Source organism: Drosophila miranda, chromosome 3, assembly GCF_003369915.1.
Source record: "Drosophila miranda strain MSH22 chromosome 3, D.miranda_PacBio2.1, whole genome shotgun sequence".
In the NCBI taxonomy this organism is placed as follows: Eukaryota; Metazoa; Arthropoda; class Insecta; order Diptera; family Drosophilidae; genus Drosophila; species Drosophila miranda.
Genome location: NC_046676.1, coordinates 9,855,724 through 9,922,709, shown reverse-complemented (window position 1 = coordinate 9,922,709; position 66,986 = coordinate 9,855,724). Strand labels below are relative to the sequence as shown.

General features: G+C 47.4%; 10 protein-coding genes across 23 annotated transcripts; 3 read left to right on the top strand and 7 right to left on the bottom strand.

Moving 5' to 3' along the window:
• Positions 1 to 337: 337 nt before the first annotated feature.
• On the top strand, positions 338 to 10,636 carry LOC108160577 (protein Optix). The gene is made up of 4 exons (XM_017294663.2): positions 338 to 1,395; positions 2,543 to 2,661; positions 2,724 to 2,973; positions 9,231 to 10,636. Exons 1-4 carry the CDS (start codon positions 1,109 to 1,111, stop codon positions 10,051 to 10,053), a joined length of 1,479 nt encoding a protein of 492 aa, XP_017150152.1. The 5' UTR covers positions 338 to 1,108; the 3' UTR covers positions 10,054 to 10,636.
• Positions 10,637 to 19,400: 8,764 nt separating this feature from the next.
• On the bottom strand, positions 19,401 to 30,941 carry LOC108160727 (putative uncharacterized protein DDB_G0277255). 4 transcript variants are annotated; one of them, XM_017294908.2, is made up of 5 exons: positions 30,698 to 30,941; positions 22,883 to 24,097; positions 22,442 to 22,822; positions 22,246 to 22,374; positions 19,401 to 22,171 (listed from the first exon to the last, which is right to left on the bottom strand). In XM_017294908.2, exons 2-5 carry the CDS (start codon positions 24,095 to 24,097, stop codon positions 21,707 to 21,709), a joined length of 2,190 nt encoding a protein of 729 aa, XP_017150397.1. In that variant the 5' UTR covers positions 30,698 to 30,941; the 3' UTR covers positions 19,401 to 21,706. The 4 variants fall into 4 exon arrangements, with proteins under 4 accessions (XP_017150397.1, XP_033246234.1, XP_017150396.1 ...); XM_033390343.1 differs by lacking the exon at positions 30,698 to 30,941 and adding an exon at positions 28,375 to 28,567; XM_017294907.2 differs by lacking the exon at positions 30,698 to 30,941 and adding an exon at positions 25,025 to 25,168.
• Positions 30,942 to 31,494: 553 nt separating this feature from the next.
• On the bottom strand, positions 31,495 to 32,794 carry LOC108159442. The gene is made up of 4 exons (XM_017292730.2): positions 32,512 to 32,794; positions 32,188 to 32,456; positions 31,963 to 32,128; positions 31,495 to 31,907 (listed from the first exon to the last, which is right to left on the bottom strand). The coding sequence occupies exons 1-4, from the start codon at positions 32,513 to 32,515 to the stop codon at positions 31,768 to 31,770; spliced, it is 579 nt and encodes a 192-aa protein (XP_017148219.1). The 5' UTR covers positions 32,516 to 32,794; the 3' UTR covers positions 31,495 to 31,767.
• An 827-nt stretch (positions 32,795 to 33,621) lies between these two features.
• LOC108159440 (protein lingerer) lies at positions 33,622 to 43,100 on the top strand. 9 transcript variants are annotated; one of them, XM_033390336.1, is made up of 15 exons: positions 33,622 to 33,695; positions 34,582 to 34,978; positions 35,035 to 35,209; positions 35,275 to 36,707; positions 36,777 to 37,210; positions 37,396 to 37,476; positions 37,593 to 37,697; positions 37,838 to 37,944; positions 38,019 to 38,539; positions 39,634 to 39,768; positions 39,849 to 39,974; positions 40,037 to 40,288; positions 40,359 to 40,514; positions 41,461 to 41,493; positions 41,966 to 43,100. In XM_033390336.1, exons 2-15 carry the CDS (start codon positions 34,610 to 34,612, stop codon positions 42,062 to 42,064), a joined length of 4,026 nt encoding a protein of 1,341 aa, XP_033246227.1. In that variant the 5' UTR covers positions 33,622 to 33,695; positions 34,582 to 34,609; the 3' UTR covers positions 42,065 to 43,100. The 9 variants fall into 9 exon arrangements, with proteins under 9 accessions (XP_033246227.1, XP_033246230.1, XP_033246232.1 ...); XM_033390339.1 differs by having other exon boundaries at positions 33,623 to 33,695; positions 37,384 to 37,476; positions 38,019 to 38,443; XM_033390335.1 differs by having other exon boundaries at positions 33,624 to 33,695; positions 37,384 to 37,476; positions 40,037 to 40,282.
• A 69-nt stretch (positions 43,101 to 43,169) lies between these two features.
• On the bottom strand, positions 43,170 to 43,980 carry LOC108159441 (vacuolar protein sorting-associated protein 28 homolog). Its single transcript, XM_017292729.2, has one exon. The coding sequence runs from the start codon at positions 43,890 to 43,892 to the stop codon at positions 43,257 to 43,259; it is 636 nt and encodes a 211-aa protein (XP_017148218.1). The 5' UTR covers positions 43,893 to 43,980; the 3' UTR covers positions 43,170 to 43,256.
• A 1,001-nt stretch (positions 43,981 to 44,981) lies between these two features.
• LOC117188100 (sugar transporter SWEET1) lies at positions 44,982 to 46,474 on the bottom strand. Its single transcript, XM_033391433.1, has 5 exons — positions 46,282 to 46,474; positions 46,138 to 46,215; positions 45,700 to 45,929; positions 45,466 to 45,641; positions 44,982 to 45,401 (listed from the first exon to the last, which is right to left on the bottom strand). The coding sequence occupies exons 1-5, from the start codon at positions 46,353 to 46,355 to the stop codon at positions 45,282 to 45,284; spliced, it is 678 nt and encodes a 225-aa protein (XP_033247324.1). The 5' UTR covers positions 46,356 to 46,474; the 3' UTR covers positions 44,982 to 45,281.
• A 1,329-nt stretch (positions 46,475 to 47,803) lies between these two features.
• On the bottom strand, positions 47,804 to 53,316 carry LOC108160700 (multidrug resistance protein homolog 49). The gene is made up of 8 exons (XM_017294855.2): positions 53,109 to 53,316; positions 52,090 to 52,236; positions 51,820 to 52,013; positions 51,505 to 51,750; positions 49,894 to 51,437; positions 49,385 to 49,827; positions 48,707 to 49,315; positions 47,804 to 48,641 (listed from the first exon to the last, which is right to left on the bottom strand). The coding sequence occupies exons 2-8, from the start codon at positions 52,204 to 52,206 to the stop codon at positions 47,892 to 47,894; spliced, it is 3,903 nt and encodes a 1,300-aa protein (XP_017150344.1). The 5' UTR covers positions 52,207 to 52,236; positions 53,109 to 53,316; the 3' UTR covers positions 47,804 to 47,891.
• A 4,100-nt stretch (positions 53,317 to 57,416) lies between these two features.
• LOC108160706 lies at positions 57,417 to 60,690 on the bottom strand. The gene is made up of 2 exons (XM_017294876.2): positions 60,601 to 60,690; positions 57,417 to 59,141 (listed from the first exon to the last, which is right to left on the bottom strand). The coding sequence occupies exons 1-2, from the start codon at positions 60,602 to 60,604 to the stop codon at positions 57,751 to 57,753; spliced, it is 1,395 nt and encodes a 464-aa protein (XP_017150365.1). The 5' UTR covers positions 60,605 to 60,690; the 3' UTR covers positions 57,417 to 57,750.
• LOC108160707 lies at positions 59,240 to 60,693 on the bottom strand. Of its 2 annotated transcripts, XM_017294877.2 has the most exons (3): positions 60,601 to 60,693; positions 60,421 to 60,453; positions 59,240 to 60,210 (listed from the first exon to the last, which is right to left on the bottom strand). In XM_017294877.2, exons 1-3 carry the CDS (start codon positions 60,602 to 60,604, stop codon positions 59,351 to 59,353), a joined length of 897 nt encoding a protein of 298 aa, XP_017150366.1. In that variant the 5' UTR covers positions 60,605 to 60,693; the 3' UTR covers positions 59,240 to 59,350. The 2 variants fall into 2 exon arrangements, with proteins under 2 accessions (XP_017150366.1, XP_017150367.1); XM_017294878.2 differs by lacking the exon at positions 60,421 to 60,453.
• Positions 60,694 to 61,460: 767 nt separating this feature from the next.
• On the top strand, positions 61,461 to 63,546 carry LOC108160709. Of its 2 annotated transcripts, none has more exons than XM_017294879.2 (4): positions 61,461 to 61,600; positions 62,480 to 62,871; positions 62,933 to 63,094; positions 63,158 to 63,546. In XM_017294879.2, exons 1-4 carry the CDS (start codon positions 61,567 to 61,569, stop codon positions 63,455 to 63,457), a joined length of 888 nt encoding a protein of 295 aa, XP_017150368.1. In that variant the 5' UTR covers positions 61,461 to 61,566; the 3' UTR covers positions 63,458 to 63,546. The 2 variants fall into 2 exon arrangements, with proteins under 2 accessions (XP_017150368.1, XP_017150369.1); XM_017294880.2 differs by lacking the exon at positions 61,461 to 61,600 and adding an exon at positions 62,042 to 62,152.
• Positions 63,547 to 66,986: the final 3,440 nt, after the last annotated feature.

The window sequence follows — 66,986 nt, the reverse complement described above, 5'->3', positions numbered from 1 at the left end:
CTGCCGCACCAGAGGGCAACTGGGTCTGGTGGTGTTTCAGTATCCGTATCTGTATCTGTATCTGTGTCCGGATCGGAGTATCTGTGTGCGTGTCTGGTACATGGACTCGGTAGCAAACTGGTCTTTGGGCTGGTATTGGTGGCAACTCGTTTCTGTTACCATATCTGTAGCTGTATCTGTATCTGTATCTGTGTATCTGTTTCTGCAGCTGGCAGCAGGCGGCAAGCGGCAGTAGTAGCAGTAGCCTGAGCTAGCTGCCAGAGTATCTGTATCTGTGGCGCGTCATTGTTGTGCTGCTGCTACTGCCACTGCCACTGCCACTGCCACTGCTGTAGCTGTTGCTGTTGCTATTGCTATTGCTGTATCTGCTGCTGCCACTGCTGCTGCCGTTCCGTTCCGTACCGTTCCCGTCGCATAGTAGGCAGCTCAGTTACAAGACCATTATTTGACGTTTTTTTTGCGCGCTCGGTTGGCCGTTTGGTTGGTCGCTCGGTACCTCGGTTGGCTGATCGGTTTGCTCGGCTATATCCATAGCACGCCCAGTCCCAATCCCAGCCCCAGCCCCAGCCTCAGCCCCCTTCCGTCGGAGGCTTGGATACAAAGTGGATTTGGAAGAGCAGTTCTGCAGTCTCATCGAATCGGACTCGCACTCGTACTCGCACTCGCACTCGTTAACCGGGACCGGGTATCGCATTCATGAGCTGGCTCATTGGCATTCATTTGGATTCGCACGCCGACACCGCCAGTAGTGCGTCCAACGCGGTGGTCACCTCCTCATCCACATCCTCCAGCCGATCGCTGTCCTCCCACACGCGAGTGATCCAACCACTTAAATGTTTCCAAATCCAAATCCAAAACCTCTCCTGAAGTGCTAACACACTTAAATGTACATACACCCGTGGATATAGACGACGATTTCCCCCCGTGTTCAGTGCTCGAAAGTTCAGTGAAGTTTACAAGTGAAGATAATCCAGGAACACCCTAGGACTCGCACTAAGGACTCGACTCTCTGGCAATCTGGTCAAGTTGGTGTTGGTGGCAAGCAAGATTGCTTCGTTTCGGTGCAGAATAGTATGCGAATTCGTTCACAGTGGATTCAACGAATAAAATGGCCGTTGGACCGACGGAGGGCAAACAGCCGCCCTCAGAGAGCTTCTCGCCCACACACCACCAGATTATAGCGCCCAGTCCGATACTGGCGGTGCCCACACTCGCCTTCTCCGCCGCCCAGGTGGAGATCGTCTGCAAGACCCTGGAGGACTCGGGCGACATCGAGCGGCTGGCCCGGTTCCTCTGGAGTCTGCCCGTCGCCCTGCCAAACATGCACGAGATACTCAACTGCGAGGCGGTGCTCCGGGCCCGGGCAGTGGTCGCCTATCATGTTGGTAACTTCAGGTAGGATTCCATTCCTCAGACAAAAGCCCCCAGATCAAATAACCACATCGACGGCAGGGGCAGAGGCAGCCTCCCTGATTAACCCCGACCCGACCCGATCCGATCTGTTCTGATCCGTCGCTTGGTTATTCGATAGTTTTCCCCGTCGAGCTTTGTGCCTCGGCCGTAATGAGAGCACAATGAGCTCCTAAATTAATAAACAAAGGAATTAATTTACTAATTAAAGAACTCGCTGCCATCCGAAAGCCAAGTGGAGCAGGCTTGATTAATAAAACACCGACCGACCGAACAATACTCGTGAATCCAAGGCTGCAGGGATCGGGGTACAGGAATGGGAATGGGGATTGGAATGGACGTGGGTACGCTTTCTGGTGCGGCCTGATGTTGCGGCTTCCGTCGCCACACTCAAAATATATTCTCACATTACATTTGAATATCTAAGAAAGCCGGAAACAGTTCATTCCAATCGAAATTGGGTTTCAATGGGTAGCGATCACAAAAGGATCGCCAGAAATTGGCCCAAATGGGGGATAGTGGGAATCTGTGTATGGCTCTGTAGATAGACAAGCAATAGACCCACTTAGCAGCTCGGCTATCCGCGAATTCCAGTTACCAGCGAGCCAGGTGGTCAAACAGGTCTCGATGCAACGGCTATCGATATAGACAATTATCCGATCGGTCGCTAGTACTCGCCTCTATTTACGGTTGCATCAGGTTTTTGCATCTCGTCTATGACAAATCAAACGGGGCTGCAGCTATCAAATCTGACTACAATCAATCAATGTGATAGTCGTATAAAACATATGTACATATACGTATATATAGGAGTACATATGCATATACGGATCTGCTGTGGCAAGTGATTTGATTGCTTTGACTTGGCAAATAAACGACTTCCAATTAAAATCATTTGACGTACTCAGCTGAGCTGTCAACGGCAGTGACGACAATAAATACTTATGAAATTGTTTCAAAATACATATGGCCGACTTAGCCCCTGAGCAGGGGGATGGAATGGCTTCGCAGCAGGACATCGCAGCAGCAGTCCCAGAGGGCGGTCGATGGGGTTGAAATCTGTGCTGGCAACTCCTCCTTTTTTTGACTTTGATTCCATCTGTATATCGTTCTATATCTCTATATATTTCAGGGAACTTTATGCAATAATAGAGAATCATAAATTTACTAAGGCGTCCTATGGCAAGCTGCAGGCCATGTGGCTGGAGGCCCACTACATCGAGGCCGAGAAGTTGCGCGGTCGCTCCCTAGGTGAGTGCAGATTTTGGACTCTGTGAAGGGAGCCACCATTCATTAGAACCTGCCATTTACAGGCCCCGTTGACAAGTATCGAGTGCGCAAGAAGTTTCCCCTTCCACCGACCATCTGGGATGGCGAACAGAAGACGCACTGCTTCAAGGAGCGCACGAGGAGCCTACTGCGCGAATGGTACCTACAGGATCCCTATCCGAACCCCACCAAGAAGCGGGAGCTGGCCAAGGCCACCGGCCTCAATCCCACGCAAGTGGGCAACTGGTTCAAGAATCGCCGTCAACGGGATCGGGCTGCTGCTGCCAAGAATCGGTAAGTTCCACCGCAACATCTTCCCGGGGGTCAATTATCCATTAGTAGCCCCAGCACCAGAACCAGACCCAGCTCCAGCTAGAAGGTAACTCGAGATGGACTAGGTAAAACGATATCGTCTCCTTCTAAGCGGCCCAGTGGGTTGCTGGAGATCGCTGGGGGAGTAGGGGCCATACAGGAGCGTTTCCATTTCATTGATCCGTGCCGATACTCATATGTGGCAGTGGCAGCGGCGGTGGCAGCGGCGGAGGCAGCGGCGGTGGCAGCGGCGGAGGCAGCGGCGGTGGCGGCACTCAGTGAAGCGTTCTCGATTTCTGCTGTTTGTTGCGGTCGTCGCTTTTTGGCCACATTAAACTGACCGCCGCCGACGATGACGATAAAGATGATGATGATAATAATAATGATGATGACTATGAATATGAATGCAATGATGATAACGATGACAATGTAAACGCAGCTCATGCTTCACCTGGAAAGGTGCAACCGCTTGCAAAATATGACCAGAGACAGAGATCGAGAGATCGAGAGATCGAGGGATCGAGAGATCGGGAATGAAGGAGCAAAGAAGTTAAAACTCGACCAATTCGCGCGAAGTTGAAATGAAGAAGATCCCGCACAGAAGATGCCCACAAAGGAGGAGGAGGAGGAGGAGGAGGAGGCAAGTTAAGTGGAATGACACTGCAAGAAAAGCCTGGACGGAGCCGGAGTCGAAATCGTAGTCCACTCAAGTGCCAGGCTGCTCCTGCAGATGCGCAAATATTTCAAGTTCTACCTGCTAACCGAAAACGGAAAAAATGAAACGATCGGTAGGTGGAAAAGGAAAAGTAAAAGTAAAAGAAATCGAGACAACATTTGGCATTCTTTGGAGATCTTGAAGAGCCGAGATGCCCAGATCCCATCGGATCCGGGGGCCGTGTTTATTAAGTTAGGAGCAGCTTCGGCCTCGTCTCAAATTGAATGAATCTGCACAAAGCGCCAGCCAACATTCACATAAGTCACCATCCATGCTCGTAATCGCATAACCCCAAAAAACAAAAAAAAAAACAACAAATATCCAGATACGAACGCCTTTTGGAACGGGTCATTAGTTGAAATGATGGCGATTATTTCGCTTGTAAAGCAGCAGCAGAGGCCGCAGAACAGGCGCTACGGATACGCGGCCATTACAGCTCCATTCGTACTCGCATTCGTACCCGATCCGGAGCCAGGCCGAGATCCAAAGCCGCAGCTCGAATTCGAGTTTTTCGAGGTTTCGTTTCGTGTAGTCATCGTGTTATTAAGCAGAGCCGGCAAGAGACTTGAAGATGAGACAAAAAAAAAAAAAATGAAAAAGAAGCGCATTGAACACAAATGTCTACAAGCCATAAGATATCCAAAAGATATACAGAGATACATATATATGTACGTACCTATCAACGGGTATACAAATATGTATCTGTATATAAAAAATATGAAATTAAAAGCCGTTCATATGCCCCAGCGACGGCGAACAACCACTTCGACAGCGCCAGGCGATAGCAGACAGCAGAATATGAAGGGGATTCCGGCAGGACAGGGACAGGGCAGGGCAGGGCAGGGCAGGACAGGGGCCGGGGACGGGGCAGGGGCAGTGTCAGACCAATCTCACCAGAACCCAGACTCAGACCCAGACCTAAAGCCTCAGACCTGGCAAAGAACAGGCGCTGACTGTTCAAGCATTGTGCGCTGAAAAACATTTTTAACATTTTTGCTACTGCACTTGTGCAAACGGGGGGCGACACACGGACACGGACACGGACAGACAGAGCAGCTGGAATTGGAGTTGGAGATGGAGTTGGAGTTGGAGTTGGCGATGGAGCTGTCGGGCCAAGCAAAACAAGATCGTGGTGGAAGAAGGAGCCAGGCTGTGGCTCCAGTTAAGATGGTAAATCAATCAAATACGCAACTTCCACTGACGGCTATTCCGCGCTTCAAGCATTAGAAAGGCTCCACAGAGAAAGGCAGCGCGGCGCAGCGTCTGCTCCCGAATTGAGTAATTAAGACATCAGAGATTGATCGACTCAACTTGACTCAAACTCTGTTCGCGTCAGCGGAAACTTGTCATGCTCTGATGCCTCCGACTGCCAAGTACTACAGTTGCGCAGTGGCAGTGGCAGTTGCAGTTGCAGTTGCAAGCTATTCAAAATCAAGATTGCAGCACATTATACAAGAATTCTGACAAGGGAGCCAGCGGCAATGATGTGAATGGGAGAGTTGTACCTGTATCCAACAGATAGGCCCAGATATGGAGGCAGGCCCCTTGAAGCGTGCAAATCATGGCAGAGTGGCAGTGTGGCAGGGATCGTATGAGAGAAAGGGGCGATTATAGTTGAATTAATCAAACATTCATTCCGATATTGATTCCGCAATCAGTCAGCAATTAAAACTGAGGCTGACTCATATTTCACATTAGAAATAAGAAATCAGAAACCAGAATTCGAAGAAGCTTCAAGTTCTTGGCAAAAAACGCGACGACTCAGGCCATTAGCCCAGCCATAGACTTGATTTTGATCAATTACAATTGCCACTTGATGATGCACGACAGCGATATGAGGCTGAGGCTGAGGCTCGGTTCGGCTCTCGGATAAACCAGCTTCTGCCCCGCCACTGCCACTGCCACTGCCTCGCCGCAATTGTTTTATTGCGTGAATTACACGAAACCGAAATGCGTGGCTCGTGGACAGCCACTGGAGATTCGCCCACACAGATGGACGGATGCTCCACAAGCGGAGCAGCGGAGCAGAGTCGATGTCCAAATTAGGGGCACAGTGGGCGGGTGTCTGAGAGGGGAGCAGGGAGTGGGAACAGCAATTTGTCAAACCCAGAACATGAAATGTGCCAACAGAAATCAAATCAACCAGCATTTGGGTTCGGGCTCGGGTTCTTGGGATTGGGATTGGGATTGGAATTGTGAGCGAATGAATGGGAAAACCCGGAGTGTAATAAAATTGAACACACAACAAATATGTTGTAAATGTCAATTATCAATCAAAATAACAAACACGCACTTGCGGACACTTGGGGAGAGGACTGGGCATATACTCGTAAAGATACAGATACATTCACAAGCGGAAAAGAGAGAGAGAGAGCGAGATACAGGCTTGAGGGAGAGAGGCATAAGGACAAGAAGCTGCCACTAAATTTGAAGAGGTTTTGCCCATCGATTTCCCAGCATCCGAACATCTCAGCGACTCGAACTCGAACTCGAACCCGAATTCTAATGAAGAAAGGAAGATGCAGAAGCATCAGCATCGCCAACAGCAGAAGCAGATCCACATCCACATCCACACCGGCCCCCATTGTCAATATCCGAGTCCGAGTGGGCACTTGTCTGAGCGCTCGGACAGGGCACTCGAGCCACATAAGTACCCATACCCATGATGCCGTGATGGAAGCCCCCGTGAGGGAGCTCCGACTGTAGCTCCAGCTCCGACCACCACTCGACGCTGTTTGCACAACACCAACTACCGTTTTTCGGTGGCTTGTGAGAAAAATATACAACATGCTGCATGCAATGGGAGCAGGAGCCAGAGTTGGAGCTGACGATGGGAAGCTGGGACTCAAAGAAGAATGAGTTGAATGAGAAGTCGGACACTTCAATGCCGTATAGAAAGTGTATTAAAGAAATTAATAAGAAGTCAGGCTCAGAGTCATCATCATCATCATCGGAGCACAGCACTCGCTCTTCATCGATGGCTGAGCAGGCAACACCGGATGTGGCCTTTGTTCAATTGACAAGTGATAGAGGGAGTGGGGGGAGGGTAGGGGAGGGGAGGAGCGGGTCACATTTCGACCCAGAGGGGGTTGCAAATATTCAAATTCAAAGGCGAACAAATTTAAATCCCGTTTGTCAACAGATCTCACCAGAACTCAGGCAGAAAGAGCAAAAATAAATGTTGATTGCATTTAGGTCCGCCACTCCAGGGATACGGAAACAGAAACAGAAACCCCTCGGGAGCTGGGACAGGCTGGAAATGGCTCTCAGGGCCGGGCCAGCCAGCGATGCTCAGGCTTGTCTAAATATTTACACAATTTAGAGCATTCAATTTGAATTGACACAATTATCGAAATGCCTCGCAAGGCGATGCAATATTCTGCCTGATTTGGTACCGACTGCTATTGACATTGCTGTTCCCGTGGAGAGTTACCTCTACTTCAAAGAGTGGGCCTGCCAAAGGACTCCCTCTAGCTGGTTCTGTCTCTGATTGTCTGTCTCTGGCTCTGTCTCAGGCTCTGGTCTTTAAGCCATATTTAAATCGCAGCGAGAGTCTTTTGTTGGTCTAGCGGATCATGTTACCAGCATTCTTCTGCAGCCTGAATGGGTTTCGTTTCGTTTCGTTTGGATTCGATTCGTATTGAATCCGAGTCGGAATCTCCATCTTCTGACATGAGCCGATTAAAGAACATTTCAATGCTTCTCTTCTCGGGTTTCCAGCCAGCCAGCCTTCCTCTGACTGGCCATGTCCAAGCGGGTAATTACATACGTGTCATTTCGGTTAGGTTAGGTGCCACACGGTATCCGATTTCAGTCAACCCTTTGCCCCTGCCTACTGATGCCTGCTCTTCCTCCTCCTCCTCCGCCTCCTCCTGTGCCCTGACAAGTCAATTGTGTGGAAAATATATATCAGATTCGTGGATCCAAGTTTTCGGTTTCTTGGCTCAAGCCAAGCGTGCCGAGGCAAGCCAAGCGATGCGATGCTACCAATGGAGCCCAAAAGTGGCCTTGAGTCGCCCGTGCCAAAAATGTTGGCTACTTATCAGAAGGTAGAAGGAAGAAGGTGCATCCTTCGCTCCACATTTGTGTTTGTGCTACCGCCGAGGGCTAAGGTTTCATACCGCCGACCCACCGCACACAGATTTCCAATACTTTCCCATCGTTGGAGGGTTCCAATTACCGAAAATCAGAGGCAGAAAAACCTTTCTAATCGGCGTCGTAGGCCCCTTTTCTGGAGTATCCCAACAGCGGGTAGTCTCCACTAGCCACAGCACATCTATCCCCATGCTGCTCCCCTGATCGTTTTGCTAACAATTCATCTTAGCCGGGAACGGAGAACAGGGGCAGAGCAGGGGCAGGTGCTGTGGCAGTGGGAAGACGGAGAGTGATCCATCAAGTTGGCACATTAGGCAACTAAACGATTTAATGCTCCCCTCGAAGGCGAAAGACAAAGGCCACAAAAAGGTAGCCGCATATACATTTCGAGGCTCCAACTGTGCCAGTGTCCCTGCTCCCGCGTCCAGTGGTGCCCAATGGTGCTGTTGGTAGTGCAAGTGATGCACCATTAATCACACAACACGAGCCGCTCAAGGATCAGCGGTGGGGCGGAGTGTGGTGAACAAATTGCGGCAACTTGAGCGAATCCTAACCGATAATTATGACATTGCAGGAGTCATGGCGCGATGGCAAATGATGATGTATATGAGAATGCTTCTCCCCCCTTCTCCTTCACCTCCTGCCAGTCTGTCTCTGTCTCCGTCTCTGTCTCGCTGCTGGTGTCGAATCTACGGCGGCTAATCAAGTCATCTTCTGGTCGGATGGCGCGTCTTTTGTTTTGGCCACAGACAATTTATCTCAAAGCATGTGTGAAAGTTGTGTCAGATTTATGAGGCAAACGGAGTTGGAGTCGCCTCCTTCTGCTGCTCTTCCCCCCTGCTCCTTTTGACCCCCTGCCGCTGGAGGGCAGCGACAAATGAGCCGCCTTAATGGACGTCAAGCCACAGCCACTGCAACTGTCGGCCATCGACTAATTAACGATGCCGATGCCTATGCCGATGCCAATGCAATGAAAGTCCCAGACCGGAGTCCATCAAAAGGTGGAAGAGCGGAAAATCGCGATGGAGCGACGGAGCGACGGAGCGACGGGTCTGTGAGAGCAGAAGAAGTGAATGCCTGTCGAGTGGGGCTTGGGAACCGATCTAATTCTATTAGCCATTCGATCAATTATTATTGCTCTGAAACAAGCACCGGAAACCGCATTGAATACCTTTGCAGAAAAAATGTTCACATGACAGCTATATGATATAGTGGTCCGATAGAAATAAAGAGACATTTTTAAATGGTTATTTTCTATGGCAATTATTGAGGATATAGTCGTCTGATCAAGTAAGCTATCTGAAGAATAAAGAAGGTAGCCGCTTCTTCTTAATAATGTATTATACGGGAAATGATTCTACATCCATGATCTATACATCCATTAGTATATATTAGAGAAACCCCCAATAAACCTTTCCTTTCATTGCAGCCTCCAGCACAACCAGAACTCGGGCATGGGCTGCCGCAGCCGGCGTGCAGATGGCGCTGCCTCGCCCACGCCCTCGGACAGCTCCGACTCGGACATCTCGCTGGGCACCCACTCGCCTGTGCCCAGCAGCCTGCAGCTGCAACACAGCCCCGGGAGCACCTCGAATGGAGCCAACGACCGCGATGAGAGCCTCAGCGTGGATGACGACAAGCCGCGGGATCTGAGCAGCTCCCTTCCACTGGCCTCGCCCGGCCTGACCCCTCCCCAGCTGCCCCACGGCGGAGTGGTGTTCGGTGGAGCGGGTGGTGGTGGGGGTGGTCCTCAGCTGCCCGGACCGGGCTGTCTGCCGCCCTTCAAGCTGGATGCGGCCACCAGTCTATTCAGTGCCGGCTGCTACCTGCAAAGCTTTAGCAACCTGAAGGAAATTTCGCAGCAGTTCCCCATCCAGCCCATTGTCCTGCGGCCGCATCCGCAGCTGCCACAGCTGCCCCAGCCGCTGGCCTTGAACGGAGGCTCCGGCGGGCCACCGCATCTGCATCATCCCGCCTATGCGGCCTATGTGGAGTGCGTGCCCAGCCACGCCCAGCAGCACCCACCGCCACCCAAGCTGCGAATCAACTCCCCAGAGAAGCTCAACTCGACGGCGGTGGCAGCGGCCGCTGCAGGAGCGGGATCAGGAGGCGGTGGAGCTAATCCCGGCGCTGTGAACCATCATCACCACGAGGCGACCACCACTGGCTACCACCACAGCGGGCAATTGCTGCTGCACAGGCCGTTCTCAACGTCGCCCGAGCTGAAGCACAGTGCTCCAGAGATCACATGATATCAGCGGGTCTGAGGTGTCGCCGCATCTGCATCCCCATCCCCATACCTGTCCCCCCGAAGCACTAAGGCCCAGCTATTCAAATTGTTTCAATTCTAATTCTAAGTTAAATCTAGTTAAGCGCATCCTTGGAGCGAGTTCCAGTTCGAGCAATAACTGAATCAAGCAAAATCGACTTTAGCCAGATCTTTGATCCGGAAATCCTACCCTATATCGTACCCTATCCTACCTACCTACCATATATCCAGCAAGTTCCAGTACTCGTACCACAGCACTCGTACCGCAAGCGTCGCACACTCTTCAAAGATAGCCATTTAAGCCAGTTGAGCCAGAAAGCGAGTTACAGATAGGCATAGAGCAGGAACCAGAGGGATATTATAGAGGAAGAGAGACAGAGAGAAAGAGGACCTGCCACTTGCGCACTCGGGCAGCTGAATGTGAACTTGAATTCGAAACGTTTTCATTCAAATTTTTGTGTGTGTACGTAATTGTAAATAGAGTTTAAGTATGCAAATCATAGAGCTTACGTATACATTTAGATTGCAATAAAAACCGAATGAACAGTTAAGAATTTAAATCATTATACGAACTTGTTTGATTTTGGACATGGACATTGGAACTCCAACGTTTCAAATTGGATCAGAGATCGGAGATCAATTTTAAACAAAGACATCTCCTAAGTAAATGTTACACCACACCAAATTAAATGGCATGATGGAATTGATAATATTTCCTATTCTTTTGGGAAGAAACTAATTCATGATCTTAAAGGATGTCTTGAATCATTTCCGCATATCAATGCCTTGGCCAGCTATCATTTTCAGCCTTCCTCAAGACCAATGTTAGCCTCTGGAGTAAATAATCTCCCAAGAACTTCAACAGGATCGGGAAATTTCCCTCTTCCCCTGTTGATCTTCCTTTTATTCATCTGCTGCTGCTGCTTTCCCGATAGTTGTTGATATTTTGAAATAAAATATCAATTTCTGTGTAAACATCAACAAGAGACAACGAATGCATGCGGCACCGAAGTCATCTGAAAGCCAAGTCAAGTCCAGAGGGAAAGAACAACAACGGAGAACCGTCTACCATATATCATCTACCCCTCATCCTATCCAAATGATGGCAACGGCGTCGGCGGATGGCGCCAACGATGACATGTCCGGCCTTGCCATGTCCTACTTGAGTGGTTTACTTAGCTGCCTTATGAAAATATCCAATGCTGTGGGCAAACGCAAACACACGAATGCATCCAGCAGCCACAGCCACAGCCACAAGCAGAGCCACGGCGGACCTCTCACCAAAAACAGAGGAGAGGAGAGGAGAGGCGATCCACAGAAAGTGACGCGTCACTGTCACTCACACACAAATGCACCACATCATCGTCATTATGGGCTCAAAAGTCGCCTCTGTGGTGCTCCCTGGGAACATTCTGTGTCCGTATCCATGCCCATATACTATATACTATATACTATACTATATCGAATTTGGAATCATTCCGGCTTGGCATATGCGATCTAATCTGAGGCCGGGGCAAGCGCCAGAGGAGCCCCAGAAGAGGAGACCAGACTCTTGCCCAGATTGATGGGCCTGACTGACTAGTTGGATAAGTGCTTCCTTTTTACAACATATTTTCGGCTCAAATTACAAGGTGAGTCCGCGAGGGAGAGGGGTCTGGGAAGGGGCCTGGGACGGAGACGGAGACTGGGCTAGAGCATGTGCAAGTCGTCAGACCATCCGACAGTCGTCAGCGCTAGAAACACTTGAAAGCGCAATTATCAGTAGCCCGGGCCAGCCCCGTCCCGGCATTAAGTATACGCCACATTGTCAGTTAATTTTCCCCAATGCAAGAAGCATTTTCGGCCATTTCATGTTTTTATTTTTAGTCCCGTCTCGCACCGTTCGCGCCGCCTCGGCACCGTCATCATTATGCATGATGTGACACTTTTGACCCTATTTCCCTGCACCATCCTCTCCACCAATTTTCGGCCGCCTCTTGGCGTCTGCGGTCTGGGCTAGGGGTCTTCTGGTATTGGTAGTGGAATCGATAGGCGATAGACGAATACCATATGTCCCCAATTAGCCGGCGACGTACCTCGCCCCCTGGCCACGTAATTGATTTACTAGTTTCCAGGCAGCATACCATTCTATACTTCCAGGGAATGTGTCATTCGAGACCCATTGACCAATTACATGAGCAGACAAAGACGGTGGAAGAAATAGTCTATTGAATGGTTCCACCGAAGAGGTGGAAGGTGTACTGCCCTCCAGTTGCTTCTGTTGTTTTATCCAATTAATGCGTCGTCGCCGCAATTTCGAGGGTTGATAATTATTAACGCCCGGGAACAGTCAAACAACCTCTGACTCCTATGGACCCAAAGAGAGGGTGTGTGCTGTGCTGTGTGGCGGTCCTGCATTTACATATTTTACAAGACGACTCAATTAGGTTAACCACAAAAAAAGCCTCGCTGTAAAGGTTTACACACACAAATTTCAAATTGAATTTATGCACCCTCCAGGAAAAAGTGTTTCTCTTTCTGTTTTGTCGTCAATTTGTAGAGAGTTTCCTTCCACATCCCATCCTCGATTTCAGCCTCATTCTGGGTGCCGTCTCGTTCGAAAATTGCTGTTCAACAACTCCCCCGAACAAAAGCCCATGGTTACAGTGGAATGCACTCTCATTGTGGGTGCACAAAATATTTGGACAGGCGACATTAAAGGTTTGTTTTTTCAAAGAAAGAAGAAAAATTGATGAGGATGTTGTATATGGGCTGGAATGACTTAATAGAAGAGATACTCGAACATTCATAGAACTAATTTTAAAAAAGAAGTTGGGACTCCATATAGTTTTATATAGCCAAATATTTATAGAAGTGGACTATTGAATCCGTTTCCGGAGAAGTTTTCTTTCTACCATCTGAAAAGAATAGTCTCTGAAGTCTATTAAATATCGATTTCAAGAGATGGTGATAGATGGACCTGTTCTAGTATCTCTGGTTTGGGCTATGTTTGCCCCACTGTCCTCGGAGATTATTGACAAAGGGACCAAACAGAGAGACAGGCAGACAGTGACAGGGGGGGACGTTTACCACAATATAAAACATTTAACGTGCACATCTTTAAATCTTTTGACTGACATTTGCTCACTTTTTCGCCGCCTGTCTGTGGGTGGGGTGGGATGATGAGGAGAGTGGGTGATTGAGAGGGGGGAGAGGGGTACAGAACGAACCCCATCATTAAGTGCGTAAATGTACTGTAAATAGACAAACGCGCTTTGAATATATTTCATCCAAAAGAGTTGCATTGTTGTCTCGCTTTTCGGGGTGGGGAAGAGATTCAGATTGAGGAGGAGAATGGGCAGGGCGGGTGGGCCTGGGGGCCCTGGGTGGCGGAAGCAATGCAAATTCCCCGAGCAAACAACAGTCGAAACACCGAGAAAGGCCCATCTGTTCCGGACTGTTCCGACAATTGTGAACAGTCAACAAGGCGAATCAATAAATTCCGACTTTATTATGATAATTTTTCGTGACAAATTGCTGAAGAGTGGTTCGGGGAGTGAATTAAATGTCCCGAGGGGCTTGGGAAAGGCTTGAACTTTGTCCAAATATTTGCAGCATTAAATGAGCAACGCAAACACTTCACACATGCTCCAGACTTTAACCCTTTTCTTGCGGCGAGGACACTTGCAAGGGACGACTCCTTCGTATCGCTCCAAGCGAATCCTCCCACTCTAGTAGAGGGCTTGTGGGCGTGCCCGTGGGGCACCTGAAGCCTCACCTGAAGCACCTCTCCAGTGTGCTTCATTAATGGCATTTACTGCACCTTCGGTTGCGGAATAACTCGACACTCGTACTAATTGTCGCCGCCGAGCATCCCGAATGAAAGATGAGTCGCTTTCCCTTTTGTGTGTCTAATGAGATTTTCCCCGGATAGAACCATCGATATATATGTACGTACGTAAATAGTATATATAAAGATGGGGGAGTCATGTTCAGACGGGGATTCCGATGCCGATGCCGATTCGGTTTTGGTTTTGGTTTTGGTTTCGGGCGAAAGGTGCAGCAGACAGACAAAGGAACAGGAGGCGTCGATCCGTAATTCATAAGAGCATTGAAAAGGCAGTAACAGTAACAGTCACAGTCTCAGTCTCAGTCCCAGTCTCCCTTTATCTGTATCCATCAAGATGATGTCTTCATCCTGGTTCTGGTTCTGGTTCTGGCTCGGTTTCTGGTTGTGGCTCAGAAAAGGAGGGCGTGGCTATTGTGGTTGCGTCTCGGTGCTAAAGAGACTCGCCTCTGCTGGGGTCTCCCTTAGTCCGTCAGTCCCTCGGATTCGGATTAACAAAAGCACTCAGCCAACTCCGATTCTGATTCTAGAAACATTTCCGCTGCTGTTTCTGTTTCTGTTTCTCTTTCAGTTTGTGGCATTGTTATTCTTGCCCACAGACCGCATGGATTTACAGATTTTGAAAACGGATTAGACGGAAAGACGGGGAATGGAATGCATTAAATGCTCTCGCTGCCCATAATATTCATGAGGCCGGCTGGCTGGCTGGCTGGCTGGCTGGCTGGCTGGCAGATTTTCCATGCGATTACTGAAACTCCATGTAAACGGTTTTTCGCCCCGATACCATCGTACATCGTACATCGTACCCATCGATGGCTAGATACGAGTAATCTGTACAAATTCTGGTTGTTTATAATGACATATTCCCCCGATAGCTGTGACTGGGTGTAAATGGAACTGTTCAAAGTTTGTTGAGAGAATTAAAAAGCACTTTCCTTCGACAGATAGAGGGATAGAATCCCTTGGTAGCTACAGCAATTGGAAAACTTAATTGGAGATGCACTAAGTTAATCGGCCAGCGGTTGCCTTCATTCGAACTAATTAAACTAAATTGCTATTCCAATTTTCCACTTGCTGGCGAAAAGATGCCTTGGGACAGACCATCCTCCTCCCATCATCAACATCATCATCTCGTTTAGAAAATTGAGGCTGCCCGAGTGAGCTTTCCCATTGAAATCATCTCTTGTTGGGAGATTGAAAAATCGTATTGAATTACTGAAACAAAAGTGAAATAGGCAGACCATAGACCTAGGAAAATTGAAGTTAAATCAAAATCCATAATGTTGCCAAATGGTCCCAGCTCTATTGTGTCTTCCCCAGCGATTCCCGATTGAATTATGAATTAATAAAGATGTTTGCCCGCAGGCCAGATTTGGGTTACGCCAGCCAAAAGACAAAAGGGGAATCCCGGAACCCAAGTTCTCTGGCTAGAGAGAGACAGAGTCCAACCCCTATGGAAATGTTCTGTGCGTTCGTTTCGTTCTCTTTGGCTCTGGCTGTGGCCGGGCTGATGCTGTTTTGGCTTTTTGGTTTTTTGGATTTTGGGCAAAAACACACATACAAATCCGTTACAACAACATGCGTGTAACTTGAGGATGCACTTTTCCTGCTGCTGCCCCTTTTATTGAAAGATAATTGGGTTCGCCAGACGATGGGAAAGGAGGGCAGGACCCGGGCGACCAGACAGGCGTAAAGAACGGACGTTACCCCAAACCTACGATTCGCAATTCAATTGAGATTCAAATTCACTTACCCCCACCTTTCGTCGGAATCAACTTATTATATTTCAAATGGAAGTATCTGACACATCACCGCCATCATTCGTAACGCCCTCATCCAAGCCCAGTCCCAGTCCCAGTCCCTGCCCCAGTCCTGAACGCTTTTGACGTGTAAATGTTATCTCTTTTACAAATTAAGCCCGACTACGTTTCCTATGCCGGATTTTGGGATTCGGAGATGGCCTTGTGGTGGCTTTTCGTGTACATACGAGCGTATCGTGTATCTGTGGATGTGCGGCTGTGCGTGCACCACCCTCGCCCTCCCGCCCGACCGCTCGAATCCAAAAAATGTCCAACAATTAAATGTAATTTGAACTTACTGACATGAGCGTTAACGCTCCCATGCGAGATTGTGCGAGGAAGAAGGGGCAACAGCAGGGGCCGGGGCCCAAATAAATCTGCTTGGGGGATCACCAAGAAGTGGATAGATAATATTTGAGAGCCATTGCTTTGTTAATTATTTGCCTCGCACAGATTAAAGCAAGAAATTTATTTCAATTTGAAGATCAAATTCGAGGGTCTTAGAATATTTACGGGGATGCACATATGTATAATATCCATTAGAGATGCGTTGCCATTACTTTTTAGATGGGAATTTCCTTTATTTCCATAAAGGACAACCCATTGGTTCATTTTGGAGCTGCATTCCGAATACTCGTTTCAAAAGCATCTCCGTACCTTTGGAGCAGAGCAATTTGTGGAGATTAAGCCACCCGTACGGCGGCTTCCAAACGGTGTAGAGTGTCGCCCAAAGTGTCAATGGGACTTTTTAATCATCCATTGGTTGAATTCCCCCCATATCGACCTTACTCCGCTCTGTGGCAGCCTCTAATCGGTTTAGGTTCGCCTGCCGCACACACTCACCCACACGCGGCGATACACGGCAGGGAGGGAGGGGGAACGATGCACATGTCGCACAGGAGAAAATGATCCAATCCACCGATGGATGACCAGACTCCAAAGGAAGACCGCAACTTGTGGGAGTTTAGTGGTGAGCCTCTTACACTCGGCCAAAAAAGAAAAATCTGCCAAAACTCTTAAAAAAGAGTTGATTTTTGGCAGTTTTTAGCAGGCCCGTCCTGCCTTGGAGGTGTCACTCTCATGGCTGACGTCATGGATCGTCAAACGCCGTTTCAAAACGCATCTGCATGTGTGCGTTTGGATATCTGTGTGTTCATGCATACATATATGTACATATGTATGGGCGATACGTATGCCAAATCGGCTTAAGGGCAAGTTATCGGCATTTGAAAATAAAAACAAGCGCATTATTGACACCAACCCGAACAGCATAGATTTAGCCTGCCCAGCGATTTTGATATGTGGAAATACACTGAGAGAAACACAGGAAGAATCTTAATTTGAAATGCAATTTTTTGACTAGGGAATACCTTTGTGAATACCCTGTAGATTTAGCTATTATTTGAGACTGTAGACAATTTCAACAAGTGAAGGGTGTACGCAACTTCCCACAGAATTTTCTCAGTGTAGCCCATCGGCAATGCTTCTGGCAGGCTGGAAATAAGGATGACGATGTCAAAGCCTCCGTCTGTCCGTCTGTCTGCCTGTCAATACGTTTTCCATTTGTCGCCTCTAATGACACACATATTTAGGTGTTAATCGCCTCATTGGAACGCTGGCAGCGGATTTGCTCGCATTGTTGTCCGCTGCGGCGGAGTCGGGGCTTTAGGCTCAGGCTACGGCAACGGCAACGGCAACGGTTCCGGATCGGCCCCAGAGTCGGTCTTAGGGTAAATATTGATGCTGCGATTATAACTATTGATGCGTTCACAATGGAGTTGCCGGGCATTATCCGCAGCCGATCAGCCAGCTAGATCTGCCTCTCTGTCACTCTGCCTATCTTTCTCTCTCTCTCTCTGCCGATTAGTCGTGACCGGCGACTCAGTCAATCGTGTTTTGGCTTTATGGCACATTATCCCCTAAATCGCAAACAAAACTGCAAACAAATTGCCGCAAAGCAAGACCACCGAAAAAAAAAGGAACGGAAAAGGAAAGAAAGACGAAAACATATGGGATCGGGGCAACCAGAGCATATGCTCGGAATCCGGATTGGGATCGGATCGTGAAGGTATTAGAAAAATTGTCAAATGGCTTCAGTGGCGACGGAAGTGAGCTGCCAATGATACCATAGTCGTCTCTTTCTCTCCCTCTCTCTCTTACAGGGTTGTTTGATTGAGTCGTTCGTAGGTTTGTACAAACGAGTATGTATATCCGACAGATTTGCTAAATATTCGGTCTGTTGACGAATATATTTTTCTATTATACTAAAATGGTTCCAAAAAAAGTAATTCCATATCATTTTAAATACATACAAATATGTATATAATTGGGGTATTAACTATATTCCCATGTAATGACAGATATCAAATCTCCTTCATTCTCGTTTCGAGCAATATTGTAACTGATATATAAAAATGACCTCAACAAATCAATTAATAAGTAAATATGTACATCTGTACATACATATATCAATTGCTCTCAGCCACTTAATAATATTTATATGTATAATCCATGATTCTTGGTCAACACATTTAAAGAGATTCTCGTATTTTAGTTTTGAGATGTGCTAGGAACATAGGAATCCATATGTTTTAAATGCATTTATTTACATTTTTGATGACATCCCGACGGGGGTTTGTCATTTATGGATTTATATAATTGGGACTCCACTTTTAATCAGGGTATGCCCTGAATTTCAGAATGTGGTTGTATTGCAGACACACAGAAAGATGATTATGTGACCTAACACATTTTCTTAAAAATAAGCTCGAAATCATTCATCTTTATCATATTTACATATGTATTGATGTATTGATTGCTTTGATCCATTGGGTATCATATGTACATATACGTACATATATATGTATGTACGTATGTATTTACATATATCTGTGATTTTATTTGTCTACTTCCAAGAACTTTTGGATTGCTATGACGATGTCAGATGTTTAATCTAACACATACATACATACATATGTACGTTATTAATTGTTCATCTTTTATCCGAGCTTATTCAAAGCTAAATACAAAAATCGAAAAAAATATGTAGACACCCAACGTTGTAGGGAATTATGTATGTAATGAAAAAAATGATATTAAAAGTCAATATTCGATACGTTTAATAATGCTATAAACAGGACTCTTACACCTTTCTATATTTTACAGTTTTTATCCAAAACTACGTCTTATCTCTATTTACTTGCTCCATTCATTCATAAATACATACATACCTACTTTTACTTTCTCATTTTTTCAGTTCTTTTTTAACCAATAAAAACCGTTTTCTCTTTCCTTTTCTCGCTTGATTTTAATTGGCTAAAAACGTTTTGCACATTAACAGAGCTCTGTGAAGCTTAACAGCGACGAACTGCTTCTCCCCCAAAGCAAGTGGTTCTGTGAACTGCTTGCAAGTACTGCATCCACTGCTTGCTACCGTTAGAGATTTGAAATGTCCTCAAATAAAACGCCTTGCTTTGTTGTTTTCAACCATTTTTATTTCAAAAAAAAATTAACATGCCTTTTAGTTGTAGCTATAATTATAATCACTAATTAAGTAAATGTTTTGCTTCTGCATTTGGTGTTTTTTCCACTTTCATTTTTCTCTGTTATCGATTTAATTCTATTAAAATTCAACACGAAGTTCAGCTAAAAATTGCTCAATCGTTATATTCAACGTTATACGCCTTTGATTTTGAAATGGATTGGTTTTTTATAACAACTGGATGCTAGTTTATTAACAAAGTTCAATGCGCACGCAGGCGTACGTGTATGTATAAAAACAAAAACATAATTAATCCCTAGGATAGATTACTGAATATATGTATACTATATTAAATGAACACAACAAACCATTTTTACACAAGGGAATTGGCTAGAGAAGAGCAACAGATTGTAAAAAACGATTACCATATCTAGAAGAAGAAGATAAAATGTACAATGCGGCTAACAGAGATGAGAAACAAATAAAAAGTCTAACAAAAATCTCCGACTAATGATTAATTCTAAATAAGTGTAAAGATCATTAACAACCGAAAGAGAAGAACCTACACATTGGGGATGGGTTTAGCTTACGTTCCTTATCTTCTTCATTTTTTTACACAGATTTTTTATGAATAAGTGGTTTACTTTCGCTATCAGGCCTAGAAATTTGTGAACATCATGGACGGATGTTAATCTGAAGTAAAATTTTGCGCACAGTGACGCCTTGCTGACTGCATACAGCCCGCGACGGGTTTATAGTGGGGCAGGAGGTAGGAGAGAATGGAACTGGGAACGGGAAGAGGGGAAAGGGGAAAGGGGCAAGGGGAATATTGTAAATTTTGATTTACACTAAAGTTAACTATACTAATCAACAGCTTCGTGACCCGTTGGCTTCTCCATTTTGTTTCCTTTGTACAGTGTTCGCGCACACGTGCTCGTATCATGGATGTACATATATCTACTTATATACTTGTCAGTATATTTATAAATGTGTATGTGTGTGTACTTATGTAATGCTATATCATAGGCATCTAAGGCATAGTTTTTATCTAAACAATAAGGTTTTCATTTCATGTTAATCCATGTTTCAGTTTACCAATTATTTACAACAATTTCGTATCACAATTGTAATTTTTGCATGTTCTTTGCGTTTTGCTTGTTTCAAAAAAGGTTGCTATGCTTTGGACACACAGTGGGCGTTGTATGCAAACTGTTGAGCAGCACTGTGCGGATATACATATTCGAAATGTTACTTTTGCTACGTTGCCGTTACTTCATTGCTTCTTTTTATTGCTTTCTTTGCTGCTTTTGTTTTGTTTTGTTTTGTTTTTGCTTTGTTTTTGCTTTGTTTTTTGTTAAGTAAAAGTAACGATTATAATAATTGAATTCAAAATTCGTTAACCTCTTGCTAAGCTAAAACAAACTGTGTCTATGTCTGTATCGGTATCTGGTATCTGTATTTGCATCTATGTATGTATCTGTACCTGTGTTAGTGTGAGTGAGGGTCTTGTATATAACCTGGCTATGTGTGTGTGTTTATATATATATCCTGTTTTACATATATGTAACGTTGCTTATATTGCTTTTCATATAGATCTGTATAATTAAACTTGTTGCTGTTCTATTAAACTCTGAAAACATAACAAATTTAAAGCCTTTGATGAACATGTTTAGGCATTTTGATGTACATACGAGTATGCATGCATGCATATGTTGTGCATATACGATGCTATGTTCGATGTGTGTATATGATGAGTGGATGCGGGATGGTCTGCCCAGTTTAAAACCATAAATTGCCACCTTTGAGGCGTCCCGTAACTACAATGCACTAAACCGACTTAAGATCACTTACGTCACAGGAAAGTACTGTACTTGTTACGTATTCCGTTTACATATCGCATCATGACGTAAGTGTTGCTGCCAGTTGAACCGGCTGGAAATTATTGCCAAGACTTAAAGACTAAAACTACTAAACCTAATGCATAATAACACTACATAACAGGGTTCGGTTCGGTTCGGATCGTATCTGTTCTGTTCGGGGAAGATATTCAACATCATATTCTGTTGTTTCTGTTTGTGTTTCTGTTTCTTTTCCTTGTCACGTTAAACGTTCATGTAAAGTTTCGATTCGTTAAGGGATAAGGTAACTACGTAGCTCTCATTCCATGCTGCCTCGCCTGCAGAGGCTCCGCATGCAGGTCATAAAAATATGATGAGTGTTATCTCTATATATAACTATATATATGTATAATGTAGATGTAAACGTAGATCTAGATGTACAACTAGATGGTAGGTGTATAATCATTTGCTCTGAGCGTAACTGTGTGCCTGGTTGTGGAAAATCTCTCAAAATTGAGCTAAGTAAATATTCGGAATAAGCATTCGCATTCGCATTCGCATTCGAATTCGCACTTGCTCTCGCATCCGTGTCCAGCTGTGGAGGTTCTCTCCTCCTGCGCCAGACCCCACCGCCCCCCACCCCATCAAAGTGCCAGCAAGCAGGCTTAGATGCCGCTGGCGAACTGTGGCTGCTATTGATGACTCTTGCTCAACAGATGAGCATTGAAGTCGTAGACGTTGTTCAGCTGTTCGCCGCAGATGTTGCACTTCCACGGATTGCTCTCGCAGTGGCAGCCCTTGTGGAGGAAGTAGAGCGTCTCGTCGGGGAACTCGATGCCGCAGAAGTGGCAGGTGAGGATGAGCTTGCGATTCAGCAGATCCCCATCCTGCCCCGTCGACGTGATCGTGCCGTTGCAGATCTGTGTGGAGCCGGACCCGTTGCTGGGATTCGGCACCGCTGATGCGGGCGTGCCACCGCCGTTACTGCTGCTGTTTACGCCACCCGATCCAGAACCCGAACCCGACCCATTGCTGAGGCTGTTCGACAGCACGCTGTTGTTCTCCAGGGGTGTGGCATTCCGTGTGATCCGGTTGTTGGCCTTGGCGCATATTCGACGTTTCAGATCCTCTCGCAGGAGAGATTTCAATGGTGAGACCTGGTCAAAAGTCAACAAAAAAACCATCGTAAACATCGTTGGATAATAGGTTAATGATCGTCCGATCTACCCACCTTAATCAGTGAGGTTCTGTTGTTGTTGTTGTTGTTGTTGTTGCTGTGGTTGGAAGATTGTTCTGTGTCGCTGCTGGGATCGCTGCCATTGACCTGCAACTTTTTGTCCACATCCTCTGTCATTGGCTCCTGCATTAAAACGAGTACATATTAGCCTATGATCATTCGGTAGAACTACCCCATCTCTAACACTCACCTGCTTGATTGGTATCAGGCTGATCGAGGGCGTTATGTGATTCTCGTGGTGGTGGTGATGGTGATGGTGGTGCTGCTGGAGATGGCTCTTGAGGCTCGTCGTTGTCGTGGTGCTCGACGTGATCGGTGTGGCCTTTGTGTTGCAGTCCATGGGCAGCTGCAGCTCCACCGGCGACTGCATGATCAGGGCGCGATCTTTCACCTTCTCCGCATTGGACTCGCTGTTTCCATTGCTAATCACACTAATTGTATTGTTGTTGTTGTGGCTGTTGCAATTGTTGTTGTTGTTACTGCTGCTGCTGCTGCTGCAGTTGTTGTTGCTGTTGTTGATGTTGTTATTGTTGTTGCCCTGCAATGCAGATTCACGCCAAACGCAAATCAGCTGTGGGGGCTTACAATAAGCAAGGGGGATTGGTGGAGGAGATGCTCGAGTGGAACTTACGTTGAATAGCTCCGTGTTCCCGTTCTCGCTTAGCGTGGAGATCTCCACGTGCGGCGTGAGGAAGTGCATGGGCGGTGTGGCGTTCTCCAGTGAGCGCATCGACTCCCCGCTGTCGCTCTGATGACTGGCAGGAGGAGGCGCCACCGAGGACGACTGCTGCTGCTGCTGCTGTTGCTGCTGGGCTGTAACGGGCACGGGAACGGGACTCATGCCGGGCGGGACATAGCTGGCAGCAGCCGCAGCTGCCGCCGCCGAAGCCTGCGACTCGAGCGCCAGAAGCAGGGAGGATGTGCCGCCGGGCCCCGGGTTGTCCAAGTCGATCCCATGCCGGTTAAAGAAGTGGATGCGCAGCGATTTCATGGACCCAGCCCGGTAGCTGCAGAGAGGGCAGGTCTTGACCAGATCGTGCTGGCCGACGTGCTCGTTCTGGAAGTGCGCGCGCATCGCGATCTGCCGCTGGAAGCCGCGATTGCAGATGGGGCAGTGGTAGGGCAGCGTCTTGGTGTGGGTGGTAAAGTGCTCGGCCAGGTGGTCCTTGCGGAAGAATCGCTTCTGGCAGACTCGGCACTCGTACGGCTTCACGCCCGTGTGCCGCATCTTGTGGCGCCGCATATTGGCTCCGTTGGAGAACTTCATGTTGCACACGTCGCACTCGAAGACCTTCCTGGAGCTGCTGCTGTTGCCACTGCCATTGCCCGCCGGCGAGGAGCTGGCCGAGGAGCTGGACCCCCCGTTACAGCCCGACGATGGCTTTCCAGTGTCCATGTGGCTGAGGCTCATGTTCTCCGGCTCCCCCAGATCCTCGCTCTTCAGACGGACCGAGGCAGCTGCTGCGGCCGCAGCCGCCTGTCCGGCCAAACACTGCACCACGTGGAGGAGCAGCGAGGCCCGGGAGCTCGTTTCGAAATTGTCACATCTCTCGCAGCGGAATGTCATGGGCGGCGAGTGGGGGCCGCCAGTACTGAGATTCGTGGGTGTCGGCGTCGGCGATCGTGGCTCCGGGAGCTCTGATTCCGAGGCGGATCCCGAGACGGACGCATCCCGATGGGCTGCAGCCTCCTTAAGGCTGCGCAGGGCCAGTGCATTGTGGTGCAACAGTGCTGCCGTGGTCGGCGTCATATCCACAATGAGGCCCCCTCCCACTGCCACCGAGGGGCTGGTATCCTTGAGGGCCAGCTCCATGCTGCTGGCTGCAGTGCTGATCGTTTCGGCCATCTGCAATGGATAATGGAGGTGGATAAGTGCCAAGATTAGTCGAAGCCCCGCCCAAAAATCGATGACAAGTTGCGGTTTTTTTTTTTTGGCATTTCAAGTGCTTCTAAACCCCAGACCCAAACTCAGACTTTGACTTCGACTCTAATAAGCCAAATTGGTGTCAGCGACGAAGCTTTGCTGGTAGTGGAGGTACGGGCGGCGATGGAGGAGGGAAAGGTGGCCAGGAGGGGGCGCGGCTGAGGGGAAACCTGCGGCGAATTCGCTAAGAACCAACAACGACCATTTTTGGGCGGCCTCCACATTGTGGCTGTAGCTGTGTCTCTGGCTGTGTCTCTTGCTGTTGTTGTTGTAGTTGTTGGTGGTGGCACGTTGACGTTGACTTCGTGCGGGGCCTGCTTCTATGAAAATACCAAAGTTATTGGGGCCAATTACTGGTCTTGCAGGTGGGCAATCGTTTGGACACCCATACAAAGCCAGAACAGAGTGTTCGAAGATTGTGGAGACCGCGACAACACCAACAAACACACAAAAATCATTCAAAAGTTTGTTTGCCCCAACACACAATGGGGGGATTCGCCATAGAAACTTTGACGGATCTTTGAAGCAGACTTTTTTTATGAGAGAAACGATTCCCATGCTGTAAGTACTTAAAAGATAATATTTCACCCAATGTTTTGCTATATGGTTTAAATATTTTGATACATGTATCTGTATATGTATATTGTATGGGTAATGGTAATTTATAGCAAAAAACCATTTCTAAACTAATTCTGAATGAACCTTTCACTCAAGATTTGATACAAGAAGTTTGAGTATGGTTTTGGAAACTTTTGAGATTGAATGGATCATAGAAATATAGCTCTACGATGAATTCATCATTCATTTCTGTGTTTTGTTTTCACAAATGGAATTCAGGTTGTGCCTTACCTGGTTCTGCATTCGAACTTTTAGTAAATTAGTAAAATCTCAGAGACTGAAGGTTTTAAATGATTTCATAGTCTGTCAGGGATCGTTGAGTTCAGCTTGTGCCTATGTTGTGAGTTTTCCATGTAGGCTTGCTGAGACGCGTGTCACTTTGTCTGGGTCGGGTCTGGGTCTGGGTCTGGCCTGACGGATATTTGGCAATAGGTCAAATGTGAATACTACATACATACATATATGTACATGTGTATATGTTCATATGTATGGTATATCGGTCAGAGTATAAATCATCATCCATAATCATTCCGCAGAGCTGGTCCGAAGCTCTTCTCGCAGCTAATTTAATTCAACCTTGAATGCTGCTTGTGCATTAGCATTAGCCAGATCACAAAAGCCAAGAGCCAAGAGCCATGGGGGACGACCTCAGCCCCAGAGCTGAAGCTATGGAGCTTCCCCATACCGACTATCACCATTCGAGTGTGTGTGGATGTGTGTGCATTTCTGGTCAGCAGATTGAGGGCGCCTTCTCATCGCCTCATCACCATCACCATCATCCGCAGAGCAGATTGAAATGTGTGTCGTAGGGCCTACCCTGCCCCCCGTGTGAGAGCATAAAGATATCAACATAATTACGAATTCACTTTTCGATGCATAACAGGTTTCGCCGACTGACTCCCCTCTGGGGCCCCATTTGAATGTTTGAATGCTTGAATGTTGTAAACCTGTAAGCATTAGCCGCGGCCAGCGGGCCAGCGGGCCAGCGAAAAACTATAGCACAGAAAACGCACAAAAAGTTGGTTTGCATTTTCAGTAATTATGAGGGGCTTTTGGTTTGCTTTCGGCTCTGGCTCTAGCTCTGGCTCTGGCTCTTGCTCTGGCTCTGGCTCTTGCTTTGGCATTATAAATGCCATAGTTAGCCCGGGCCTCGAGTTGTTGCCAACCCAATGGAGTCATTGGGTCAAGTTTTAAAGTGCAACTGGGTCATGCTTTATCATTATCGCCATCATCATCATCCTCCACATCGCTGTCCACCATCTCTGGTTGGGCGACCCAACTTGGTCTTGGCTCTTTGGGTTCGGTGGTTCGGGGGTTCGGGGGTTCGGGGCTGAGGTCTGGGGTCCGGTGGGGTGTGTGTCCCGCATTTTCACTTGCTAGGTGTTCCCAATTCGGAATACCAAAAGCCGAAAGCAAAAGAAAATATGTAAGCGCCAGCGCCTGAGCTTGAGCTGCTCCAGAAATGAGAGCACACACACAAGTGAGCGACATAATTGGAGCGCTTTGAGAGCCCTTAATGATGTTGCACAGTGTCCGCAGAATGGGGGAGAAATGTGCGCCAATATTGGGGCTAATTTTAGAGCGATTATAACGTAAATTGAACCTAATTCTTGGATTCTAGGAAATACAGCACATTCTTCCAGTGTAAATGTAAGAAAAGCTTCTATTAAATAATTATTCAGGGAATTGCTTCTTAATATAAGGGATTTGTGAGCTGAAGACCAACAGATCTGAAGATCTTCCTTGATCCGTAGATACAATGGCACTCAGACCAGTGTGCACAGTCGCTTGTAGGCCAAATGAATCTTTTGGATAGCCTCAAGCCTCGCCTAGCCTCACGATTCCGATTCCGATTCCAATTCAAATTCAAATCAAAAGCCGAGTCCATTAGCATTGCATTGACCAGTCGTTGGAAGAGCGCTCTTCGAATGGTCTTGGAATCTGAATTCAAATCCAAATCCAAAGCGGACGCATCTTGTGGTGGTGCGGCGATGGATGCTTAAGGCTGGAGGCCCCCCACTTGATCGCATGCAAAAGAAAAAAAACCAAAAAGAGACAAAAGAGAGCGTATAACTGATTTGACCTTAGCAGGCATTTGCCTACCGGTTTGCTAGTGCGACTCTTCAGAGGAAAAGCAGGGGAGGGGATCGCGCCCTCTGTGCCATTTACTCAAACTGCTCCGGCTGTTCCATTTGTGCCTTTGGCGTCACGCAACGAAGTGAGTCAGTCGGTCGATGGAGCGCTGTGGCGTCTCGAGCAAATCAATGAACCATTCCCCCCCCCGCAAACAAAAGCAGCGGCAACGGTAGCGGCAACAACAAGAACAAATGAGCGTTACATGTGCGTTGAAACGAGAACCAGAACGAACCGAAAGAGACACAACAACAGAGAGAGACGTGAGACAAGAGCGAGAGAGAGAGGGGAGAAAGAAACCACTTTCCATGGCGACACACTTTTATATGCTACGTGCTCTTTTGCTACTTTTGCCACTGCCGCTGCCGCTGCAGCAACAACAACTTGGACTCGGGTTCCCCATAATAGAAAGTGGAACAGGAATTTCCCCCCCATCAATGCCACCAAAACGGAGGCAGCGGCAGAGCACGATGATTTCATTTTGGCCTGCACTCATTGCGAAACACTTGCCACGGCCAACAACCAAATGGCGGCAACAGCAACAGCAATAGCACCAACAACAAGCGGACATCGAGAAAATCAAGAAACGGCAAAAAAAGATTGGAAAAAAAATAGTTCAGTGGGAGCAAGAGGGAGCCAACGCCAAAGCCAAAGCCAGAGCCAGAGCCAGAGCGGCAGACAGCTGAGTGGCAGGCAAGCAAGACCAAAAGAGAGAGCTCTCTCTTTCCCCACTGACTGTCTTCGAGTGGAGCGCATGTCCCATTTTTGTTTATGGTTTGCCGCTGCGCTTCTCTTGTTGTTGTTTTTTTTTTTTGTTTCTATCGCAGGTGCATGCGCGCTCTTCTCTTTGCTCTTTTTGCTATGGTTCTTCTTCTCGCCTGTGGTTGCAACAATTGCAATTTATCAGCATTAGCCGCGTGAATTAATTTCTAATTGATGGCCTATGCAATGGGCTCTGCCCCACTTCCGATTCCGTTTCCCGACCCCACTCTTCAGCTTCTGCTGCTGCTGCTGCCGCCGCTACTGTTGCGGCTCTCTCTTTATCACTCCCTCTCGCTGCTCTCGCTGCTCTCTCTCTTTCTCGCGCTCTCTTTGGTAAGTGGCACTGGCTAGCGTATAATTTTTGTTGTGTTGACCTAATTATACGCTCATTTTGATTCACTTGATTTTCTCTGCTCGCAACCACACACTGACGCACACATGGACGTTTCGTCACTGAGACGACAAGTGGAGCAGCAGCAGTGGCAGTGGCAGCAGAGGCAGCAGCCCCATTGGGGCAGGCGACCGTAATTTCTTGTGGTTACTGGGACGCACATTATTGGGTTTCCACAGAACATGCACATGCTAGGGAGCGGGTAGAGGGAGGATGAATGTGGAAGAGTGGCAGTGTGGGAGTAAAGGCGTGGGCAGGTGTAAGGGAAAGAGTCTTAATCCTTATTCACACTCACTATTTATAGCTGAGATATATCTGCATGTAGACCGTGGGATTCTGTGGTAATCCAAACTTCACTTTGGGCAAAGGGAACACGGGGAGTGACATAGGCTCGAATCCAACTGAAACGTTGTGCTACGTTCAAATTCAAATTCAGATTCGAAAATGCAATGGCAGTTCCACCAACAGCCCGTCTGACACGACCAACCGACTGACTAGGAGACCCAACTGTATCTGTCTCTGTTGTGTTTGGGAACGGAAATGCCAAGGGTGGCGTCTCGGCCAAAGGGGGGTCGTTCAGACAAAGTCTGCGCCCCCCCCCCCCCAAAGAGGGGCAAAGGTAGAGGAAGAGCCAATATTTGATGGCTGGGAATCTTGAATCAAATACATTTATTTGGGATATGCGGCAACCTCCTAGGGAATCCCCCTCCCCTCAGCAGCACCTAACACTACTACCACTGTCAAAGATTTGCCAATCGTTGGCGCGCTCCGGCTCTCCGACAGACACACACATACGCAGACTCTCACAGTTACAGAGACACAGATCAGCAGCAGGCAGCAGCAGCAGCAGAAACACCAACACCAACAACAAGACGCAGCAGAATTTGAAATTAGGTCAACAGGTTTGGTTGATTGTGGTAGTGGGCCTGAGCCAGTTACTCGAGCGTATGCCGTCCGTCGTCTTTGCCTACGACCTCGGCTGTCATCATCAAGAGAGAAGCAGAAGCAGAAGCAGCAGCGACGGAGGCAGAGACAGCAACATCCAAAGCTATCGCTGCCGCCGCCAACGCAATATGCGTTCCGTTCGTTCCGTCGTTTATTGCACCAGAGTTCGTGCAGTTTGCAGTGGCTGTGGGGGAGATGCACTCGCAGACACACACACACATTTATATATATATCAGAATTGAGCACACCGCAGTGTGGGTGCAAGGGGGAGACAAGAGGGCGCCCGTTACATTTGGGTAAATGAACCAGGGATGCAGCACAACTTCAGGGCTTCATTGAAGCATAGAAAAGGGAACCCTTTGTAAATCAAATCTTTCCAATATTCTTAAAACAAAAGCCAGACCGTAGCAAATATCCGCTGCGTCCGTTGCTGCAAAATGTTGCGAAAATCCGCATATGTTCTGAAATGGAAACTCAACTGGCAACCAACTAACTTGGGCTTCTGAATTGATTTCGTTGCAGCCAAGAGATTTCCACATACTTCTTAGTTGGTTTCTGTGTCACAATCACAATCGCACACACATACAGCGATGCGAAAAGGTAGGCAGAGACGGTCGACGGCGGATGGCGGATGGCGAACGGTGGAGGGAGTGACAAGACAGAGAGGAGGAATAATGAGGCTCCCAGAGAGGCAAAGCTGCTGCAGCCACCTGCAGCAGAGACAGAGACAGAGACAGACACAGAGCCAGAGCCAGAGGCAGCGCGGCAGATAATCCCAGTAGAAATTGAAACTAGTCGCTGCGGCAAGTTTATAGAAAACTGGTATAGAAAAAAGCACACATAGAGGCAGGCAATCGACCTTGTAGGAGTATATTTTGTCTTGGAGCATGCCCGTAAACTGGGCCAACGCGATTGCACTGAAATCAGGTGGGCGTGACGTAGGTAAATATGTTGGCCAATGCGGCCGTCTATCTGTGTGTTGGTGTTCGTGTGTCCCAGTGTGTCTGTGTGTATGTGTGGGAACGTTTTTGGGAAAGCAAGCACCTATGTAGATGCCGATGATGGTGCTGTGGTAGCTGCTGCTGTACCCTTGGCGCCCATAATCCATAACAGAAAATCCAACGAAATGTGTCGCAATCCAAGATCCGAAATAGCCATCATTCGAAGGGAGTTTCGTAATTACATACTATTGTGCGATACATACCCGCCAAAAGAGATTTCTATAACCAAAAACAGCCTTGGATGTGGATGGATGTGGTTTGGTTCTTGCCGTCTGTCTGATTTTTATTCAGTTTCTGATGTTTTCTGTTACCTTAGCATTAGGCACAGCTGGAGTCTTTTGCAATGCTTCTCGAAAAAAGAAACGTTTTGTGTTTGGCAATTTTTAGATTTCAAAATACCACAAGGTGCATTCTAACACACCACACAGACACACACACACTCACTCACTCGCGCTCTCTGGTTCGCGCGCTGTATCTCTCTCCTTCGTTCGGGCACCTTGCCTCTCTCGCACTCACAAACACACACACATAAAAACAGAGCTGCAATTCTTGGATCTATGTTTCTCAATGGGCTCGAATGTGGGCAGGGGCTGGGTGGCAGCGACAGTGGGGGATTTTGCAATTTGCGTACACTTTGGAGTCGCGTCGCACACTTATTATCCAACAACTAACCTCCTCCCACAACCCGGACTCGGGAACGCTGCTGCAACTGGAACACAAATATATGCACGACAGAAACGAAAGGGCAAGCGCAGCGGATCGGATCCACAGTTAAAGCCTAAATAATAACAACAATAATAATAAGAAAAAATGTTAACGGACAACGCGCGCGTCGTGGCCACATCCGAATGGGCCAAAAGAAAAATTTACACTGAAGCGGTGTCGCAAAACGACGAGGCACCACCACAGAGCAACGGCGGCAGAGTGAGCTGTTGTTTCTGGTGCTGCTGCTGCTGCGCGCGGCTTGCGCTCTCCGGTGAACAAAAACAACTCAAGCGATTCCGATTCCGATTCCTCAAGGCCTACTATTTAGGCCAAAAAATAATGTACCACAACAGCAGCAACACCAACAGCAACAACAAGAAGGTGAACAGCAACTCGTTTGCTTTGCTGCTGGTTTGTCTTACAGAAATGTAAACGTTCTAATTGAGTTCTTATTTATGGCCAGTGGTTGTAGCTCCACCGACATCTGCTGTGCACTGTACTGTGCCGCAAGTGTACTCGTAGTTCTTGCCATTACCATTACCATTACCATTACCCATAGTGCCAAAACAATCGGAAAATGCATTTTATCCGGCTGCAGCGACCGTTTTCCAATGGAAATCAAGATTACCGAACTCTGTAAAGTGCGCGGGCCTTCGATTGCCCAACACACCACTGTTTCCTCTATCAATCAGCTTCGACCTGTCCTGTTCAGGTATTCCAGGATCGTCTAATTGAGATTGGATTAAATGATAAACAAAATGATATTTAAAATTAACACAATAATATCTTATTATTTTAATGAAAGTAAATTATGTTTATATAAATAAAAGAAAATTAAATCTCCCAAATGGGTCAATATCTCTCTTAAGCCACACAATATTCTTAGGTGTCAGATCTCAGATCTTCTCCATGTACCATGTGCTTCTGTACCAGAGTATCTGTTGAGGCTGTCCACCTCGTTCAGTGTCTTGCAGATGTCTTTGTCATTATAATGTTACTAACTATGCGATTTTCATTCTTAGCACAACTGTCTAAACTCAGTCAAAGAACTTGTTCAATTTACTCCTCCTTTTCACATCGTGTTTTCTTTTATGATACCGACGTTTTAGGGTGTGGAAAGTAATTCTTATATCTGCGATGTAGTCTGCTTCAGTGTATCCACTTCTTTTTTGAATCTCTAAATAAATACATGTTGATTAACAGATATGTACATTATATGCATGAATATTCACCATAGATGGTCCTGTTAATATTCTTAAACTGCCTAAACGGCTGTTTGTGGTTAACACCATCGAAGTTGAAGCCCATTATTATTTCCTCTCCGAATATCTTGGGTATACTATCCTTCAGTGGCTGGATGATGCCTTCTGGCCGCAAAATTCGCTTCATCATAGGAATCTGCAGAGCTTAAATTAATATCTGCGAATTGTAGACACGATCTTGCACTATGTACTCACAAAGCTATTTCCGGGATTGGCCAATTCAGAGTCTAATTTTTCCAGTTCTTGCTGCTCTCGCACTGGGAAATATTCCGTTCTGATCTCAGTGGGTTCAGTCAACGGCCCATTAATGTTTGGCAGTGGGTTTACTTGACTTAGGAGAGTGATTATCAAGTCTTGATTGCTCAAGATGTCATCTAATTTGTCCTGCAGCTCTATTATTTTGATTTGCAATATCTCATCGTCATTGGACGAGAGCGGATCTTCTTTCTTCCTAGTCGCAAATGCTGTGGATTGAATTTAGTACAATAAGAACGGAATATTGTTGGAAATGTGTCTTACCCATCGCCTGGAACAGCAATGATATGCTCGCAGTTATGTATGAAACAATTTGTTCAGCTTTAATTGCAAAACTGGGCGCTCGGTTTATTTTTGTGTGGTTACCGATTACATAGAGATGCGAAGCACCGCATTGTTTTTATACTCTCTTGTGAGCTATCGTTCATTGCGCATTTCTAGACGCACCACTCGTTGTTGTTGCAACTAGCCGATGATTGCCCTCCTCTATTCGATAAGTATCGCGACAGTGCTCTTTAGCTCCCGCGAGTATATTACAACACTGTTTTAATATAAGTGCGTTTCTCGGCGCATTTGCAGGTTTGCTCCGTTTTGAAAATTTGTTTACACATTAAAGTAGCGTGATGAATTCTCGAATTAGATGTTAAAGTGTAGTTGAAGTGCTTGTCCGCCTCTGTGTAGTGTTTTCCTGGTGTTTGTCCATATTTTTATAGCGTAAAACTTTGTTGAAAATTCAATACTCGCCGCTGTCTGGAGCGGCAGTGTCGCCGTCAATATAATTACTGTGGCCATAAGTTTACATAAGAGAGAGAGAGTCGGCTATAATGTTTGCAGAAATGGCGTCGAAGTGTGTGCACATGGCCAAGACTTTAGACAATGGCCGGGGCTGCTTATTAATAATTTGTAGCTGAGCTCGCATTTTATCTATTTAAAATGCATTCACAATCTTGAAAGCTATTGGAAATAGTCAAGTTAATTGGAAACTGGCATTACATTTCATATCAAGCGCAGTGTACACCATTTTGTCCGGTTTTTTATTCCGCTTTGTGCGCTTCATTCGGTTTCAATGCCCTCGTATTCAGTGTTGCCGAGTGCCGCGGCATATCTAGTGATGTGTAATTGCAAAATTTGGTTTAAAAAAGTGTGTGTTTCCGCACAAATATGCAATTTTACTGCTGTAAATTACTCGAATACCTTGTGCAAATTATTACATTCTTTATCCGAACAATTGGTAAATAAATATATCCCATCCGCTGCACGCCGGGCCCACCACTCACACCTGGCAACACCAAGCACTTGGGATAGGATAGTTAGTGCGACAGGGATGCAGCTATGGCAGCTGTAGAAATCCGAGCACAAAAGAAAAAGCAGAAAACCGAAGCGGGGAGGCCAAGAATTTTATAAATCAATTCTTGTCTATGCCCCGAGCTGGCAATTGGCATATTCAAGTAATATTTGTGTCTACTCTTCCCAAATGCTGGGGCCAGCAAAATAAATCTATACATTATACTTAGAATAGTGAGCGAGAGGCGGTATGCGGACGTGCGAAATGTACATACATATGTATGTCCCATGTGAAAAAGTGTATGCGGCAGAGGGGACAAGTGTGTGTGTATGTGTTTATGTGAATATGAATAATGTATGAAAAGGCATTATTCATGACGAGATTTGATAAAACTGCGGTGACAACAAAATTAAATGATTCAGATGCACTTGGTATCGGGGTCGTGCACTGGATCGGAGTGGTCTCAGAATTTACCATTGTCGTCTGTGCACCGTTCTCTAGTGTGTCCAACCCCCCCGGCTAAATACTCCACCGTAAGCCACCACCGATTAGAAAAGCGGACGACGTTTTTCGTTGTGATGCGTCTCGGTCACGTACCCCGCCAACGTCCCGCGACGCTCACTTTGCGTTACCTGTTTTGCCAATACACACACCCCTCCGCCGCTGTCTTCTCTATGGCATTGCTGCTATTACTTCCTCTTTTCACTCCCCCCCTCTTGAATGGTTTGCATTAAAGTTTTGTTATTTCTGAATACTTGCTTTGTTTGTGCGTGCGTGTCGCTCTCTCGCTCCGGCTCTCTCATATCTCTCTCGTATGTTTGCTTAGGTGTGTGTGTGTGTGTGTGTGTGGGTTTCGTTCTTTTATTCTCTTTGATTAAATGTACATTGAACTCTCATCTGTCGGCGGCTCTCATCATCTCTCTGTTAGCTTTTCCTATGCCACTTGTTTTGCAACTCGTAAAATTTGGCTAGATGAAAATTTAGGTTTTGAAGATGATTCTCTGGACTGGAAAGCTAATAAGTTCTTGTTGATTTCCTGCCCCTTGCAGCTAATTTGTATATACAGTGTACATAGAGATGAGCACACAAACTCGTTCAGGCGGCGGTGGCGGAGGAGGCGGCAGCAGTCGCAGCCAGAAAAAGTCAAATTCCGCCAATGTTGGCGGGGGCACGGCCCACGATGCAGCCCCACATGCAGCAGCGAACAGGAAAGGCGACGCTAATAAGACAGATAAACCAGAGAAGGCCCAGCCCAAGGCCACCACGGAACAGTTGCGCATCGCCCAGATTACCAACAGCACCACAGAGGATCCACAGATCAACGAAAAGGTTACCCTCTTACTGACCATGACTCAACGTTCCGAGGAGGAGGTGTGTTGCGCCCTCAACGAGTGCGACTACGACTTGGAAGCAGCAGCCAACTTCTTGATCGAGGAGCTCCCTCAGGTGAGCGATTCTGCCACTATGGGAGAGATCCCCTCTCTGAATCTGAATCCTTGCAGGGCGCCTTTGCGAAGTACGAGAAGAAGCGGAAGAGGCCTGCAAGCACTGCTGCCGATGGTGCCGCTGGCGATGGTGAGTGGGCCGATGGCAATGCAAATGCGGACAAGCGCGAAAATACCCGGAACCGCAGCTCGAACCGCGGCGGCGGACGCGGCGGCACTGACAGCCGTGGATGTAAGTATATCTTACACTTTCCTCGCACGCATCCCCCGATTTAATGCTGTTTTCTCTGGCTCCAGGGCGCGGCAGAGAGACCCGCGAGAACGAGCGCAACACTCGGGAATCTCGCGGCGGCGGTGGGGAACGCGGCGGCGAACGTGGTGATGACCGGGCAAACGACAACTATCGCGGCCAGCGCAACGGCGGACGAAGTGCGCCCGGAGGCGGTGGTGGACGCGGAGGCGGCTTCGTTTCACGCTCTGGACGCGGAGGAGGTCGCATGGGAGGTCGTAGCAGTGGCCCACGCGGAGATCGCACCAGTGGCAGCGGTGGCTTTGGAGCAGGACGCAGTAGTAATGCCAACGAGGACCACCACGAGGTGGAGCTCTGGGACAACACCATTGCGCAGAATGCCGAGAAACAGCAGCCTGGCCACGACGATTCCTGGGGCGACTGGAACAACGAGGAGTACGAGGGCTCCCTCAAGGACAGCAAAGTGTTCACCACCAGCAATCTGTCCACACAGACGGCCGCCACCGTGGTCAGCGGAGGAGGTGCCGGTGCAGCATCAAGTACTGGATCTGGGGGCGAGCTTTCGGCCCCGCCAGGACTGGAGCATCATCTGGGCAGCAGTGTCCTGGCCCAAGGATCTCATCTGGGTGCTCTGGTATCGTCGGTCGCAGCTGGAACAAGTGGCGAGGACAACAGTGGTAGCAGTGGGCCGCCGGCAACACCGCCGTCAGTGCTGTTGGGCTCGGCCACCACGCCGCTCCTCCAGTACAGCGCCGCGGTCAGCAATCCACCGCCCCAGATGCAGTCGCAGGGCACGCAGCACAGCAGCGGCGGAGGCACTGCCGCTGGTGGTGGGGGCAGCGCTTCATCATCCTTCGTATCCGCCGCATCAGACACATTCACAAGCGCCGCCTCGGCAGCAGCCACGTTAGTGCAGCAGGCCCAGCAGCAGCAACAGCTTCAGCAGACGACTCCCATAAAGCCGTCGGCTACCCTTTCGGTGGAGCAATCTCAGTATTTCAACTCCCTGGCCAGCCAGGGCGTCAGTCCCGGATCCACTGCCGTGCAGCCAACGCCAGCTGGATATGCCCCAAGCTCTGCCACCGCCTACTCCCAGACGAGTACGAGCGTGGGTGGCGGTGGGGGCGTGGGTGGTAGCCCGTACCCCAGCACGTATGCGAATGTGTTTGGCTCGACAGCTGGTGATCAGTCGCAGCAGCAGACGCAAGTGAGGAGGGCACGCGTCAAGCTGCCGCCTCCCTCGAAGATCCCGGCGACCGCGGTAGAGATGCCCGGCGACAATGCCCTGAACAACATTGGCTACCTGGATGTGCAATTCGGTGCTCTGGACTTTGGCACGGACGACAGCTTCGACTCCATGCCAGAGAAGTTCAACGCGAGCGTCGAGCAGAAGCAGCAGCAGGACGACTATCAGAACAAGTCTCAGCAGCAGCAGCAGCAGCAGTCGACTCTGACAGCGGGCCTGCAAAGTTCTCAAATTGTGAGTCATGCCCGCCTTGGGCCCATGGAACCCCATGGAACATCTAATCCGCAATCATTTTATTAACAGGGTGATGCCTTAAGTGCTGCCGGCTATGCGGCCCGTTCAACGGCGCAGCAACAGCAGCAGAGTGCTAACTCGACTGTCGCCAGCAATGCCCTGGATCAACTGACCAAGAACGATCCGTACGGGCAGGCAAGCAGTGCGGGCAGTGCCTATCAGAATGCGTACCAGAGCAGTGCGGCCAGTAAGGCGAACAGTGCCTACCAGACGTCGGCGCAGGGGGGCTACGGCAGCTCCAGCTATGCGAATGTCCAGTCGTCGGTGGCGAACAGCTACCAGCAGCAGGGGTATGGCTCGTACCAGCCAAGTGTCAACTCCTACCAGCAGCAGCAGACTGTCGCCGGGACGCAGCCTTCCGTGGGTAGTGGTGTGCCCGGAAGTGGGTCAGCGTCAACGCAAAACATTCCGGTCGGCGGAAGTGCCAGCCAGAACAGCTCCAGGTAAGCAGCCCCCGTCGGTTTCTTTGTTGCCATCCGTTGATTTCTAACAACTTATGCCGTTCTGTTGCTCTGTTCTGTTTTCTCTTCTCCTAACACACGTTCACTGTTTGTTCATTTGCTAATACCTGCCTCAACCCGCCATTGCCTGCCCTGCCCCGTGTCCAATGCTGTAGCGGTAATGCCAGCTCCGCGTATCTCACATCGGGATACTCGACGCCACAAAGCGCTTACCAGTCCAGCCAGAGTGTCTATGGCAACAGTAGCGGGTATGTATGGGAATGCTGCTCTCCTCTCTCTATCCCCCTCCTGCTCCAATATTTTAACACGTGCTCCTTCGTTTTGTTCTGCCCCGACTCCTCCCAATCGCCAATCGCCCATTCAGGTTTGCTGGCAGCGCGAGCAACGCGTCTTCGCAGTACGCCAGCTTTGGTACCAGCGCCAAACTCAAGGATGCCTCTACAGCCAGCGGCGCCGCGCACTACGACAGGTATGTTGCCCATCCCCGCATGCTGGTGATCCTCAGTTCGCTTACTAAAACCCGACAGGATACAGAACAAGCTGTTGCCGTTTGGAGTTCCCCGGTTCACAGATTAATCAATGCATTGTTTTTGAATTGCCTGTTTTCAGTGTGTCGACGAGCAGCGGCGTGAGTAGCAGCAGCGGCAGCACGGGCAACGGAGCGGCAGGAGCCGTGAGTGGGCAGCCAGGGGTTAACCAGGCGTCTGTGTCGAACAGTGAGTGCAACGGCAGTGGGGATGATTGTCCCTCGGCAGCACGTGATGTATTCTCTTGTTTTGTTCTTCCGCAGATAACAATGTGAGCGGCAGCAGCTCCAACAGCAACGTGACGGCGGGCGTGACCAGCGGCAATGTGGCTGGAGGAGGCGTTAGCCAGAGCGGCGTAAGTAGCGGCGGCGTGGGCGTGGCCGGTGGCAGCGGTAGTGCGTCCAGCGTCGGTGTGAATGTGAACAACAACAATGCCGGCTCGGTGGGAGGAGCGGCGGTCGCTGCCCAAACAGCTGCCGGCACCGCAGCAGTGCTGGCCTCGCTGACCAACAAGAATAGCAGCAGCAGTAACAGCAGCGGCAGCGGCGTTGGCGTTGGCGGTGGCGCCACAACAGCTGGTGGCGTCGGAGGCGCAAGCACCGGCAGTGGCGGCGGCGCTGGTTCTGGTGCTGGTAGTGGTGGTGGCGGTGGCAGCGGCAGCGGCTTGGTGCCCACCAACATCCAAATGGTTAGTCAATATATTCAGACTGGATTGCCATACTATCAGCAACCAGTTTATTCCTACGAGGAATTACAAATGATGCAACAGAGAGTGCCACATGTGGTGAGTTCATGGAGAAAAGCAAAAGCAAAAACCAAACCAAAACCAACAACAAACCAATGTAAACAATCCATCGAATCGAATCGAATCGACTCTAATATCAATATCAATAATCAATCAATTGTATCCGTATCCGTATCCGCATCCGCATAAGCCACAGTCCAAATTCCATTCACTCCACTCGTACGATATAATAAGAACTACTACTACTACTACTACTCATCGTATTGTATATTCATGATCAAGATAAACGGCTCCCGCGCATCCCAGCAGCTTCGCCTCTAGCCGCAGGGGCTCTGGCTCCGGCTCTAGCTCTCGTTCTACTTCTAACAGATCCGATCCGATCTGATCCGATCCTCTCCTCAGTGTGCATTGTAACATGTAGCATTTGAACGATGTCTGTGTCTATATCTATTGTCTATGTCTATTTTGTCTGTGTAATGTGTATATATCATCACGATTTCTTTTGCACTTTATTTAAATATTTGTCATACCATATCCGCTTCCACACTCCCTTCATCTCCCAACTTATCTCATTCGGAAAAATATTCATAAATCCAGAAAATCCTGGCTCTTTTGCTTTTGTTCTTCCTTGTCATCCATTTTCTTTGCTTTTTACTCGTACTCCACATAACAATCAAATCAATCATGCCAAAAATGAACAAAAAATCTCATGTAAATTAAAAAAAAAAAATTTAATAAATAAAGTAAAAATATTTAATTGCTTTAATTTGGGTTTTGTTTTCTTCTTACTAATCTCGCAACCGCATCCTCTCGCCACTCCACTCCACGCTCCTAACCTGCTCTCTCATATATGTATATTTATATTTTCCATATGAATAATTTAAGCATTTAACAACACATCATATTTTTTTTTTTTCATTTCCATTTACATTCAAATGCGCTTTGAGCCGGTCCGACCCGCACACAGCTTTGCCAAACTATACAGATTTCACGGATTTGATCCTGATCCAATTGCACAAAAGTCTGGTAAAGCTGCGTCGCGTCATCGGCCATCGGGCCCCTTAAATAGACTCGACTCTCCTACTCAGCCTCGACGGCCAGCTAATTTTGTGTGTGTTTTGTGTCGATTGCAGCAGGGATATTACGATCTGAACTACACGCCAACCAGCCTGGGAGCGGGACGCGACAATCTCGGATCTGTGGCGTACTCAACCATGACTGACGGACGCTTTGCCCGCACCGACAATAACTCCAGTCCAGTAAGCAACGTGAGTCCTTAGTTCTGTCGCAAGTTAGACGCGAATGCGGGAATAGTAGCTTAATGTCGGTCAATATCTTTGCCTTGCAGGTGTCTAGCACAATGTCTCAACAGGCGGGCTCAAGTGCACCCATGCTGAATGTTCCTTATGCCTATTTCTATGGTGGCAATGTGATGCCTGGTGGTTTCCAGTACGGCACACCTGCCATTTATCCAGTAATACCTTGAATATATTTCTCCATATATGTCCTAATGTATCCAATGTTATTTTTGAACAGCAACAAATACCGACGGCAAACACGGCATCCGGTGGACAGTTCCCGAAGCCATCGTACAGCGCGGGCTACGGCTCAACCAACTACGACACCCTCTCACAGACCACACAGGATTACAGCAAGGGCGGCTACTCGACGAGCGTGAATCAACAAACGAAAACCCAGACGGTTTCCAACCAGCCGCAGGCGGGCACTGCCTCTGACCTGACCTCATCGATGTACGGCAAGGGCCACGTGGCGCTGAACAAGGTTAATGTACGTACAGCTTGGCCAGTCATCCTAGTCGCTCTAACACCCGTTTGCGATTCTCCATTTTCCCCTACAGTCGTATGATAAGCAGAGTTTCCACTCGGGCACACCGCCACCGTTCAACATGGCCAACACGCAGACAGCGGGCGGTACCTCGGCCCAGCCGTACGGCATGTACTTGCCGATGCCAGCAGCCGGACACCACAATATGATACATCAGCCCATACACCAGGTAGGGTCAGAAACGGAAGAAGTGATTGTGGTACGAGGAGGCTGCGAGAATCACATCCTTGAGATTTGGAGGGATCCGCACTATGACGATGGTGGCACTCACATAGATCAACTTCATTGTTGGGGACGAGGGCCAGCCAGAGCTGTCCGACAGCCTTCAAGATCATGTCTGCGGAATATCATTCATGGCCGACTGCTTGACCTGTCAGAGGGGGGCCTCCATTGAGCTCTAGACCAAATACAGCCCATCAATCAAACACAATCAACAATCCATTTGCTTGAGTTAATATTAAATATGCGCTTTACGTTACTCTCTCGGCGGCACACACGCACTCTCTCGTAGACACTTTAATATTGGTTTGGTTTGGTTTTGGTTTTATATTTATTTTTAGTTTGCATCATACAGTTTGCAGTTTTATTCCGCACGTTTCCCTCTGTAGAACGGAAGAAGGAAATTTTAAATCTCTAGAATCTCTAACAAAATAAACGTACACTGAACACTTTTGTAAGCCCAAAGACTAACCAACATTACTCACTACTCCAATCCCACTATCATTTTGTAATTCTTTTATGCATCCATCCACGTGTGTGTAAATTGAACATTTTCTTTATATTTTCTTAACCAAACGTTTGTTGTTTTTTATTTTTCCTTTCTTTTCCTTTAATCTAATCGCGTATTCGTGACTAACCCAAACACATTTCATGCATTTTCTGATTTTGGTATTTTGTATTTTGATGAAATTTTGCTCGGTATTAGTCTCAAAGGAGTGTAGACTCCATAGAACACGGAATTGAGTATATCTCATCAGCCACATCCATTGGGTTGGTTGTTGGGTAGCAAGTGCCAGAGACAGAGAGAGTGAGAAGAGAATTCTAAAATGCATGAAATTGTTATATTGTATGACCTTTCTTTATAATTTCTTTTGATTTTTTTATGGGACAACTAGATGGACGGCAGGATTCATAGCTCATCCCGCCGGGTAAGTTCCTTTGTTGTAAATCATGTGTAAAAGTTGCTTAATTTCTGGTAAACACGCACTACAACTCGTATCTAACCCCCACATGCCGTGCCATCCCATACCATCCCATCCCATCCCATCGACTTGTTGTCTCCACCCACATCGACTCATTTATTCTGTAGTCTGCATGAATCCTCCTCCATAGAAACGACGCCAACTCGTAGCTGAGAAAACTCAAAATGAAATCAAAAGGAAATCAGTTATCGAAAGGCTCTACTTTAATCAGAATCAGAATCATCTCTCATGACCATACCATATCTGCTGTGTAAATAAGTGATATACTATATGTGTACTCTATATGTATGTTAACAATTGTGTATCGATGGCTAAGCTAAGTGGAGACCGGAAGAGGGAGCACTGTTCTTCTGGGAACAGGGAATCGAAAACCTGTTGCTTTTTTTGCTTTATTACTGATCCTCCCATTCTGTTGCAGGACTCGAACAGCGCCGGGCAGCGCCAGCAGTCGAGCAGTCAGTCTAAGTCGGCCGGCAAGCAGGGCTACTCGCCCTCGTACTGGACCGGACAGAACTAGCTTCCGGAGAACACAATCTGGCAGATCGCTCTGCAGCCTGCCGCCTGCCTAGCGAGCGAATTTTATAGCCTCCGCACCACGCCCATACACATTTACAAGAACAATCACAGCTACAACTACAGTATCAGCAATTCGGAAGCGTTGTCCGTAACCAATACAATGACAGCAGAAATAGTGACCACTACAGAAGCCACCGCCGCAACTGGAGTCGCCACAGACGACGCCAACACAACCACGACCCAGCATCAGCCACCACGCCCAGTCATTTATTAATGCTGTTCGAGGAGCAGTCACAATCTTAGCAGACAGAAGCCCAATCCACACCCCAAACACACACACACACAACCACAAACACACGCTGTTGAAGAGGCGAGCGAGGAGTCGTCGTCTTCATCGGACGATGACTATCTAATATACGAAGATAAGCGATCATACTTTACTTAATAAGAAACGTTTTTACTACGAGCGCACCGAAAAAGGCCACGCCTCCTCCTTCAGCATGCCCATGCCCCCAACCAACGCCCATACCATACCCTAAACAGGAGCACAGAGAGAGGATGTGTGGCACAGGTGCATCTAGGATGCTACTCTCACGGACGTGTACACGCATGAATGCCACATACATACATACAAACAAACAAACAAGAAACATACAGCAACATCCGCATAAATATACCAAGTACCATTTTCACATTGCATACAAATAAATCTACAAAGATAAAGAGTAACAATTATTAATTATTAAAGGCGTAAAGCGATGTAACAGATTAGGTGCGTAAGAGGAAACAGAACAGAACAGAGCAGAAACCGAACAGAAAGCAGAACAGCAGAAGAGTAAATTAAAAACTACGAGTATATATATTAAAGAGAACTAAAACAAAACAACAAACATTACGTGGATGATAAAGATAAAGCGAAAGAAAACAAAACAAACAACAATTATTGTAATCGGTTTAAACTTATATGTATAATTATAACCTTAATATTTAAACTAAATACAAAAAAGAAGATACGATTAAATCCAAACAAATGCAAATCTTTTACCCATTTTTGTTTATCTGGAATGGAATAAAGACCACAGAGCTTTTATACACGAATAAACACGTTTTAATGTGGAATATAAAATATTAATTTATTTTACGTTTAGAGATACATTTTTAGGCTAAGAAACAAACAATGGCTAACGACCCGACTACTGGCTGTGCAACAGTTTGTTGAAGTCCGCGTAGGCCGACTCCAAGTCGAAAAGGAACTGACGCACTTGACCCTCGGTCAGCTCATCCGATGCCTGCATTTCGTTCAAGCTGCCCAGCCACTTGTCAACCTTTTGTTTAGCATCAAAGTCTTCGGGAATAAGGGACAGGCGATTCATGTTGTCAGCCAGGTCCTTCACATCGGGCTGCAGGGCGTCCATGGTGTTGATCTGTAGACGCAGCTTGTCCATAATCGTTATGAACAGGGAGACAATCTCGGCTATGCACTTGGATGTGTTTCCCTTGTCGTCGCGTATGGTGATGGGGCGATCCTCCCGAATGCGCTCCAGCGCTGCTGGGCAGTCCAGACGGAACTTCTTGACGAACGTCTCCACTGTGGGGAACTCGTCGCACTGCACCTGCTTGAAGGCAATCTTGTACTGTACCAAGTACTTGGAGCACGCAGCCGTGTACTCCTGCGGTGTAATGCAGTCCCGAATGTAGGCCTTCTCCAGCTGCTGGATTGTGTTTATAATGGCGTACAAATCCGCCATGTTGTCGTACCTCTCACGCTCGCGGGCATTGCGATGGAGCTTCACCTCCTCGTACAGGTCAGGACTTTGTTCCTGCATCATTTTGAATGGCGAGATTCGAATTTTAATATTAAATACGGATATTTCAACAAAAGAACACGGTGATTCGTCATACGATTAGTCGATAATAAATCGACAATCGGTATAGCCCACATAACCCCCCTATATTTAAACAGTTCAACGACTTGAGGTAAATGGCGGAAAATGTTACTGATGGTAAATTCTTCTTGTAGATCCATGCCATCTTTCTTCTGAACTTAAAAAAATCACGATTTCTTTCATCTGAGCTGCGCTAACATGATTTAATTTTCATTATTTTCGGTGGAATATTAAAATACCCCCTCGGCCTACAATGGGTTAATCGTCCTCGCCCACAAAATTTTCTTAGAGCCTTAACCGATTTGAAGAGAACAAAAAGAGACGAGTGGTGCGCGCCAAATAGAAATTGTTTGAAATGCGCGACAAGGATTTAAATGCAATCCATTGGAATAAATTATGCACGTAAGCACGATTTGAGAGCGAAAATAATAATAATAATAAAAATTAATAATAATAATAGTAATATATATATTATTATAATATTATATATAATATAATATATATATTATTAATTATTATTATAATAATAATAATTCCTCATAGAGTTGGTAAAAGAAACGATAGTGCTATAGTACCATCAATATTATGGTTGAAAAATTAGCCGATCGTCGTATGTTTCGGAAGCGCAAAATAGTTCAGTTAGTAAAAAAATTATGGCTATAGTGGGTTGATTTTTTACACATGGATTTCTGCCTGTATTTACATACATATTTTTCGGTGAATGGCGTATGTGTTTTAAAGTATATTATATATTATTATATTATATTACTGATTGCACACATTCCGGCTGTCTGGATACCGGCGCTCCGACCGATCGTCGGCAATTTCATGAACTAATTATTAATTATATCGCTATAGCCCCGCTTTTTCTTGTCCGATCTGGGCGTGTCACGCCTCCTTGTAATCGGGAGATCGCTTGAACCAAGATTGATGATCGCTTGGAGTCAGATTTCCTTCAAGGACAATGTTCGGGGAATCAACTTACAATCAAGTTGTTAAATTAGATTGCTCTATAACACATACATATATAACTTTTTTCGAAAACATTACAGCGTTTTATTCTTTAAGCAAGGACATGTACAGGATAAATCCTGATGGGCGCCAAAGATCAGCATAGTGATGTAAGTACACACTTTTGAGAAAAATAATTTAATAAATACTTTAAAATATACAATCACTATTACGTACATATGTCTATAGTAAATAAGCAAGCAGCATATCCGCCCCGCTATACTTCCCGTATATTAAAATATACATACATATGTATATCCTGCATGAGACGTGCTCTTATGCCAGAGCCGCATTTCCATATAACCCACATCCACTTAGTCTCTAAAATGGCACAGCCTGCTCGACTAGCTTATAGCCCTGCCCAGAGTAGCTGCGTGGCGGGTACACCACGAACAGACTCAGCTGCAGCATGGACAAGAGGCAGCCGAGAAAGTTGGGTATCTAAAATAAAGTAGATGTTTGCAGTTCATAATATATGTCTGGGGAATCATGCGAAAATAGGCACCTGGATAAACGAGTCCGATATGAGAATGCCGTAGATTAGCCACTGCAGGCTGACCAAGAAGGATGTGGCTATAAGGGGCAGTGGTAGGCTCTCAGAGTTTTTCGCCCGAATGACGTGCAGCAGAGTGGCCAGGGGGGCAGCAAAGAAACACACGGTGACAATACAGCAGAAAATTCCTGAAAAAGAAAAATTGTATTTGATTAATGTAATCATAGGTTCGGATACCTTTTATACCTGTAATGCGTATCATTTCGTCGCGCTGGTCTTCCAGACGATTGGTATATACGACGACTGCAATCAGTACGGCAAGAACGAATGCAAATTGCCTAACGAAGGCACGTTTGTTCACAGTGAAGACATAGTAGATCAGCGTGTATATCAGAAAGAGTGTTGATCCAATTATGTTGACCAAAACAATGCTCTGCTCTTCGGTTAGCACGCCGTAACGCAGCCAAAAGCTACAGCTGTTAAAACAAATGGCATTTATTTAAATTTTTAAAGGCGTGAAAGCGTTCATCAGGTGCATCCAACCCTGTAGACAATGTATCTCTTGACGTGTTCCACGAACACAATCAACTCTTGCCCGACAACGACAACCGCAACCAATTCAAATTTATCATAGGATGTCGAGCCATGTGGCCGGCAACGGCAACGTCGACAGTTTATACTTACGATAAGAAGCCGCAAATGAATGGAACTCCGGAAGAGTCGCCAGTGCTCTTCTTCTGTATGTACTTGCGGCATATCATGCTACATGAAAACAAATCGTTAGTTCTAATTGCTTCAAAAACATATACATAAATTGGAAATACTTACGCGCCGGACAGAAACTGAAATACGGTGCTGATCACCGCCGTTGTGGACAGCAGCTCATAGGCCACCGCCGACATTGTTCTCTTTCTCTTTTTTGCTAGTTATATATTCAAGTTTAACTATTTAAGATATAATTTACGCGTATCCACAACGTCAACAAAAAATTAAACAGCTGCAGCTGAGTTGGAATATAACACATTGCATAGAAATAATCGATATATCGATAGTCGTTTTGTGCATGGCACAATTAAAGCAGGTAGGGAGAAATTTTGATCTACCATTGACACTAAATTCTAAATAAGTTGCATTGTATAATTTATAATATATTTAATTAGGTGCAAGCAAATGACACAAATATATATTTTAAACGATCCACACCCCCCCCCCCCTTCCCAGCAAGTTTAAAAAATAAATTTGAATCTAAAATGCACATTCCCATGCCCTCTTATTCTAAGACATAAGACACAATCAATCCTCCGGCATACATTCAACTGTACATTCGATCAGCCCATTCCGTCATATTCTTGGGAATATGGACAATGTCGTCAAAATAGCTGGAAAGTTCATTGACTTTTACATTATCCGAAGAGCCATTTCCGCTATTTAGATTTTGGCACTTTTGAGTCAGTTCATTGAAATTGTAGGGATTTCTGGAAACGGTTCTCTCATTGCATATCAAATCGCTGTTCACCCAGTTTTCCGGGCCATCCATTGCCGCCATGTTACTCTGGGTCCAGTAATATCCCTCAGCCCTCGATGTATTTTCCACATTGTGCAATAACGAATTCTTTAACGCCCAAACCGAATCATTAGCTTGTAGGACAGGTTCAGGAAAGGATGGATGCCGCTGGATAGAATTGCCTTGAGGAAATTCATGTGAGTTAATCTTCAGTTTGTCCAGCTCGACCGAAAGATCAACCCGGCCAGTGATAGCTGCTTCAGGACCATGCTCCTTCCTTTGCTGCAGGTAGTGGTTATTGCTCGCTACCAACCCGAGATTGATTATATTTTCGCACTCTTGAGACAGGACTTTGAAATCGTACGAATGTCTGGAATCAGTTGTCCTCTCGGTTGACCCATAGTATTCCGCCCAGTTTTCGGAGCATTCCATTGCCGTCTGGTTTCTATGGACCCACTCATATTCCCCAGCATTCGATGTGTTATCCACATATTGCAATGAGGAATGACTTAGCATACCGACTGCCGGATTGTTAGCAAGGCCAGAAGTTGCTGGCGTGATGGGTGCTGTCTTCGTCCTGTACCACTGTCCTAATGGATGTCCTTGAATGTGCATGTTGGCGTATTCGTGTGCCGATGACTTCAACGCTTCATCCGTTGAGTGAATTGTGTTTTCAGTGAGAGATACAAATATTCAAGGGCCTACTAGCACGGTAAAGCTTACTTCAAGTATGACTGAAAAAGGTCCATCAAAGGAACATCCCATTTCGTGTATGGGATAACAACAACAATGTGATATTGACCTAAATATTTTTACACCTTGGCGTGCACAAGACCAGAAAGTCTATGTCGTAACATATGTGTTTATTTATTTTATTCGTATCTAATTTCCTATTACTCTAATTTACACACTAAATAATGCCGATGGGTGTGTTTTATCCCGCCACCTGCTGCATCAGGTAGAGATTGGCGTATATGCGATTTAAAGCCATTAGCTCTTCATGCGTACCATGCTCAACGACCACACCTCTCTTGAGGACGCAGATCAGGTCCGCGTTCCGAACTGTGGTTAGGCGATGGGCAATCGTGAGGCAGGTACGTCCAGAACGAGCCTCGTCCAGGGCCTGCTGAACAACCTTCTCGCTCTCCAGATCCAGAGCAGATGTGGCCTCGTCAAGTATCAGAATCTTGGGATTTCTCACCAGAGCCCGGGCAATGGCAATGCGCTGCTTCTGGCCTCCAGAGAGCTGCGACGACTTGCCAAGCCGCGTCTCGTAACCCTGCGGCAAAGAGCTGACAAAGTTGTGGATGTTGGACTTTTTGGCCGCTTCGATGATCTCCTGCATGGAGACCTCGTCCCGGAAGTTGTTCCCGTACGCAATGTTCTCGGCAATAGTGCGGTCGAAGAGCACGGGCTCCTGCGAGACCAGCCCCAGCTTGGAGCGCAGCGTGTCCAGAGGGAAGTCTGTGCTCGGCACTCCACTGAGATTCACCGATCCGGAGACGGGATCATAATAGCGGAGCAGCAGCTGCACGCAGGTCGATTTGCCAGAACCTGACGGACCTACAAGAGCCACAGTCGTCGACTTCTTGATGGAGAGATTCAAGTTCTGCAGTATGGGAGTCCCCTTCCGGGTCGGATACTCAAAGCCCACGTTCTCGTACACAATGTCGCCCTCAGATTTCTAGAATAACAACAAAACCAGATGTCAGAACCCATGAAAAAGGTAATGGGTCGGAAGGAACTCACCTCCACGGTGTTGTAGGGGTTCTCTGGCGGATTGGGTTGAGTGGAGTTGCTCTTAAACAGCTCCATTAGGCGGCCAGCGGAAAGGATGGCATCGTTCACGTTCGGGGCATAGGCCAACGCCTGGCCCAGCATCCAAGAGCCGAAGATCAAGGCTTCCGCCACCTTGATAATGTCCTCATAATTGATAGCCTCATCGGCCACGAGCAGTCCACCGTAGTACATGGATATGCCATAGGCCAGGAAGGGAGCCGCCTGTCCCAGCGCAAAGACCACTCCACGGAAACGAACCTTGCGACGACAGGCAACATCCACGTTGTCGATCTGTTGGACGTAGGTTTCCAGGATGCGACGCTCCAGGTTTAGTCCGTTCACAGTCCGAATGTTGGTTATCGCCTCCACAGCCACCTGCGAAGCCTCCTCGACGGCCGCCTTGGCTGACTGGGCGCTCTTCATGATGAAGCGACCCTCCAGGTACACCGACAGGCAGACAAGCGGCAGGGTGACCAGCGTGAGAAGCGTCTGTTGCCAAGAGAAGACAAAACCTACGACCATGCCGATGCCCAAAGTGGAGACGGCTTGCAGCATGACTCCAACGCGAGCACCGGTAGCCTGTAACCACGTGAGGATTGGGAGGATTAGCAGGATTCGCCAGACACACCACGTACTCTGCTAACTTACCCCCTGTACGTTGGAGCAGTCACTGGCCAGGCGGGAGCACAGCGCACCCACCGAGTTCCGCTCATCGTCGAAGTAGGCAATGTCCTGGGACACAATTGTGCCGAAAGCCATGTTCCGCAGCCTGGTAGTCATCTTCACGCCCGCCGTAGTAAACATGTGGGTCTGAAGCATGGTCCCCAGTCCAGCCAGCACGCCGATCCCGATGAAGATGCACGATATGTTGATGACCTCGGCACGTACCACGTCGTCGTCTCCGTTGGCGAGCACCCCGAAGAAGTCGCCGAAGAAAAGACCCCACAGCGGGAAGGTTGCTCCATGCAAAACTGAGGCAATGCACCCGACCGCAATGAAGCGCCACTCGGGGGCATTCAGCCTCATCAGCTGCGTGAAGGAAAACTTGGGAGCCTCCGGTTTCTGCTTCTTGCTGCGACGCTGCGAGCGACCTGCAAAATGGAAAGACGGCTGATGGCTATCCTTTGGGCTCCCGCATCACTAGTTCGTTAACTTACGTTTGCGACGGGTGCCGGCGCGGCTGAATCCACTTTCCCTGCTGGTGCCCGCTTCCAGTTCTGGCTCATCATCCTCGGTTTCGTCATCCTCCTCCTCTTCGGAGAGGTTCTGTGCCTTTTGGAGCGCTCTATCTCCGGTCTCCTCCTCCTCCGTGGTCTCCTTCCGCCGGGTAATGTTCACCAGCTCACAGTACAGGCCACGTTGCTGCATGAGCTCCTCATGGGTGCCCTGCTCGGCCACCACTCCGTTCTTAACGAACACGATCTTGTCGGCATTCGTGATGGTCGACAGGCGATGGGCCACCACCAGAGTTGTGGGTCCTTGGCTGGCCAGCTCCAGGGCGCTCTGCACCCGTTTCTCGGATGTGGGATCCAGGGCGGACGTTGCCTCGTCCAGGAGCAGAATCTTCGGCTTCCGCACCAGCGCTCGGGCAATGGCGATGCGTTGCTTCTGCCCGCCCGAGATCTGGGCGCCCTTCTCGCCCACATGGGTGTCGTAACCCTTGGGCAGTTTGCTGATGAAATCGTGACAGTTGGCGGCACGTGCCGCCCGCTCTATGTCCGCCTGTGTGGCTTCCGGGTTGGAATAGCGGATGTTCTCGCCGATGGTGGTGGCAAACAGAACCGGTTCCTGGCCAACGATGCCGATCTGCGAGCGCAGCCAGCCAACATTCAAAGAGCGCAGATCCCGTCCATCCAGTTTGACGCTCCCCTGCTCGGGGTCGTAGAACCGCTGCATCAGCTGGATCATCGTGCTCTTGCCGCAGCCCGATGCACCGACGAAGGCCACCGTCTGGCCCGGCTCCACGTCCACGGTCAGGCCCTTGAGGATTTCGACATCTGGTCGGGCGGGATAGCGGAAGTGAATGTTCTCGAAGCGGATGCGTCCCGTGATGCTGTCTGGCTTAGCCCCCACCTCGACCATGGGATCGATCTGGGACTGGCGATCGATGATGCTGAATAGGTTTTGTCCAGCGGCAGTGGCCATTGCCATCGAGTCGACGTGCGGCGAGGCGAAACCGAGATTCTGTGCTCCCATAATGACAGCAAACAGGACGATGACAAGGACCGCAGGTGTGTACTGGCGGTCCTCGAGGTTGCGATCCTCCAGAATGAGTTTCGATCCGTACCAAACGGCCAGGGCTATGCAAAGGTAGATAATCAGCCAGGTGGCAGCACTGCCCAGGCCCGTGTAGAGACCCTTCTTGCGGCCTGTGGCCTCGGCGGGGATCAGTAGCTTGCCAAAACGATCCTTCTCCTTCTTTTGCCCACTAAAGGCGAACACGGTGCGAATTCCGCTAAACACCTCCTCGGCCACATCGCTGGCGTTCGAGTAGGCCTTGAGCTCTTTTTCGGCTAGGGTGCCCTGCATCTTGCCCACCACTGTGCCGGCGATGATGATCAAGGGACAGCACCCGACAATCACCAGTGTGAGGCCCCAGCCGTAGCAGAACGAAGCAACGATGCCGACGACGAATGTCATGAACAGAAAGGTGACTATCACCACCTTCTCGCCGATTCCCTCCTTCAGCTTGTCCAGATCCCTGCAGAACAGTCAGTCAGCGGTCAGCTTGGCTGGGATCAACTTCATTCGGATGCGATTCAACTTACTCTGTCATCTTGCTGGCGAAGTTGGTACCGGAGGTGGTGTCGTACCACGTAATGTCCTGCCGCAGCATGGCCTCCAGGAACACCTTGCGGATGCGAACGATCTGGTTTAGCGCCACACGATTGGAAATGTCAACGGCTAGGGTGATGAGCACGAACATGGCGACCGATCCCACAAGACTTCCTACACCGAAGGCGATGGAGTCATCGATGATCGCCTGCTGATTCTCCTCCTTGCTGGCGTTCGTCCTGCAATAGATTTAAGCTAGATTAGGACTACTCCTGGGGACGGAGTACTCTCCTCTTCTCAAGACTTACAGTCGCTTTCCGCCTCCGAACATTGCCAGCGCGAATGTGGGCGAGGAGGTGCCCACTCTCACTGTGCGGTCAACAAGCAGGGACGTGAACTCTCCGTAGATGATCATGAAGAAGGGAATAAATGCCGATGCGACGGCAGCCACCACGATGCTGAACCCGATCAGCACTCGCTCGAACCTGGTGGAGTATCTAAACTGCAGATCGGAGGAGAACAAGCTCGATATTGAACGATATTCCATTTGCATGCTGATTGCATTCGGGGGCTCTTACCATATCCAGGTAGTTGTACTTCTTTTCTGCCTTTTGCTGGACAGATCCATCCTGTGCCAGGAAATCTCCCACTTGAGGCAGATGCGATTCCTCCTTTTTCGTTGCTTTGAGATCCATTTTGTTGTTTGGGACTTTTTCAAATTAAACCTGTAAGCAAGAGGATTGGGTCGTAGTTAAACAAGGCTAACAAACACCTATTTGTTGTTGGTTTGAAACAAGGAATATTTTCTAGGTTGGATTTTAACAATAAAACAATCAGTATTTGGTTCAGTGACCCGCCAATGTATCTGTATGTATACCTCAAAATCTTCTCGAGCTGATTGCCAAACGAGCAATAAATGCCACTGTAAAGTCTAACTAATTTAAGGTTTATTGCAACAATAATATTCATGGCATTGGCTGGTCATTTCAAAAGGTCTCGGTGGTTAGTCTCCAAGTCTTTTGTAAAAAAGAAATATCTTGTCAACGACTTTATATGCTCCTCCACTTCAATGACACTTTCATTTGAAACGAAAACTGATAAGTTTTATATTGAATATATCCGAAAATAATAGGTATTTATTTGAACAGATAACTTTTATTGTTCAATTGTTGCATCTTTTTAAGACGTAGAAATACTTGGGTAAGTTCTGTAATTACTTATTTATTTATGTATTAGTTTATTTATTCATATTGAATATGCATATTGATATATGCGAAACACGAGCACAGATCGAACCCGCAATGTGCAAGCACTGATCAAAAAGTAAAAACCATTTTCCCAAGTCAATTTAAGGAAATTAGTCTGATTGCGCAAATGAAAAAGCAACCATATATTAATAAATTAACAACAATTGGAAAGTGGGATATTTTCTCGTTCATTACGATTCTCAATTGACAATTGTCGATCTCCGCGCACAGCCTTACACTCTTCTCTATACTCTAGACTCAATACTCTGGACAGATCTATGTACATATATATGGGTTCCCCAGATTGTACACACTCCTCAGAGATTTCATTCCCCAATTTGGACACTTACGCAGCACGTGCCGATTTTTCGGACGGCAATCAACGACAGACTGATTAGACGGGACGCGTCGGTTCGTTTCACGTTCTGTATCTTTGGCACGAGTTTGGTATGGTATGCTATGGTATTGTATGCTCCGTGCCAGACTATCACTTGTTCAAGTGCAAGAGCAGGGTAGAGGCTGGCGTCTGGAGTCAGCGAGCGCGCGATTTGAACTGGAAGAGTCCCAGTCAATTGGTTGCGACGACAGCTCGGTTTCAGATCTCGGGTCGGCATCGGCATCGGAGACCGCAATAAACACGATCGTATAATTTAATCGGTGCTCCCCCTGGCAACCGCCGTCGCGACGGACGCGCTCCAATTGGGGGAGCAATACTCATTCCTGGTTCGGTCCTGACTGGTAAACAGTTTCAAGCCAAACAAAAACAGTTCGACAAGTGATTATAGTCCCCCCATGCAGATTAGGTAGATTAGATAGACTCGGATAGACGACTCTGCTCTGCTCTGCTCGGCTCGGCTCGGCTCTCCTCTGCTCTCGGTTCGTTCAGGTCTGGTCTTATTGGAGGCATAACCTGTTTGTCTGTTTACCCACTAAATGAAACCCGCTTGCATTCTGCAGAGGAGGCTGGGCTGGCTTTGGCTCTTGGAGTAAGCGAGTATTCCAATTCCATTTGCGTGCATGGATTGGGGATCGGGGGACTAACCGAGACGAAATCTGTATCGCGTGCGAAAACCGTGATTCATCCGTTTCTCAGGTGTTCTGTGAAATACCTGCGGATGCGTACAGGCATTCCCACGTGTGGATCGCGCTTGACAGTTCCGATGACAATCACTTGATTTAGTTTGATTATTTCACCATTCCTAACAGCGGTTGAGAGATATTCATAACTTTTCCAACAGGAATCTTCCATAAGCAGAACGAAATCTTATCTGTAAATGTAAGAACGTTTATTATACAATCAAACCATAATAAAAAATTATACGCTTGTACCTTTGACAAGCAGCAAATAGTATTCAATTCAGAGATGTACATACGAGTATTATTTGCAAGCCAGATAAACCGAATTGTCGCAATTTAGACAAGGCGAGTCGAATAGATAATTGCTGCAGCAAGGTAAGATCTAGCCTCGTCTCGTGGTGAAATAGTTGTTTTTTGGATTGTTTTTATTTCCTTTTGGCCAGGTTATGGTTATGGCCACTGTGATGTTCTCCGCATTGACCGAACGAATGAACGAACTTCCGATTCCAAAAAAAACATGTGGATGTTTATAGTACAGTGTGGTGGTAGTGGGGGTAAGCACTGGACAAACAGCCACGTATTGTACGTCATCTGAGAGGAAAGCGTGTCAGTATTTGCCCGTCCGATTGTCTTTTTTTTCTACACTCAGATCATCTGAGTCAGATGTGACCTGATGGAGATATCATTCTTATACAAAGATGCGACCCCTATATTCTAAATTAATATGCCTAATTAATATGATTCTCAATATATCAAAGGGATCTCAGATAGCAGAGTTATAAACTCCCGGAAATTCAGTCAACTTCAGGCTATATTCAGGGTCAAGCAACGTGTGTCAACGCTCTATTCTCTATACTTTATATTCAAAGAGGTCCAAGAGGCAAAAGCTGTTGTCATGTCCCCATGTTATAGTGAATTTGCACAGAAGATGTAAACGAGCTTTCGGAAGCTTTCATCAAGAAATCGTTTCCGCCCAGCTGACCACTGGGAAGTTCCAAACATACATAGATCAAAGCTTTCCCAAGAATGAAGTGCAATTTATTGAAATCTCCAGAGTAATTGTACATTGTACACGCATACATACATATATGATCTATAATTTGCCCCTTTTTTTTTGCAGTGGACCTACACAAAACAAAACAAAGCGTGACGCAGACGCACATTCATTTTCTCTTTCTCACTCTCCTTCTTCTTTTCGTTACATGCATCTCTTCGCCTTAAATAAAATCCCCAATCCGTTTAAAGAAACCTTTGTTAATAACAAGAATTTATGGGATTATCATTAGCTGCATTTTGGCGGAGTTCTGTATATTTTATCGAAGTTCTTCCCCGAAATGTTAAAATTCTTGCGTTTCTAGAGTTTCAACAAAATGCTAATTCGATTTCTTTAAAATTTAATATTATAATATATAAGAATAATTGATAATATCTATTCTCTGTTCCTGTTTTTATCAAATTTTTCCGTCATCGCACAATTTTTTTAATTATTTGAGACTTTTAACGAAGTTTAACGAAGTAACAGCCGCGAAAATTTCAAATTTTGCTCAGAATGCTAACGGTGATATATTTTTAAGTGATTTATTTTTATTAATATCGATATCTTTTGACTATGTTTTAACAGAAGTTTTTATTCAGTTTTTATACCCGATACTCAAAATGAGTATTGGGGTATATTAGATTTGTGGTAAAAGTGGATGTGTGTAACGTCCAGAAGGAATCGTTTCTTGATCAGCATCAATAGCCGAGTCGATTGAGCCCTGTCTGTCTGTCCGTCCGTCCGTCCGTCCGTCTGTCCGTCTGTCCGTCCCCTTCAGCGCCTAGTGCTAAAAGACTATAAGAGCTAGAGCAACGTTGTTTTGGAGCAAGACTTCTGTGATATGTCACTGCTACAAAAATATTTCAAAACTTCGCCCCGCCCACTTCCGCCCCTCCAAAGGACGAAAATCTGTGGCATCCACAATTTTAAAGATATAAGAAAACCAAAAACGTAGAATTGTAGAGAATGACCATATCTTTAAGACTGCGGAATCTGAATTGGATCGTATTATTATTATAGCCAGCATCAAGAAAACAATTTCATTTTTTCTCGCCCTGTCTCTCTCTAACACACACGTAGCATAGGCGGCTTTGCTTAGAGTAAAACATTAGCGCCTAGATCTCAGAGACTACAAAAGCTAGAGCAACCAAATTTGGTATCCACACTCCTAATATATCGGACCGAGACGAGTTTGTTTCAAAATTTCGCCACACCCCCTTCCGCCCCCGCAAAGGACGAAAATCTGGGGATATTCAAAAATCTCAGAGACTATTAAGGCTAGAGTAACCAAATTTGGTATCCGCACTCCTGTTAGATCTTACTATAAAACGTGTATATCAAAATTTCGCCCCACCCCCTTCCGCCCACACAAAGGACGAAAATCTGTTGCATCCACAATATTGCACATTCGAGAAAACTAAAAACGCAGAATCATAGATAATGACCATATCTATCAGATTGCTGAATCTGGATCAGATCAGATCATTTTTATAGCCAATAGGAACAAATCAATTTGCAGTGGCTACGCAGCACCCGACGTCACGCTCAGACTGATTTTCTGTCTCTCTCTTTGTCGTGTCGTTTAATATTAGCAGAATCGTAGAAGATGACTATATCTTCAAGAGTGCAAAATCTGAACCAGATCGTATAATTATTATAGCCAGAATCAAGAAAACAATTTCATTTTTTCTCGCCCTGTCTCTCTCTAACACACACGTAGCATAGCCGGCTTTGCTTAGAGTAAAACATTAGCGCCTAGATCTCAGAGACTATAAAAGCTAGAGCAACCAAATTTGGTATCCACACTCCTAATATATCGGACCGAGACGAGTTTGTTTCAAAATTTCGCCACACCCCCTTCCGCCCCCGCAAAGGACGAAAATCTGGGGATATTCAAAAATCTCAGAGACTATTAAGGCTAGAGTAACCAAATTTGGTATCCGCACTCCTGTTAGATCTTACTATAAAACGTGTATCTCAAAATTTCGCCCCACCCCCTTCCGCCCACACAAAGGACGAAAATCTGTTGCATCCACAATATTGCACATTCGAGAAACGCAAAATCATAGATAATGACCATATCTATCAGATTGCTGAATCTGGATCAGATCAGATCATTTTTATAGCCAATAGGAACAAATCAATTTGCAGTGGCTACGCAGCGCCCGACGTCACGCTCAGACTGATTTTCTGTCTCTCTCGCACGCACTCTTTGTCGTGTCGTTTAAGATTAGCGGCGTCTGCCGGAGGAGAGCCATACTGACTTAGTATCGGGTATAACCGTAGAGTTGCGGTGTCCCCCTCGTTTTTTGAGTGGATTTCTTTGCTAGCTATTAGTGTAATTATTGGTAGATGATTTTGGGATTCTAGAACCAGGCCACGAACCCAACGAATATGAATGCGAAATTCAATTGCGTGAAGTGTGGAATTAGTAATCTACTAATGTAGTCCATAGCTAGGAATCTACAGGTGCAGCTATTATCTATTGATATCCACTCTATAGAATGATAACGTAATCAATAAATGTTTGTGATTGCAGACATAATTATGATACAAAAAATATATTTCTTTGTTTTTTGGCAGCAATCCAAACGAAATTCATATTCCATTTGGGATCCATTTCCATCCATCAGAGAGGTGCGATAAGGTTTCAGATACCCAAAACAGGTATCGCGTGACTCACGACTTGGAACAGAAGCATCAGTAAAAACACGTTTTCATCGCTGATTAACTCAAAGGGAAAGGGAAAAAAAAAACTAATAGATAATAAATAAAGGAGACAAAGTATATAGTAGGTAAATGTGGTAGATCTTTTCGTAGATGAGGTAGCTGCTCTCGATTCGTTTCGGTAGTTTCCGTTTTTGGATCAATATCGATGCTCAGTAGACCAGGCGCATGGCCTGCTGGCTGTGGTAGAGGTCACTGCGGACCAGGACCTCGTAGCTGCTGATGCGGATCTCCTGGCCGTCAAACGGGATCTGGAGGCAGCGATTGGACTGCTGGAGCACACCGGGCGTCAGACTGCCACAGTAGTGGGCGCGTCCAACGTACAGGGGCTCGCCTCCGGGTGACCTTCCCGCCATCACGGCGCCGGGGGCAATACTGCCTCCATAGGCGCGCACCCAGTGGTACTTTCCTTGCCCCAGCAGCACCTGGTACGTGGGCTCCAAGATCTCGCGTTTGCCGTGAGCGATGTACGCACATCCCTGGCTGGCAACTGCCTTGCCCGGGACGTGGACACCTGCATAGTAGGCGCGGCAGACGAGCAGCTGCTCCATGTTGCTGTCGTGGCCTCCGATGACGGCCTCCGGAGAGTAGAAGTAGCCCGGACCAGCGGTCACCCAGACGTCGTAGCCACTTTCGTAGCCGTAGGATGAGGACACTCCATACGCCGGAGGAGCATACTCGGCCGGAGTGTAGGAGGAGCCGGCAGCTCCGTAGGAGTCCATGGGTGGCTTGTACGTCTCCGCTGGTGTGTATGATGGTGCGACGACAATTGGAACCGGCGCCACTGCCGCGGGGGTGAAGGAGGGTGGCGGCGGTGGGGGTTGCTGGACAGGTGGCATCACTAAAACACCGCCCGGTGGCGGTGCATGTGCGGGACTGGGCATCACAAGGACTCCCCCCACCGGCGGCAGAGGATCAGGCGTGGGCGTATAAGCTGGTGGCCTGTCGGTCATTGGGAACGGCATTGTGGCCAGATGCGGATAATTATACGGCTTCTCAACCACAGGCGGAGCGGGGGTAGGTGGAGACGGGGGCGGCGGCGGTGTTAGTGGACACTTCTCCAGCTCCTCCGGTGGCGGCGGCGGTGGCAGCTGCCAGCCGGGCACAACCCTCCTCTCCTCCACGAGGATCTCGTACGAATCCAGCCGGCGCTCGGCCCCGCGAAAGGCGATAAAGAGAGCCCGATGGACGGAGGATATTTTGCCGATGATCAGGTGGCCCTCGTAGTGGCCGCGGCCAATGTAGACGGGCTGGTCCAGCGAACTGCGTCCGCAGAGGACGGCCTTCTCGGGTATGACGTGGTCGTAACATTTGACCCACACCAGGTTCTGACCACACAGCATCTCGAAGATGTCCTTGGGCAGCGCCTCGCCGCGATTGGAGACGAATCCGATCTGCTTGGAGGGCACCACCTTGCAGACCATCATGTCGCCTTCGTGCTCGGCCCGGCCCACGTAGATCATTGCGCCGTCCTCGTCGTTGCCGCCCACCACAGCGTCCTCAGGGATCGAGGAGTAGGCCGAGGACTGCACCCATTTGTAGGCTGAAACGAAGGAGAGTACGGCGGGGTTAGTACGGGTTGGTAAAGGAGACGCCTCAAGGGACAAGGATACGGGTAAGAGTAAGGGCAACCAGGGTTTCTTTAGGTTAGCGAAGATGGGATTTTATTGGATAAGTAACGCAGGGTTACAGGGTTTAAACTTAGTTCAATACTAAATGCAGTTCGTGGCTTAACGGTCCGGGGATTCGCATTCACTGCCTGCAGAGCACTTCGTACGAGTCGAGACGGATCTCCCGGCCACCGTACGGAATGTAGAGACAGCGCTGGCGCGACGAGATCAGACCCGGAGTCAGGCTGCCCTGATGGTGTCCGCGGCCAAAGTAGATGGGATCTCCATTGCGGGCACGACCCGTGGAAACGGCATTGGGTGGAATGCCGTGATGTTGGACATGAATCCAGACGTATCCGTAGCCGGTGAGCACCTCGTATGTAGGCTTCTGGAACTCGTAGCCTCCGTAGCAGACGTAGGCGCATCCCTTGCTCGGAATCACCTTGGCTGGGAGCATCTCGCCCTCGTGCATGGCCCGTCCGGCGTAAATGGGAGTCCGGTCAGAGTCATGGCCAGCGACAACAGCTCCAGGCGGAGTGTAGGCGGGCGAGGCCGCAACCCAAACGTCCCGCTGCTGGTAGATCAGGACTTCGTAGGTGTTGATGCGCACCTCCTGGCCGCCGAAGGGGATGTAAAGGCAGCCGTGCGAAGGATGCACCTTGCCGACGCTCAAGCTGCCGGCATGGTGACCCCGTCCCACGTAAAGGGGCTCGCCGGTGCGTGTAGTACCACTGCGAACCGCATTGGGCGGCACACCACCGCTGCAGCTGGGCACCCAAGCGAAGCCCTGTCCAACCAGCACCTCGTAGTGGGTCTTCGAGTGTTCTGCTCCACCATAGGCCACATAGGCACAACCCTTGCTGGGAATGACCTTGGCAGGCAGGTTTTCGCCCTCGTGGAAGGATCGGCCCACATAGATGGGGCTTCTATCCGAGTCGTGGCCACCGATGACAGCGTAGGGTGGCAGTGCGGCGTATGGAGTTGAGTGCACCCAGGTGTGTTCTGCAAAGAGAGAACCAGAGGAACCGATAAGCTTTGAGCGCGCGATAAGATAACACTAGGTTCTTTCTTTTTTCTTCCTATATATTCAAGGGTGCCGTGTATTTCGAAAATGAATTGCTATTCATTGGTTGGGGAATCGGTTGGGGGAGGGGGAGTTTCTACATATTCTACGAAAACTCTCTCTGGGCTGACTGGGTGCACTCGTCCTACCAATGCTCAAAACTGCTCCTGGCTGCACGGCGCCTGGAAGATTGCAAAGAAAAGCGGAGAACCAAACAGGAGAGAAATTTACTCAAGTCAGACACAGATCTGTGGGATGGGTGGGGGGTGTTTTTCGACTTTGATCCGAACTTTCAACCGATTTTTGATGCAACTTCTCATGGTACATACCCATTTTGATTTTCTATAGATATGGGGGGAGGCGTTCCTCTGTATAAATGGAATACTTTGTACGATATATAGTACGTCTTCTGGCGTTGACTTTTTTTTGATCGAAGCGACTTCACAGCTTGAGGTTTGTTTTTCCACTGAGAAATTGGTCAGTAGCGGAGTGGCGTTAAAACAGCGCACCCCAGCCAAGTTGATTCATCGGCTTTTCTTATCAACGAGCTTTTTTATGTGTAAATAACCCTATCATATGGGGTAGGTACATACATACATACATATATCTGAATGAGAAGGAGCATTTGTGCGCAGAGTACGACAATAGGTATTGATAGTGAGGCCTTGATTTCTGCGCTTCGATATCTCTGGTCTTTTCCTGTTCTTGAAAAGCTCAAGTATCACACATATTGTACTATGTCCGGGAATGAGTCATTAGTCGCTGGGCCCAGAGAGATTTTCCCTCTGTGATCGTGACGGTGAGGGTACTGAAAGCGAAAGCAGGTGTTCCATTTCAATGAATCCATAAAACAATATGACAACATGCCAGTAGCAAATATGTATTGTCGAAAAATCCCCCGAAACAATATTCCACAAGAGTTGATTAGCCTTTATCTAGACGAAAAGGTGCGAAAGGTTCATACTATATATGTACATGCTTATGTACTCTCCAGATATTCTGTGACGAATGATGACGCATTCATAAGGAAGTATATTCCGACAGGATTTTTATTCAATGTTATTCGTAGACAAAAAGTTGACTCCCCCACAGTGTGTTGTACTTCCTTAAGGAAATCAAATGTTTTTTGAGTCAGAAAGTCGGCTTTTTCGTTCTGTCTAAATTGAAGTCTCAACAGAGAATCTCAAAAGTTTCGGCCCTGACTTTCAAAATCCAGATGTTCAAGAAATAGACACAGAAACTAACCGACACCCCATCCCATTTCGGCCCTAAGAATTTCAAAATTTTTCCATAAAATGTATTCCCAAGAAATCTACGAAATGGCCAACCGTAAGTATATATATCTGAGCGACAGAATTCAGGGTTGAGGCACGGACATGTGTATACGTGTTCATGAGGAGAGCTACACTTTACGAGCTTATTGATCGAAGTTATTTTCGACTAACGGCGATAAGATTTCCGTACCTGGCGAATCGCTCATAGATAAGGGCCAAAAATCTATACACACTTGCATCACTCATAAATATATATACAAATGTATATATATATTTATATGATATATAGATGGATTGAATAATGACTGCTTCCTGTTAGATGATGGTATCTTAAAGGAGCAGAGATCCCCATTACATTGCACTGTTTACCACAAAACACAGTGACACAGCGACCGCATGGGCCCTATGACTTTGACTAAGATATCTTATCAAAGTCAGTTAACATTGCCAGCCGATAAGGAAGCAAAAGACCGCCGGCACAACAGCTTTTAAAACGCAGCTACAGCCACGACTGCTAGCCAGTCATTAAAATCAGCCCGTACTGCACGGTCCCTACCCTACGCTCTCTTTTTGAAGAAATAATCCCACACTCAACGACACACCATGGGTAAGGTTTGACTGGTAGATTTCCTGCGAAAGGTGCTCCAAAATAAACCGACGAATAAGTGCCGAAGAACCATCGATACCAAGTTCAGCTGACAGTGAAAATCCCCTGGAGCTTCGGTGGCATTCTCATAGATCTTACGATTTCACACCCCGTGAGATAACAGACCAAGTTCTAGTTATTAATGTGCGAGGGGTGTGGTGTGGTGTGGCAGGCCGACTGTACACATCAGCAGTCAAAGCACCGGGCTGGGCTGGGCTGGGCTGTAATCAGTAAAATATATTTAGACAAACGTCAGGTCTAACCTTGGTCCACATTTTCCCTCTGCAGACCACACCTGGATCAGCCACAACGTCTTCGAACAGCTGCCGCCCTGCGCCATCGTCGCCGGACACGACTCGGACAATGATCCCATCTATTTGGGCCGTGCCTACCACAGCGGAGACATGCTGCCGGCCAAGGTTATTCCCAACAAGAACCAGGCCTATGTGGCCTGGGGCGGCGAGGAGATCAACAAGCACGACGTAGAGATCCTCACCGGCGACCACTACGTCTGGATCCCGGCCAGCGGCGGACACGTTCCTCCCCATGCCCTTCGCGTGGGTCAGACCTCCGACGGAGAGCCTCTGTTCATTGGCCGCGGCTACTTCCAGGGCAGCCTGACGCCCGGCAAGGTGCATCCCTCGCACCACTGCCTGTACATCCCCTTCGGCGGAAAGGAGGTAACTATCCCGCAGTCGTCTCGAAAGGAGCCGTAACACTCACGTATCCCTTCGCTTACAGCACAGCCTAGAGGCGTACGAAGTGCTGGTCCATCCGGAGACATGGATCTCTTCCTCCGGTGGCCATATCGTGCCCGGAACAGTCCAGGGCGGACACGACACCGATGGCGATCAGATCTTTGTGGGCCGTGCCTACCACGAAGGTGATTTGCTGCCAGCCAAGGTATGAAAGCATCCAAGCGAGCTGCAATCCACATCCCTAATGCCTTTCTTCGTTCCGTTGCAGGTGGTTCCCAACAAGGGCTGCGCCTACGTGGCATACGGCGGCTCCGAACACGTCAAGCACGACTTTGAGCTGCTGGCCGGATACGGCTATGGCTGGGTTCCCGACAGCTTTGGCAATGTGCCACCAAATGCCATCGTCTGCGGCCGTACCGCCGAGGGCGAGAACCTGTACATTGGGCGCGGCTACCACAGCGGCAGCCTGACTCCCGGTAAGGTCCATCCGTCCCACAGCTGCCTATACATCCCCTTCGGTGGCGAGGAGGTGCGCCTAGATGCCTATGAGGTCCTCGTCAGGGGCTAAACGGTGTTTTCTTTAATTTGGTATCTCGTCAACAACAATATTTATATTCCATCAGTCACAAAATAAACTTTGATTCATTGAAAACTCAAGCCAACGAAACAATTCTTAGCTTGGTTCTCACGATGTTCAGTGGAGAAAACATTTTGTGGATTTGATTACACCAGAGGTCGTTGGACAGACTTTACCCCTTGAAGAAGGTCTAGACTCCAGAAGAAAAAAAAGTTTCCAAAGATTAAAGCGAGTGCATTGTTGGATGTGGATAAGAAGTACCATATAATGAGCAACGAATATCTTATACGTACATATGTACATATATACATATAGAACAAAGTGTATTCCTCTCTACAGAAAAAGATCCATCAAGAAAGCTGAGTAAAAAAGCGTAGATATATTTAGTGGATAATCAGATCCCTCGAGATTGAATCTGCAACGGAAATCGCTCACTGTTTTCTATAGCTACTCAACTGTTTGGAGATCCGATCGATCCATCCCCATCGTATGCTTCACTTTGTTGAGCTTTCGATGAGCTTTCGAATGGAACTCTACATGGCATGTAGAATGACACGTATGCACGTAGAGTTACTCGCATCCGTCGGATACTTACGAGTATATACTTTTCTCTCTTTCTCACCCTTGAACCGATTGATTCCATTCGTTTGGCTACCAGAGTATAACGATAGCCGCTCTCCGATTTGCTCGCTCGTTTTCTCTTCGGAACAACTCTCTCGTGATTGGTGGTGGTTTGAACGAGCGTCGAATTCAATTGGCTGCGGTGGCGATACGCTGTGGACGTACAACATGTGGCAAGTAGTAAGTGGCCAAGCCAAGAGGCGTGTATCGCTCACCGCATTAATTGCGTTGCATTGGTTCCTGGTAGGCCAAATAAGAGGAACACACACCCCACATCAGGCTTCACATCGGCATATTCATCGTATTCTCCACTTGGTATTCATGCCAAGAAGCATTTCTTATGGGTCTTACGCTCACGAAACTGGTTTTCGGATGGAACCACATATTGGGCCTGTAAATACCGTCGCTTCTGTGCTTCTGACAACAACCATTCAAACCGGCTCCAACGAGTCTTAAAAGGAAGAACGGTTCTCAGTATCAGGACAAGAAATGATTTATTGATCGAAAAATTACCGATGTTTTTGAGCTTTATAAATAGAAATAGATTCATAGAAACTTGTTATTACCATTTTGTCTGTCTTCTATCTCACATAAAGCATAGAAATCCGACGGTCAGGGCACTATAACATCTAACCGTAGTACGATAGATAGCCCAAAATATTTAGAAAAGCATTTTATGAACTGTAGCTGATTAGCTTTATTATGGTAGTGCTTCCAGTGAAATTTTTTGTTTATTTTTGTTATCTTTCTTGAATGGATCCCACTACTTTTCTTGGGAGAATAAAAGGACTGCCTAAGTGCCAAAGAGTGCCTAAGAGAGGCACCATTTTGGGAGTCGGAAACTTATCTAAAGGATATGAGCAGATGTTAAGAACGCTAAGTACTACTTAATCATTGCTTTAAGGGTATTTTTCAGTAATTTTTTTGTATTGCAAAATTGTAATTACTCAATTAGCTGATTGAACGCATTTTTCTTGGATTTGCGGTTCTCCTCGACTCGAAAAAAACTTTGGGTTGGCTTTAAACTTGAAAATTAAATGAAAAAGCTCTATATTTACTATCAAGCAGGAAAAAACCATTCACATACAGAGAGAAGGCATTTATAAACCCTACATAAACGAAATAAACCCATGTAGCACACTCCGTTGCCCCCAAAAGAAGCCCCACAGCCAATATAAATTCTTATAATTTAATTTTGCTATTGAAAAACACATACACACACATGGATGTGGGTACGGGTAAGGGTAAGGACACAGATAGGGCCCCCGCCTCTGAAGTATTGTATCCATTTAGCTGAAAAGATATTAAAAAGCAACTGTGATGCTATCAGAGACCACATCCCAGCGAAGCTTCCTTTGGCCGTGCCGCCGCGCCGCCAACCCTCGAATAACTGTGAAAATGCTCGGAATTCCTGCCCCGAGCAACAACAGCGACAACAGCATCGAGGAATATCAGTTTCTACAGAGGAATGACAAAATTTCGCCTCCGGTCTGTCATTGTAGCTGTATCTGTGCCGCCTAGCAGCGTATCTGTTGTTTCTGGCGAGTCGTCTCGGATGGTGTGTGGAGTGTGGTGTATGGAGGGGAGTGCGTTGAACGCACACATACACACACACATACACAGAAAAACATCGGTTTTCTACCCACTCATACAATACATAGTAGATAGTACATAGAGAGGAAGTCTTATGTACTCCGAGCCGCCGCACAACAAATGCGATACAATTAGTTGCTGGAAAGCCAAAGTACGATTCGATGCTGCCTCCTCTACATAGTGGTGTGGATTGGAGTGGTGTGTGCGTATTCGTGTGCCTGTTGTACTGGAAGGGTGGGTTCGGTTCGGTCCGTTCGTTGCGTTCGCTCCTCTGCCTCTGGCTGCGTCGCTGCTTGGAGTGAAATTTCTTTGAGCTGGGCAGCGTTTAAGCGGTGCCCTGTAGCATGAGGGTTGCAGGGGTGGGGGAATAAAATAAACACATAGTATATACGAATCGAGAGAGCAAAACGGAATCGAGAAATGTACATGCATAAAAATGGAAATGTGCGACTACGCTTTGTTAAGCCCTCAGCAGCAGCGGGCCAAGGCAGCGGTGGGCGTTTCGGTACATAAAACGACACCGAAACCGAAACCGAAAACCTTTCTCGAATTTAATACCAAAAACGGCCTCCTATCCAATGCACTGAACTGAAACGTCGACTGCGATGCCAGCGCCAGCGCCAGTGCCAGCGCCAGCTTTTGAACAAAGCTTGAGCAGAGACCGTTAGTTAGTTGCCAGGGCTGCTGTATCTCTGCTGCTCGTCTAATTAGTTTTTGGCGTCTAAAAATAGAGACGATATTTAATTTCCGAAGGGGGGCTGCTCCGGCACAAACATAACACATTTCATCTGGCGCTTCATCTCCGTCCCCGGCTCCAGTCCGCTTATGCGTGATAATTCAATTAGGAATGTGTGAATCAGCAGCAGCAACAATCAGCGGCAGCCAGCAGCCGCAGCAGCACCAAAGTGCAGCGGAAGCAACGAGAGAAAAAGAAACAGAAACAGAAACAAGAAACTCGAAAAAAAATTGTCCCACCAAATGCTCTTTCCAAAACGCAACCTCAATAGAAACGCAAGACCAAAGAGGAACGACGAAGCGGAAGGAGGGAGAAGGGAGAACGAGAAAACCATGTCCATGTTGCATGCAACCCTGTTTGTACATAAAAATAGCGGTCGAGGCAGGCCACGGACGCCAGCCGAGGCAGAGAAACACAACTGGCAGAGGCAGTGTCAGTGGCAGCGGCCGTGGCAGAGAGGTAGACGTAGCTGTAGCTGTTGTGGGTCTATGGAGCGGAGGGACGTGGTGCGGGGCATTATGTGCGCAGCTTGTGCGCCTCGAAAATACATATTTCAGCATGAAGCATGGG

What these genes read in the sequence shown, in the direction of transcription:
- LOC108160577 (XM_017294663.2), top strand. Translation starts at nt 1,109, where the DNA reads ATGGCCGTTGGACCGACGGAGGGCAAACAGCCGCCCTCAGAGAGCTTC. An exon ending in TATCATGTTGGTAACTTCAG is followed by an intron (nt 1,396 to 2,542) that starts GTAGGATTCCAT and finishes TATATATTTCAG; the next exon opens with GGAACTTTATGCAATAATAG. An exon ending in GTTGCGCGGTCGCTCCCTAG is followed by an intron (nt 2,662 to 2,723) that starts GTGAGTGCAGAT and finishes TGCCATTTACAG; the next exon opens with GCCCCGTTGACAAGTATCGA.
- LOC108160727 (XM_017294907.2), bottom strand. An exon ending in GCCTGATACCAATCAAGCAG is followed by an intron (nt 22,375 to 22,441) that starts GTGAGTGTTAGA and finishes GTTTTAATGCAG; the next exon opens with GAGCCAATGACAGAGGATGT. An exon ending in ACAGAACCTCACTGATTAAG is followed by an intron (nt 22,172 to 22,245) that starts GTGGGTAGATCG and finishes ACTTTTGACCAG; the next exon opens with GTCTCACCATTGAAATCTCT.
- LOC108159442 (XM_017292730.2), bottom strand. An exon ending in CCAATCCCGGAAATAGCTTT is followed by an intron (nt 32,129 to 32,187) that starts GTGAGTACATAG and finishes TAAGCTCTGCAG; the next exon opens with ATTCCTATGATGAAGCGAAT. An exon ending in TATTAACAGGACCATCTATG is followed by an intron (nt 31,908 to 31,962) that starts GTGAATATTCAT and finishes GTATTTATTTAG; the next exon opens with AGATTCAAAAAAGAAGTGGA.
- LOC108159440 (XM_017292719.2), top strand. Translation starts at nt 34,610, where the DNA reads ATGAGCACACAAACTCGTTCAGGCGGCGGTGGCGGAGGAGGCGGCAGC. An exon ending in CGGCACTGACAGCCGTGGAT is followed by an intron (nt 35,210 to 35,274) that starts GTAAGTATATCT and finishes CTCTGGCTCCAG; the next exon opens with GGCGCGGCAGAGAGACCCGC. An exon ending in GCCTGCAAAGTTCTCAAATT is followed by an intron (nt 36,708 to 36,776) that starts GTGAGTCATGCC and finishes TTTTATTAACAG; the next exon opens with GGTGATGCCTTAAGTGCTGC.
- LOC108159441 (XM_017292729.2), bottom strand. Translation starts at nt 43,892, where the DNA reads ATGATGCAGGAACAAAGTCCTGACCTGTACGAGGAGGTGAAGCTCCAT.
- LOC117188100 (XM_033391433.1), bottom strand. Translation starts at nt 46,355, where the DNA reads ATGTCGGCGGTGGCCTATGAGCTGCTGTCCACAACGGCGGTGATCAGC. An exon ending in TTTCAGTTTCTGTCCGGCGC is followed by an intron (nt 46,216 to 46,281) that starts GTAAGTATTTCC and finishes GTTTTCATGTAG; the next exon opens with CATGATATGCCGCAAGTACA. An exon ending in TATCGGACTCGTTTATCCAG is followed by an intron (nt 45,402 to 45,465) that starts GTGCCTATTTTC and finishes ACTTTATTTTAG; the next exon opens with ATACCCAACTTTCTCGGCTG.
- LOC108160700 (XM_017294855.2), bottom strand. Translation starts at nt 52,206, where the DNA reads ATGGATCTCAAAGCAACGAAAAAGGAGGAATCGCATCTGCCTCAAGTG. An exon ending in TTCGGAGGCGGAAAGCGACT is followed by an intron (nt 51,751 to 51,819) that starts GTAAGTCTTGAG and finishes AATCTATTGCAG; the next exon opens with GACGAACGCCAGCAAGGAGG. An exon ending in ACTGCTCCAACGTACAGGGG is followed by an intron (nt 49,316 to 49,384) that starts GTAAGTTAGCAG and finishes ACGTGGTTACAG; the next exon opens with GCTACCGGTGCTCGCGTTGG.
- LOC108160707 (XM_017294877.2), bottom strand. An exon ending in AGGAGCAGTTTTGAGCATTG is followed by an intron (nt 60,211 to 60,420) that starts GTAGGACGAGTG and finishes CTCTCTTTGCAG; the next exon opens with AACACACCTGGGTGCACTCA.
- LOC108160709 (XM_017294879.2), top strand. Translation starts at nt 61,567, where the DNA reads ATGTATTCCCAAGAAATCTACGAAATGGCCAACC. An exon ending in AATCTACGAAATGGCCAACC is followed by an intron (nt 61,601 to 62,479) that starts GTAAGTATATAT and finishes TTCCCTCTGCAG; the next exon opens with ACCACACCTGGATCAGCCAC. An exon ending in TCCCCTTCGGCGGAAAGGAG is followed by an intron (nt 62,872 to 62,932) that starts GTAACTATCCCG and finishes CTTCGCTTACAG; the next exon opens with CACAGCCTAGAGGCGTACGA.